The sequence below is a fragment of the Thamnophis sirtalis genome, unplaced genomic scaffold, assembly GCF_051295495.1.
Source record: "Thamnophis sirtalis isolate CommonGarterSnake01/CBP01778 unplaced genomic scaffold, rThaSir2_p1.2 scaffold_4, whole genome shotgun sequence".
Taxonomy (NCBI): Eukaryota; Metazoa; Chordata; class Lepidosauria; order Squamata; family Natricidae; genus Thamnophis; species Thamnophis sirtalis.
In genome coordinates, this window is record NW_028261384.1 from 137,173,971 (window position 1) to 137,245,589 (window position 71,619).

Here is a 71,619-nt window from a genome sequence, read left to right on the forward strand (position 1 = left end):
GGGATTATAACATATAGTCTTTCCCTGTAAAGTACATAGGCTGTACATGGTTTTGTTATGCAAGCAATTCGTTTTAGTGGATTGACATCCTTGAGGCAGCTGTGTATGATATACCAAGGTGTTAACGGTTCGCGCCCCTATCGTAGCTTTAGTAATGCAGGGCGAACAATCGTCTGACCTACTTTTGGTTACTGCAGTTGGTACCCTTTTGGTTCGGGTGGGACCATCATTATTCCAATAAGGTTTGATGTCCCTGGAGGGTTCCCATAATACTTGACATAACCCACTCCACCCTAATGGTACATTTTGACTTCTATTATTATTACAAAGAAATAGTATATCTTCTGGGCTCCCTTCTGCAGTTCTACAGCAGCTAGACCATAAGGTTTTATCAATCCAGAGACACCTTGGGTCTCCCTGATCCCAGCTGCTCTTAGTTGCCTCTTTACATAGATCGTAAATCCCTTTTCTCCATTCATCATTATAGCTACTACAAGACCACGCTAATCCTTTCTTGGAATACCTGGGCGTTACCTCTATTGTAAAATCACATCCCTTATGTATTGTTCTCCAATATTGGAATTCACCTTTTTGGAATCCCCCTCCTTTAATACAAATAGTGCTTAATGGTGGTCTACTCGGGTACAGGCTTATTTCTCTCTTATTTCTATGCCTCTTGGGTTTTCTTCTTCGAGTTACTCCAAATTCAATGGGACGCATTTGTACCATACATGCCCCTTGCCATCCAGATTTCAATTGCGAAGGGGAAGTAATACGGATCCAACCCCAATAATGGGGGGTTCCACAATCCAGAATCAGAGGTGGTTCTCCCCCCTTTTGTTGGGCCTTTGTACACATCCCTTTCCGCATTAAATATCCCACATATGGGCATACATCTGGGTTGGAAAATCCTCGGGACTGACAAGTGATTCTAGCAATTTTATCAAATAGATCAGGGAGTTTGCAAGGGTGCGGTAAGATCCCATTCCAACAATTTGGAGAAAACACAATGGGGGTTGTCTCCTCCCCTTCCCTGGATCCGACATTATAAGATCGGATAATATGGGGTCTATCCTCTGGGTTGCTCCATAGTCCTAGGTTGCCCACATCAACTAGAGTGCATCTGCTCCCAACACCGAATAACCATATCACTAATAGCGTGATAGACCAAACGAGCTGTATACCTTCGTACATCCCGTTCGCACACATCCTGACTTCTCCGATCCAGTATTGCAATCCGAACTGTAGGGGTCAATTTAAGAGTGTAGTAGGGAGGACCTGACCCAGTGACTATGTAGGGTGCTAATACATCTTCTATAATCACTATATCACACTTAATGTTACAATAGCTATGCTGGACACAATCAATACAGTGGGCACAACAGCAGCATCCACATTTACAGGAACAGAACCAACACATATGGTTAGTATAAAGGATGGAAGTAAATAAGGATTAGTATGCTGGTCCACTTATTCTTCACCCGTGCGAAGAAAGTCAGCTTCCGGAGTGACTTTAGCAAGGGTTCTCCATTGCTGACCTTTGGAAGATTTGCCGGGGGACAGGCTGCGCTGGCTCTCCGTCCTCCCTCTCAGGTGCAGGATCTGCTTCCGGTACAGGATCGGCTTGGATTACCCGTAAATTGTCTGTATACAATTGTCCGTTAGCGAAGGGGACGCCAGCAAATGGCCACCAGTCAATTGCTCTTACAGTTCCGCCAATTGAGTGCTGGACCGTCGGACTGGCGTATTTCACTATACAAATAATGCACACAATAAAAGCAAGTATCACAATACCTATAGCAATACAACAAAGGATATAATTGGACGTTATTGACGAATCAATTTCAACTTCAACGGTTGGTCGCTGGGATGTGTGGTCCATTGTTTGTCAGCGGCTCTCTTTATGCGAGTCCAATGTATCCAGGTTTTAGACTCCGCGATCTTAACAGCAAGTGGAGATGTCATAATTACCTCATAAGGTCCCTTCCACCTCCCCTCTAATTGTTCCTTTTTCCAATGTTTTACCCATACTCGATCCCCTGGCTTAAAAGAGTGACACTTAGTTACCAACCTGGGAGGGGTCTGTTCCAACACATAATTCCTCAATTTTTCAACCTGTTTATTTAGTTCTTGCACCATTTCCATGGCCCAAACTCCTCCCTTATGCCCCAAATCAGGCCATCCAGCCAAATTACGTCGTAACAACGTTGGAGGCCGACCAAACATCAACTCATATGGTGAGAGTCTATGTTGTCGTCTGGGGGCACTTCGAATTGCATATAAGGCAAGAGGTAAAGCATCTGGCCACTTCAAGTGTGTTTCTGCACAGATCTTGGTAATCTTTTCTTTTAAAGTCCTATTCATCCTTTCCACGGGAGAACCAGACTGCGGGTGGAAAGAAGAATGGAAGCGCCAGTTTACCCCGATCGCTTGTGCAATGGCCTGATTAATGTGATGGACAAACTCTGGGCCATTGTCTGACGAAATAAAAGAGGGGTTGCCAAATCGAGGAATAATTTCCTTAAGTAAAACCTTTGCTACTTCCTGCGCCTTTTTCGTCCTAGTAGGAAATGCCTCTGGCCATCCTGTGTACAGATCCACAATAACTAACATAGCCCTATAAAACCCACTCCTTGGCATATCAGTAAAATCAATCATAACCGTGTCCATAGGATAGTAAGCAATAGGTATAGTTCCTGGTGGAAGGGAAGGACCTTGCCTAGGATTAACTCTAGCACACGTTTCACAGGAAGATGCCACTTTTACCGCCATTCCTGCCAATCCATCTATATAGTAATCCCTCATAAGAGCTGATTCCAAAGCTGTTTTCCCCATATGGGTGGTTTCATGAGTGGAACGAACCAGTTGCCATGCCACTGTAGAAGGCACATATATTCTTCCATCCGGAAGAACATACCAGCCCTTATCGATGACTGCCATCAAGTCGTTGACTGCCTTATCACATTCAGATAAAGAATAGGAGGGTTGGATGTCTACTGGTATAACCCCTAAATCCAAGGCGACATTAATATACATGTCTGGTAAAGGCTCATGACGCAATGCTGCAGCCCTTGCTTCAACATCTGCTGCCCTGTTCCCTAAAGCAATTCTATCACTTCCTCGTTGGTGACCTTTACAATGCATAACTGCCACCTTTTTAGGTTTTTGGACAGCATCTATCAACTTCTGGATTAAATGGCCATGCTGTATATATTTGCCAGCTGAGTCTCTAAATCCCCTTTCCTTGTATACCGCTCCATGAGCATGCAATGTTAAAAAGGCATATTTACTATCTGTCCACACATTCAAACGTTCACCCTCAGCCCGTTCCAATGCTCGAATGAGGGCCCACAATTCCGCCACTTGTGCACTCCTTCCTGCTCCCAACGGCCCGCTTTCAACTACCCCCTCATCATCTACAATGGCATAGCCTGCAACTCTCATCCCCTGGTGTATATAACTAGACCCATCGGTATACCAGTTATAATCCACTTGAGGCAAAGGTATGTCAGTTAAATCAGGTCGTGTGGAATACACGGTTTCCAACACTTGTACACAATCATGTTCCACCTCAGTTTCTGTGGGCAAGAGAGTGGCAGGATTTAACGAGGTAGATACCACTAGATGAACCTGGGGGTTTTCAATCATCATGGCCTGGTATTTGATGATCCGTTGGTTACTAATCCATAAATGGCCTTTCTGATCAAGAATTGCCTGAACAGAATGTGGGGTGTGGACCTTGATTGGACAGGAAAAAGTGAGTTTATTACAATCTTGCAGCAATTCCGCGATGGCTGCTAAAGCTTTCAAACAATGCGGCCACCCTTGTGCCACCGCGTCCAGTTGTTTTGACAGATATGCTACAGGTTGCTGCCACTGGCCAAGCTGCTGAGTCAACACTCCTAAGGCGACATTCCTGCGTGTATCCACATATAAATTGAAGGGCTTACTCAGATTTGGCAGGGCCAAGGCCGGAGCTCTTGATAGAGCTCCTTTGATGGCATCAAAGGCTTGGTCCTGTTCATGTGTCCAAATGAAAGGGTCTGTCTTACTTCCCTTGGTAGACGAATAAAGTGGAGCCGCCATTAGTGCGTAATTTGGAATCCAAATTCTACAAAAACCTGCCAAGCCTAGAAAGCCTCTCAATTGTCTCCGATCAGTTGGCCTCGCCAGATTAAGCAACGCTTGTTTTCTCTCTGGGCCTAATGCTCTCTGCCCTTGTGTTATGTCATAACCTAAATAACGGACCTTCTGTTGGACTAACTGAGCCTTACTTCTGGACGCTCGATATCCACAATCTAACAACAAACACAGCATTCGTCTTGTGTTTTCCCAACACCCATCTCGTGACTGTCCCGTGACCAGCACATCATCCACATATTGTAAGACCGAATCTCCTTGTTGAAAGGGAATAAAATATTGTAAATCTTTGGCCAATGCGGTTCCGAAGAGGGTTGGGGAATTTTTGAACCCCTGAGGTAACCTTGTCCAGGTATATTGGCTCCTTGTTCCGGTGTACGGATTTTCCCATTCAAAAGCGAACAACGGCTGGCTAACAGGATGAATGGGTATAGTAAAGAAGGCATCCTTTAAATCAATCACTGAAAACCATTCAGCATCAGGCGGGATGAGGCTGAGTAGAGTATATGGATTAGACACAGATGGGTGAATTGTGACTGTCCTTTCATTAACCACGCGCAAATCCTGCACTGGTCTGAAAGACCCATCTGGCTTTAGGATAGGCAAGATTGGGGTGTTCCATGGGGATTGAATAGGGACTAACACCCCAGCATCTAAGTATGTTAAAATACAGTCGTATATGGACAGGATGGCTTCCCTCCAATAGGGTCGCTGCTGTCCAATATGAACAGGAGCTGCCAGGGGCTTCAATTCTACAATAATAGGGGGGTGATGTGCTGCAAATCCCGGAGGGTTATCCTCCGCCCATAATCCCGGTACATCAAATTCCCTCCATATGTCCAGACAATCTTCCTCAGAAGTCCTAACCACCATCAACCTCCACATTTCATCTGGCCGGTGACTCACAGTGAGGTACTGCTTTCCCTCATCAAAGGAAATAGTAGCTCCTAACTTACTCAACAAATCCCTTCCTAACAATGGGACAGGACATTCAGGTATATACAGGAACTCATGTTGAATTTCGGACCCCTTAAAAGTACAGGTGACTGGTTTTAAGACTTGACGTCCCACGACTTGTCCAGACACTCCTTGTACTTGAATTTGGTATGGACCAGGGGTAGTTATTGGGTTGTTTATCACTGATCGTCCAGCCCCTGTATCCACTAAAAAAGTAGTCTGCTGACCCCCAATATTTAGAGTATCCATTGGCTCGGGGGGAGTCTGCTCCAAGCCAGGTCCCCGTCAATCTGACCAACCGACTCCGGCTAGTCCGATACCCTCTATTCCTGCAGTTACCTGAGCATCAAACCCTCTTCCTCTTGGTTGCGACCCCCATCCACGACCTGGATGTCTGGGTGGCCCCCCTTGTCCTGTCATCATCCCTCGCCCAGTCATTCCTCGACCTGCCATGCTGCGGCCCAGCGGGCGTCGCCCGGGCGGACCCCTAAGCACTCCACGTCCCCTAGGAGCTAGCCTCTTTGGACACTCCCTCTGCCAATGTCCTTCAGATCCACAATGGGCACATTGATTCGGCCCCAAGCCTGCCCTTCCTCCCTGTAAGGCCAACGCCAACAACTCCGTCTTCTTATGCATACGGTCATCTTTATCCTTTTTCTCAACCTTATCCCTATTAACATACACTTTTCTAGCCACCTCCACCAATTCAGTGGTGTTCTTTCCTAATGCTCCCTCTAACCTTTGCAATTTCTTACGAATGTCCAATGCACTTTGCGCAATAAATCTTTCATTCAGCATCCTTACATTCTCTGGGGCTCTTGGGTCCATTTGAGTGTACAACTCATAAGCCTCAATTAATCTCTGAAGGAATGCTTCTGGACTCTCATCTGCTCCTTGCATAACCAGCGAGGGTTTAGACAAATTCACAGGGGGCTTTCCTGCCTTCTTGAGAGCTGCCACTATCAGGGTTTGGTATGTTTGTATCTTTGCCAGGTCACCGGCTACTTTAGGATCCCATCCAGGATCCCGTTCCGGTGCTTCTTCCAAAAGTTTCTGAGCCCTATCTGCCTCTGTATGGTAACGTTCTCTAAAAACCTCTCGCATTCCTGCTTTACATTTCTCTCTTTCCTCTGCTGTCAGCAACGTAGTTAACAGCTGTTGTATATCTCGCCAATTGGGGTTATGACTATGCATAATGGTTTGAAACAAATCTGTCATTTCCGTGGGCTTCACGGACAGCGGACCAAAATGCTTCCGCCAATTCAATAAATCCGTAGTTGAAAAAGGGATATATTGAAAACAAGGGCGGTATTCAGGATCTCCTTGGGCGTCCACGCCCACCTGTTGTTCTGATACTCTTAACGGAAAGAGTCCTTCCTTTTCCTCTAACAATGTACTTTCCTCTTTCTCGGCTTTCGCCCTTTCCACTCCCAACCTTCTAGTTACTGGTCCTTCTCTCCTAATTCCTGTAGCCCCTGAACCACCATCCCTGGGCTCTTTTCTCCTCACTACCGCTCCTGTTGCCTGGGGATCCCCTGTTCCCCCAGCACTTCCTTTATCTCCACCATCCGCTGCAGCAACACCCATAGCCTGGGGCACAACAATACCTACAGGTGCTGAGGCATAGGGAGGAGGAGGTCTGAAGAGTTCCTCTTCATCCTGGGCAAAAATCCTTTTCTTCTCTGACTCTCTTGTCTCTGGAGTTGCTATTTTTATTGTACGTCTGGGAGCTGACCTTAACTTCCCCTTTTCCTTCGGTCTCACCACACACAGACGGACCATTTCAGCCTGACACTGTAATAATTCATCTGCCTGTCCTGCGACTGCATCTCCCCACTGATCTATATATGGGAACTGATTGGGATAGCGTTCTTCGTTTGCAGCAATTAAAGAAGTTAAATCATCTATAATTTGGTTCTGAAATGTTCCTCCCATTGGCCATCCTACCCCCATATGCGGCCACTGGTTCTGACACAAGTAGATAAGCCTATCCCTGGTCAATTTCGGGTAAGGGACTCTATATTCAGTGTGGTTAAAATATGAATCAAACCCCTTAAGCATGCAGTCCAGCGGTCTGCTGGGCACGCTGCTACCCCCACCCATATCTAACACACTACCAGCGACCTGAGGCCCCAGAAGCCGGAACTCAATGGCCACCTGCAGGAAATGCGCTGGTTTAACCACCCACACAACCTATACGGACTTCATTAGGAACGCCGTCCCGAGTCCAGGGGGGTGATCAGGCCCCCTCTTCTATCTTCAAACGAGATAGGTACAATACAATTAATAGAATACTCGCCTGAGACGTCTTCTCCCCACGGATCCCGGCCAGGAAACACCACAGCTCTTTTCCTAAGCTTGCAGGGTTCTTGGACTCACGATGCGTGTCCCCCTTGGAGGAGTTGGGCTGCTGTTGTTGCTTCCCGGGGCAAAAGAAGACCCGATAGGTACAATACAATTAGTAGAATACTCGCCTGAGACGTCTTCTCCCCACGGATCCCGGCCAGGAAACACCACAGCTCTTTTCCTAAGCTTGCAGGGTTCTTGGACTCACGATGCGTGTCCCCCTTGGAGGAGTTGGGCTGCTGTTGTTGCTTCCCGGGGCAAAAGAAGACCCGAGGCGCCTGGAAGCCAAGGAGCAGCAGCCCCACACCCCAACGGGGCAAAGTGGCCCTCAGCAAAATATTGCCTTAGCTTCTCTGTCCCATCTGGGGTGCCAGAAAATGTTGTAGAATCAAGAGACCAGAAAGCCAAGCGATGCAATATAGGAAAAGTTTATTGAATGCGCAGGTTCAAACATGCCAAATCAGCATAAGAAGTTTGAACCCCGAAGGGTTCTTAAAGCCATACATTTATAGTGCAAATCACGTCATCATCTATAGAGGCAGAGTTTAAGCATATAAGGTAATGAGAGGAACCAAAAACTGTCTATGCCAGATGGCCAACAATTGCTATTCTTACAATATACATAGTCAGCACCCTATAGATCATGAGTGGGTGACATAAGCGACATAAACAGGACACATCTTGCAAGATGGCAGGAAACTCCCTGTCTGGGTCGACTTGTTCCCAGAAGTGTAAAAATACATCTTGCTTTCTTCAGCAACTGTCAGCAATTGTTTTCTGCTTAATGGTGCAAAACCTCAGCTTTGATCAGAGCATTTGATATTAAACATTGCCTATAGAACTATGGTTCGCAATTGGGCCTTTTAGCCCACCTTAAAGCAGCCAAGAAATTAAAAGAGGCTGCTCCTGGGGAGGAAAGCTATGGCAAATCTAGACAGTATACTAAAAAGCAATGGATGGCTGTGAAAATTGGATCATAAGGAAGGCTGAGCACCAAAGAATTGAGGCCTTTCAACTATGGTGCTGAAAAAGACTCCTGTGAATCCCTTGGACTGCAAGGCGATCCAACCAGTCAGTCCCAGAGGAGATCAACCCTGACTGCTCTTTAGGAGGCCAGATCCTGAAGATGAAACTCAAATACTTTGGCCACCTAATGAGAAGGAAGGACTCATTGGAGAAGAGCCTGATGCTGGGAAAGATTGAGGGTAAAATAAGAAGGGGATGACAGAGAATGAGGTGGCTGGATAGAGTCACCAAAGCAGTTGGTGTGAGCTTAAATGGACTCCAGAGGGTGGTAGAAGACAGGAAGGCCTGGAGGAACATTGTCCATGGGATTGCAATGGGTTGGATATGACTTCATGACTAACAATAACAAGAGTTAGGAAATCGTGCATAATCCTATAAATTCAGCATGCCCTACAAAAACACAGAACTGTCATCCATTCAGTACAATGACACTGAAAAAAAGTAATTTACAACTGGTCCTTGTACTCACAAATATTGCAGTACCCCCATGGTCAGTGGTGCGATTCAAACATGTTTACTACTGGTTCTGTATGTGTGGGTTGGTGGGAGTCAAGGTGGCGCAGTGGTTAAATGCAGCACTGCAGGCTACTTCAGCTGACTGCAGTTCTGCAGTTCGGCTGTTCAAATCTCACCGGCTCAGGGTTGACTCAGCCTTCCATCCTTCCGAGGTGGGTAAAATGAGGACCCGGATGCTGACTCTGTAAACCACTTAGAGAGGGCTGAAAGCCCTATGAAGCGGTATATAAGTCTAACTGCTATTGCTATTGCTAGTGACTTGGTGGTGTGGCAGGGGAAGGATACTGCAAAATCTTCATTCCCTCTCCACTCCAGGGGAAGGATACTGCAAAATCTCCATTCCCTCCCCACTCCAGGGGAAGATTATTGCAAAATTTCCATTCCCTCCCAATCAGCTGGGACTCAGGAGGCACAGAATAGTTGGGGACGGGGCCAATCAGAGATGGCATTTACCAGTTCTCCAAACTACTCAAAATTTCTGGTACTGGTTCTCCAGAACTGGTTAGAACCTGCTGAATATCACTTCTGCCCATGGTCATATGATTCAAACTCAGGCACTTGACGACTGGCCTATATTTATGATTTACTTGTAACTGCTGCTAAGAAGATTGGAAGCTCTTTCTTTATAACATTTTCTTTCTCTACCCCCCTCCCAATTCCCTTCCTTTTTTCTCTTCTCTGCTTCAGGATGATAAAAGCCAAATTATATTAACCAGATAGTACTTTTTTCCCCAGTTAATAAACACATCTCTTTTGAAGAAGATCCAATTGCCCATTGAAATAATCCAAACAAAAGAAAACACTTGATTAAAAGCAGAATCATTCATAATACAGTGAAAGATTTTATTTTCCTTTTTTTTTTCATAAGGAGGAGTTGTGGTGAGGAAGTGATTAGAATGCAGTATTGCAAGCTAACTCTGCTCATGGCCAGTAGTTCGATTGGCTCAAAATCGACTCAGCTTTCTATCCTTCCAAGGTTGGTGAGATGAGGATCCAGATTGTGTGGGCAATATTCTGTCTTTGAAAACTGGTTAGACATGGCTGAAAAGCACTATGAAGCAGTATATAAGTCTAAATGCTGTTACTATTTAGATTATTATATGAATAGCAAACACTGTTGAACAGTTATACATATAAAATAACAGTAAAATTGCTGGAGCTAATAAACCTTGCTTTATTCTTAGAAAAGGATTAACATTTCCATTTCACAGTAATACAATAATACAATACAATAATACAGTAGAAATATATGCAGCTACCATTTAATACAATAGCAGAGTTGGAAGGGACCTTGGAGGTCTTCTAGTCCAGGCCCCTGCCTAGGCAGGAAACCCTATACCATTTCAGACACATGGCTATCCAACATCTTCTTAAAGACTTCCAGTGTTGGGGCATTCACAATTTCTGGAGGCAAATTCTGTTCCACTGATTAATTGTTCTAACTGTCAGGAAATTTATTCTCAGTTCTAAGTTGCTTTAATAGTCAAAAATGTTTAATTTTTACAAGTTGTCCTTTGCTGTTGAGCTCAGGTCTCAGCAAAATAATATAGCATTTGGGGAAGAAGATACATCCCAGTAACCCAGCACTAGAGGCTAAGATGGAGAAGATCTCCACAGCTACCATATACTTTCCTTTGGTGCTCAAGTAGGTGGGAACAAAAGACAACCAAACACTACAAAACACCAGCATGCTAAAAGTGATAAACTTGGCTTCATTAAATGTGTCGGGCAGGTTCCTAGCCAGGAAAGCCACCATGAAGCTGACCACAGACAGAAACCCCATGTAGCCCAAGACAAGATAAAACATCACAACAGACCCTTCGTTACATTCTGCTATGATCTCTTCAGCCACTGATTTCATGTTAAGTTCTGGAAACGGGGGAGAATTGATCATCCACCCAAGACAAATGCCTGCTTGAATGAAGGAGCCAGAAAAAACAATTAAGATGGACAGTCTTTTCCCCAACCATTTTCTCATGCCAGAGCCTGGTTTGGTGGCCATGAACGCTGCAATGACCATGATGGTTTTGGCCAACACAGAAGAAATGGCCACAGAGAAGATAATGCCAAACACGGATTGTCGCAGGAAGCAAATCAATTGGAGAGGTTTTCCAACAAAGAGAAAAGAGCAGAGAAAGCAAAGCAGAAGGGAGATGAGGAGAGTGTAGGTGAGGTCCTTGTTGTTAGCTTTAACAATAGGGGTGTCCTTATACTTGATAAATATTCCAAGTATGATCATGGTAATGATTGAAAATAAAACAGCAACCACAACTAAACTGATCCCTAAAGCTTCTTCGTAAGCTAGGAAAGTTATGATTTTGGAGATGCATCGAACTTTGTCCTTACTTGGATATTGATCTTCTGGACATTCAGAACAGGCAATTGTGTCTGCAAATAAGACAAAGGCTATGAAATATGGAATCTAATCATCATGATAGATGCAGCACCAAGTGAAATATTAGATTAGATCAGTGGTTCCCAAACATGGCAACTTTAAGACTTGTGGATTTCAACTCCCAGAATTCTCCAGCCAGAAGAGCTAGCTGGAGAATTCTGGGAGTTGAAGTCCACAAGTCTTAAAGTTGCCAAGTTTGGGAACCACTGGATTAGATCAATACTTTTCAAAGGTAACCACGCAAAGTCCACCCTACAAAGCTCAGAATTTTGATTTCAGAATTCTCAGATTTGAATCCCCTCTTGTTAATGTAGTTCACTTTGAAAAGGACTGGACTTGATCATTAGATGAGAATAAAAATAAGCTATTGAGGTAGGAATATTCTGTGTTAGTGGTAATCACACTTTGTGAGCACCGTAAGATTTCTTCAGTCTTTCCTTTTCCAAGTCTTCGGCATGGAGGCATACGAGGGGTATTTCAAAATGCCAAATAGTAAGCACAAAGGTTTGATTGAAGCTCTTTTATTTTTTAAAACACTGCTACTGAAATCGGGCACATTTTCAAATGGTGTCATATCTATTGCATGGATGACAAAGCATGGTATTGGACATCAATCATGTGGTCAAACTTTACTTTTTTTCTCTGGGTTTCAATATCTCTGTCTCTCTCTGTCTCTCTGTGTGTCTCTCTCTGTCTCTCTCTCTCTCTCTCTCTGTGTGTGTCTCTCTGTCTCTCTGTGTGTTTCTCTCTGCCTCTGTGTGTCTCTCTCTGTCTCTCTCTCTATGTCTCACTCTGTTTCTCTCTGCCTCTCTCTGTGTGTCTCTCTGCCCCTCTCTGTGTGTCTCTGTGTGTCTCTCTGCCTCTCTGTGTATGTCTCTGTGTGTCTCTCCCTTTCTCTCTCTCTCTCTATGTCTCTCTCTGTCTGTCCATGTGTCTGTCTGTCTGTCTCTCTCCCCCCACATCTCCCCTCCCTCTGGTTGTCTGTCTGTTTGTCTTTGGGCTACTTTTACAACCCAAGTTGGGCATTGATCTAGGAAACAGGTGATTAAGCTCACAATCCTAAGAACCTTCTCCACTTCCTCAGCTCCAACAGGCTTGAACTGTTCCTAAATAATCATGTAAGAATTATCCCAAGGAATCTTCTCTGAACTTGCATCAAGTACAATGTCCAATCAGGAATAAATCTCAGTGATTGCATCCCCTCTGCACACTCCTGCAATACTTTAATCATTCCCTCCTCACTAGTTGTCCTCAATCTAATGTTCTTTTTGTTCATTTTAGGAATTTGCTGAAAGCTTTTCACTGGGGTATTACTGGAACTTTTGTTTCCAGCCAACTGAAATCTTCTAGTATGAGAATTAATATTGGAATAAATGAAGCAAGCAAATCAGCACCATCTGTAAATGAAAATAATTTACCAACTGGTGAATTTTGCAGTGAAAAATGTAAGATGTCATCGATAGAGTAGAGTAGAGTAGAGTAGAGTAGAGTAGAGTAGAGTAGAGTAGAGTAGAGTAGAGTAGAGTAGAGTAGTAGGATAGGATAGGATAGGATAGGATAGGATAGGATAGGATAGGATAGGATAGGATAGGATAGGATAGGATAGGACAGGACAGGACAGGACAGGACAGGACAGGACAGGACAGGACAGATTAGAATAGAATAGAACAATAGTGAATAGAGTGGAATGGAGTTGGGTGGATTAAAACAGAAAACAATTTATCTGACATGTAGATGCAGCACCATCAGTAAATAAAAATAATTTACCATTTGGTGAATTTTACAGTGAAAAAATGTAAGATATCATAGAGTAGAGTGGAGTGGAGTGGAGTGGAGTGGAGTGGAAGGGAAGGGAAGGGAAGGGAAGAGAAGAGAAGAGAAGAGAAGAGAAGAGAAGAGAAGAGAAGAGAAGAGAAGAGAAGAGAAGAGAAGAGAGAAGAGAAGAGAAGAGAAGAGAAGAGAAGAGCAGAAGATAACAAAACAGAACCAAAGAGAACAGAAGAGAGTAGAATAAAATATAGAATAATTTACCTGACATGTTTGACATCTTCCCATCAGAACATGGATCACAATCATAGCAACAAAATTTTTCGCCTTCTTTCTTTTTCTTCTGAGAGCCAGCAGGACAGGGGTCATTACACACTGAACGGGGCAAGACCTGTTGATAATCCAGGAGGAAAAACAATAGCAATAACTCTTAGACTTATATACTGCTTCATAGTGCTTTGCAGCCCTCTCTAAGAGGTTTACAGAGTCAGCATATTGCCCCCAGCAATCTGGATTCTCATTTTACCCACCTTCGAAGGATGGAAGGCTGAGTCAACCTTGAGGCTGGTGAGATTTGAAGTGCCAAATTGTAGACAGCCGGCAGTAAGCAGAAGTAGCCTGCAGTATTTCACTCTAACCATTACACCACCGAGGCTCACGGTGGACAGGGTCTTATATTCGGGAAAACACAAATAAGACAGTGTCTTATTTTGGGGAAAATACAGGTACTTAAAACTCCATACCTGCTCAAAATCTTTGTGCCACACAATTAAATGTTCATGAATCACAAATTGTTCTCCTTCGATTGCTTTGGGATCCATCTTTCCAATTTTCACTTTCCGGTAGGAGTTGTTTGGCAACATGATCACATTTGAAATATCAAATCCAGAAAGCACTTCTCCATGGTGGTTGATGGATACGGTTTCTCCAAATGAATTATTAAATGAAAGGCCTTGAAGAAACCAGTGAAGCTAAATTAAAAGGACAGGAAAAAAGAAGGGGGGGGAACAATGGATAACATCAAGAAATTTATATTTCTGAAAATTATATCTATAGAAATGAAATTGATATGAGTTTTCTATCAATCAGTTTTAACTAGGACTTGCAAAATTGACCGTTATGGGTTTTCACAAGAGAAAAAAATATGGCTGTCAGAGTTCCGACAGATGACCTAATTAAATCATGAGCCTCGAGCCAAGCTTCAAAAGAAATCCAATTATTTATTAGAAGCAACATGTCAGCATGTATCCAAGTGAAGCCAGCTCTGACCCATGAAATTTACAGCCTAACCCTAACCCCAGGGTGTGTCATAAATCACATTTTACCATATTGATATCATAATGGTTTGTACCGGATACCTACATCACCATCCACAAACGTAAAATTTAAATGTAAAATAAGACACATCAGAGCTGAGCATGACTTCTGGAGCTGAACGATATCAAAATCCAATCCATTGAAGACTTGATCATAAGATTTGGAAGCAAGCATTTCTGTTCCTTTTTTTTGACATCTGACCTTACCTATGAGAGCTATCTTTTGGTACTGGAAATTAAGTTGCAAAGCAGAGGAAAATATGGGGACTTATAGTCATAGAAATTACTCAGACGGACAAACTCTTCGGGTTCCCTCAGATGTTATGGAGAATAAACCCACACGTTCTTCTAGCTAACAGTCCTTCAACCTCTGAAAATCTGTTATCAAGTTGCCCTATGCTTTAGCTTCTTTAGCTCCTACTCGGTTCATTTAACCTCATAATATTTAAGCTACAAAGTCACTCATCTTTCAACCTTTTCCAGTGCCTCATTTTCTGGTGACTAGGACTGGACACATTGCTTTCAAGGTTCAAAATGCCCCTTTAGTAGCTGCTTTGTAAAGCTAGGACCTTGAAAGTTTGAAATGAGACACTCATGTTGCTTCAGGTTTCCTCCATTGAAATTCCCTCTTGATCGTTTCCTGCAAAAATATGAGTAAGGCTGGTGTTGTGGCCCAGCAGGAGCCGTTGGAGCTGCCACCAGACTCCGACAGCGAGGGGCCCTATGAGTCGGCTCTGGAGGATGTGGGGGACCCTGAACAGGGTTCCGACTCCGAGCAAGGTGCAGAGAGGCTGGTTGGCCACCAGGAGGCACCTGAGCCATGGACCAGTGGGGAGGAGACAAGGGAGTGTGATCCTGACATCATGCATTGGAGCAGTGGGGAGGAGACAAGGGAGTTGGTCCTGGATGCCCGGCAATGGAGGGCTAATAGGCGTAAAGAATAGTTACGCAGTTACAGGAGATAATTGAACTCAGCTGGTGGTAATTAGGCTCCTCTCAAGACTATAAAAGGAATGACTTTCCACACTCTCATCGCAGGAATCAATGTATTTACTAAGAGCTGGAGACGCTATCGTGGCTAGCTTGGCAGGCTGGATTGCTGCCAAGGTTAGTCTGTGCTGGATTTCTGCCAAGGTCTAGTCTGTGTGTTAATAAATCCTTGAAGTATCTTTGTCTCGACGTGCTTTGGTGTATGAAGAGGGGGGGTCAGAACAGGCTGTTGGCTTCAATCTGTGAAGAGAGTCCACTTCTGCTATCTTGAATCCATGCTCCATCCAGCCTTGGCAAGATCATCACCAGATTGGTGAACATGAGGCTGAAGGTATGTCAAGTTGGGTGCCTTGAACACCCAACTTGAATGCCATATTTGTGTCATAGCCACCTAAAACAGAAGACCTTCAGCCATTACTGCTGGGAAGGGCAGAGAAGACACCTCTGCAACATTGACCCATGGTTCGGGACAATGTGAATTGTTTTGTCATAGTAGATCATATCATTGTCTTGCTTAAATGAAGAGAATTCTATCAATGTTCCGTTTCAACCGATTTCTAGAACTGAGTAAGCGGCTTTTGCAATAGCACTTAGACTTATATACCGCTTCATAGTGCTTTACAGCCCTCTCTAAGTGGCTTTACATAGCATGTTGCCCCCAACAATCTGGGTCCTTTTATACAAAGCCTGCTCACTAATTTGAGAAAAAGGAAGTAATACATGCAGTAATTATTTGTACTTCTATAACTGTCTGGTTTGGTACAGCAGCCAAACAGGACAGGTAAAGACTTCAATGGATATAGTTAGGATTGTTGCAACCAGCCTGCCTTCTATAGAGGACCTACACATTGTGCAAGTCAGAAGCAGGGCTGAGGAAATATCTATAGACTTCTCACAACTGGGACATAAACTGTTTCAATGCACCCCTTCAGTATGCTGCTATTGGGCATTGTATGCCAAAACAGCTAGGCACAAATATAGATTTTGCCTTGTGCCATCACTCTCCTGAACATCTAATTTCCACAGCACTGTCTTATGTCTAAGGATATTTCCACATGTAGTAGGGCTGCATTATTATTATCCTTCTCATCTTTTCTACTACCTTCTCCTATTGATATTTTATGAGTATATTACTTTATTGTTTCTGTGTACATTGAGAGCATAGGCACCAGAGACAAATTAATTTTGTGTGCAGTCAATAAAGACTTTCTTTTCAATAAAGAATTCTATTCTACTCTATTCCATTCTACTCTATTCTACTCTATTCTATTCTAATCTATTCTACTCTACTCTACTCTATTCCTATATTCTATTCTATTCTACTATACTCTACCCCACTCTATTCCTATATTCTATTCTGTTCTATTCTATTCTATTCTACTATACTCTATTCCTATATTCTATTCTATTCTATTCTATTCTATTCTATTTTTATTCTATTCTAGAGCCAAGGTGGCGCAGTGGTTAAAAGCAGCACTGCAGGCTACTGCTAGATCAGCAGGTCAGCGGTTCAAATCTCACCGGCTCAGGGTTGACTCAGCCTTCCATCCTTCCGAGGTGGGTAAAATGAGGACCCAGATTGTTGGGGGCAATATGCTGACTCTCTGTAAACCGCTTAGAGAGGCCTGAAAGGCCTATGAAGCGGTATATAAGTCTACTGCTACTGCTATTGCTATTCTACTCTACTCTATTCCTATATTCTATTCTATTCTACTCTACTCTATTCCTATATTCCATTCCATTCTATTCTATTCTATTCTACTCTATTCCTATATTCTATTCTATTCTATCCTATTCTAATCTATTCTACTCTATTGCTAGATGTCTATAGAGAATCTCAGTCATCCAGGTCATGGTTGTCCCAAAGGTGCTTTTTCATTTTTATTGAGTAATCAAGTATTATAAAACACAAAATGCAAAGTAAATAGAAAAACAGTAGGGGCAGAAAGGGGAAAGAGAAGTGAGGAAAGACGAGAAAGAAAAAGAAGCATTGTCTTCCGACCCTCTCTGTTACAGTAAAATAAGGCATTAACATCAAATCACAGCTTCTTGCTTTTTCATAATAATATGAACAAGCCATTTCTATGAAGACCGAAGGTGCTTTTTCAAGACGCAAACTAAACTTTCCCGTTTTTCTTTGAAGATGCTTCGCTTCTCATCCAAGAAGCTTCTTCAGCTCTTCCGATTTTGGGATTGTATTCTGTCCTGTCCTGTCCTGTCCTATCCTATCATACACTTCTACTCTACCCTACCCTACCCTACCCTACCCTACCATACCCTACCCTACCATACTCTACCCTACCCTACCCTACCATACCCTACCCTAACTTACCCTACCTTACCCTACCCTACGCCTACCCTACCCTATCCTACCCTACCCTACCTTACCCTACCTTACCCTACCCTACTCTACTCATTGTTGTCCTATTCTATTCTATTCTATTCTATTCTATGCTATGCTATGCTGTTCTATTCTATTCTATTCTCTGTTCTGCTCTGTTCTATTCTTATGCTGACAATGAAGAACTTTGATTCACTAGTTATTACCTTCCATGTCGCTTGATCTTGAAATTCGTTCCTCATACTTTCAGCTACTCTTTTATATTTGGATGTATGTATGTTCATACCATAAAGAGCATGTGCTACAGCATGGACTGCATTGTAGATACTGTAACTGTGGCCAGTCATTTCAAATAAATGCCGGGGAAGGTGATTTAGGTCTTCCTTCCCAGTGCATGCCTCATCACTTTCCGCTGGTTTATTACTTCCTGAAAAAAAGCAATCAAAGCCTTGTTCCCAGAACTCTTTCAACAAACTATCTCGTTGGGTCTGGAATGGTTTGATGTCCCTAAGGAATTCTCCAAAACCTGGAAGTTCATTGGAATGAATAGCAAAGGAAATTGCTCCATCAAATATTTGCAGATCTGACGGTCTGTGAAGACTCGTTAAGGTCAAATCCATTTGAGCTGTTAGAATCCACATCTTCCCCAATAGTTTCAAAGAAAATGTATATTTAAGGAACATAAACAGGAGCATTGCTGTGGTGCTTTCCCCATAGAAGAGGAAGGTGTTGATTTTGATGTCCAGCCAATAAATATTTATCCTATCCACAATTTCATTTTGAAACATAGAAAAAAAGGCTTGCTTGGGCATTCTCTCCACAAAAGCAGCGCAGATCCTGTTCTCAGAAAAAAGTGGGTCCAGGGCTTCAAGGAAATTGTCTCCACTGTCGTCATCCAGAATTAAGAGGCCAACCCACGTCCATCCAAAGTGCTTCAGCAAATGGATGATCCCCACAAGCTGAAGGCTTTCGTTGGGAGCCATGTGGTAAAAGGGAGCAGCCATCTTTGCTTCATGCTTCTTTGGAGCAAAGGAGCCATAAGCGAGCTAAAATAAAATGTGCAGTTGGTTCTTCTGGTTGGAGTGCCTCAACTAACCTGAGAAATGTACTTTCTCTTTTTTCTTTTAATATTATTTTTATTATACATTTTTTTTGTTATATATAAAATTTCCATTTCCACAATGGCAGTATATTGACTGGGTATAATCTCTTTTAAAGACAAATAATAACTCTTATACATACAGTAGCTATCACAAGCTTGCACTCAATCCTGACAAGACTGAGTGGCTATTGATGCTCCCTCCCAAGGATGGTCCAGTTATTCCATCTCTTAGCCTGGGGGCGAAGTTATACGCCCCTCAGAGAGGGCTCATAATTTGGGAGTCCTCCTGGATCCACGGCTGATGTTAGAACATCATTTGTTGGCTGTGACCAGGAGGGTCATTGCCCAGGTTCGCCTGGTGCACCAGTTGCGACCCTATCTGGACCGGGAGGCCCTTCGGATGGTCACTCACGCCCTCGTCACCTCAAGACTGGATTACTGTAACACGCTCTACATGGGGCTGCCCTTGAAGAGTACTCGAAGACTGCAGTTGGTCCAGAATGCAGCCGCACGAGCGATAATGGGTGTTCCTAGAAACACCCATGTTACACCTATCCTCCGCAAGCTGCACTGGCTTCCCATTGGTCTCCGGACACACTTCAAGGTGCTAGTTGTTACTGGTTTAGGACCTGGCTACCTGAGAGACCGCCTCCTGCCATTTACCTCCCAAAGACTGATTAGATCACACAGATTGGGCCTCCTCCGGGTACCATCAGCGGGTCAATGTCGGCTGGCGACCCCCCGGGGGAGGGCCTTCTCTGTTGCTGCACTGGCCCTATGGAATGATCTCCCCATAGAGATCCGGACCCTCACTACTCTTCCGGCCTTCCGTAAAGCCACTAAGACCTGGCTGTTCTGACAGGCCTGGGGCTGTTGATCAAGATCCAGCCCCATTTTAAGTGTATGTATGTTGTGTATTTTTAAAATGTTTATATTTCTATTTTTAACTTTAATTCCCTTGTTTCTCTGTAAGCCACCCAGAGTCCCCTGGGAGTGGGTGGCATACAAATACCAATAAACTGGAAACTATTATTCTCAAAATCTATTCACCATATTCTTCACATATCCTTATTAAACATTTTCCATTATTTAATTAAACGCTCTATTTGGTTTTATTTATATTTAGTTAATAAGATCAAGCATTATAAACATCAGGTAACCATCACATTTGTGACCAGATTATCATCCAAGTCTATTAATCATAATGTTTACTTATCCTCATTATTCAATATTCATTATTTACTTGCAGATTCCCTTCATTTTTATTTACGTATCTTCCTTGATTCTAAATTTCTAACTTTTGCTCCTATTTTCTAACCATTTATAAAATAATTCCCAAGTTAAAAAAATATTCTGTTTCCTCCTTATCCATAATTTTCAATGTTAATATATCCATTTCAGCACATTTTATGTCCTTTATTACATTTTCCTCTATGTGTATATTTTCATCCTACTCGAGAAATATAATAAAATGAAAATATTTTTCCAGTTTTGTGCATACACCATTCTCACTGCTGTTACCACATGTAAAAGTGTATTATATATATATATATATATATATATATATATATATATATATATATATATATATATATATATATATATATATATATATATATATATATATATATATATATATATATATATATATATATATATATATAATATTATATTTCTCGAGTAGGATACCCAAATGTATTTTCTTAAAGAACAGATATGTGCATTTTTCCCCAAACTCTTTCCTTACATGGGATTCTCTTTTCAATTCCAAATATATTTTGTGACCATTACCTTTTGTGACCATTAGGGAGCCAAGGTGGCACAGTGGTTAAATGCAGCACTGCAGGTTACTTCAGCTGACTGCAGTTCTGCAGTTTGGCTGTTCAAATCTCACCGGCTCAAGGTTGACTCAGCCTTCCATCCTTCCGAGGTGGGTAAAATGAGGACCCAGATTGTTGGGGGCAATATGCTGACTCTATAAACTGCTTAGAGAGGGCTGAAAGCCCTATGAAGCGGTATATAAGTTTAACTGCTATTGCTATTGCTATTATTGATTTCTTTGTTAGATCCATATCTTGCCTCTTGTTCAGGTAGTCAAGAGCACATATATACAGAGTCTAAGCAAACACATAGATTTGGCTGAGACACAGTGATGGACATAGTCACCAGTTAACTATCATGGATCAGAATGGATTTACACCAAAATCAGGACCATACGTTCTTACCTTCTGCAATGCAATGCATCAAATATGGCTCTATTTTATCTCCCAACTTTCATCAAGACCTTCTATGCCTCATTCAAGCAGAATCTAACACTGGTGGGATTCAGCGGTTTGTGCCTATTTGGGAGAACCATTTGTTAACTTTCTGAGCAGGTCAGAGAACTGGTGGTTGGAAGAAATTCATTTTCTCCCCACTTTACAGGTCTAATCCTGTAAGGAAGGCATAGAAGGTGCCTTCTATGTTGTTTCTAGCCTAATCTTTATTGTCCTGCTTATAAAAACTACCTCTTAGTTAAGCCTTATTACATTGTAACAGCTAAAGGTTCTTGGCAGTACACCCAGACGTACTGTCATCTGAGTTTCTCCAGAATATTTTCCCCCTTTGCTGGTACTTTGCTTCATTAGGGACTTGACTTTCTTAAAGGGGAAGGGTTGTTTTAACCTTTTTACACTGCTGTTCTGAGGAAATACTCCCGTGCTGGAGTTCTTAATAAAATGATCAGCTGAAAAAAGTGACTTATGACTGTTTTTCACACTTGAAGCATCCCCACAGTCACAAGAGGCTGGGCGAGATGAAGTGCCCCTCAATGTGAGTGGCGTTGAGTTGGCCACACCCACCCAGTCACATGACCACCCAGCCACACCTACCCAGCTGGTCATTAGGGCAGAGAACCTGTTGTTAACTATTATCACCACTGGAATCTAACCTCTACTTGGTACATGATTGTTTCCAATTCCTTACAATTTTGCCACATGGATGGGTTTTCATGCATGTCAATTCATATTGTATCATACCTGGGGGATTTTATAAAGACTTATGATATCTGACATGAAGAATGAGATATCAGCACCGAATCCACCAATAATGGCCACAATCAGATTCTCCTTGATGTCACATCTGTAGTTGACAACCAACTGTTCAGATCGGAAGAGCAGTTCCAATGTGGAATGGTAAGTCAGCCGGGCATCAAAATAGTTGTCACGGATGAAAAATCCCAGGGTAACATTAGATAAGAATCTTGGGTTTGAGTTGATCTGTTTCACCGCAAATGCCAAACTCAGGGAATGCTGAAACAACTTTAAAACAGCTCTGACAACATAATTGGAGACAAGGGAAATGAAACTGATTGAGGAAAGGAGAATATATTCAATGATGCAATACTAAAAATACAGAAATTGCAAATTATAGTAGACAATAGACACTGTGTAAAAAGAGCGAGAAACATTTGGTGCATCTTGAGACAGATGTCTACGACTGGACTAGCTTGTGGGAAAATGTGATGCGCAATTTCACTGCATATTTGGAAAGCAGACAGAAGTTTATTTTTTTTAAAAATTATGACCAATGCAAGGTCCAGCAAGTGAATACTTTGACTTCATTTTTACAGTGTAAAGAGATATAATAGAATTAGTTTAACTTGCTATTTTGCTTCTGTAAGAATTGCTTCTGCTAGTAATTCTGCTATCTTGTTTTTTTTAAAAAAATAGCCCAGTGCATATCTCAATGCCAGGGTTGAAACATTGGACAAATACCTGCGTTGTTAAGTACCCAGACCCCTATTCTTTGCTGCACCAGCACCAGTATGAGTTAACATTGATAAGAAGAGCATGGATGTGCAGGGCTACAAGAAATGCTTTAAGGCATGCACCAGGGGGCCAGGGTTGGGTAACAAATTTTTTATCTCTGATTGGCTACATGAGTGTATAAGATCCTAGCCACACTTTTCCTAGGTGTGGCTTTTTCCTGCATGCTTTCTGCCTGTATGCTGTGAAAATTGTCCACCCAGTTGTTTTGCTTTGGCCAAAATAAAAGCTGTTACTGTTTCCAAGCCTCTTCTTAATTCTCTCTCTTTGTGCATTTGGATGACTTAAATACAATTTGGACCTTACACGTGCATTGTTTTTTCCTGCTAAATCTCATCCCTTGATGAGCTGAGGTGGCGCAATGGTTAGAGTGCAGCACTGCAGGCTACTTCAGCTGACTCCAGTTCTGCAGTTCGGCTGTTCAAATCTCACCGGCTCAAGGTTGACTCAGCCTTCCATCCTTCCAAGGTGGGTAAAATGAGGACTCGGATTGTTGGGGGCAATATGCTGACTCTGAAAACCGCTTAGAGAGGGCTAAAAGCCCTATGAAGCGGTATATAAGTCTAACTGCTATTGCTATTGCTATTTCCTTTTCCTGTATATAATGTTCATAATATGGCTTTGCCATTCTTGAAATCCTTACACGTAATTATATAGATCTCAGGTTTGCTGCTTTAGTGAACATCTGTGACAAGTCAAACTGCTGGGATGGGAGGGTTATGAGCTTTTTTTTTTATATGGTGGATTTTTCAAAACAATGGTACCTTGGTATTCATCATTAATTGCTTCCGGGAAGCATGATGAGTACCAAAAATGATGAGTAGCAAGACAAGTTATTCCCATAAAGAATAATGTAGTGAGTCACAAGACAGACAATACTGACTAGTTCTATGTATCCTGTTTCCCTGAAAATAAGGCCACCCTGGATAATAAGCCCAATTGGGGTTTTGAGCGCATGTGCTAAAATAAGCCCTCCCCCAAAATAAGCCCTCCCTGAAAATATTGCAACACAGCAGCAGCCATGAGGTGACCCGCTCGCCACCTCCTGCACCTCAAAACTAATAAGACCTCCCTGAAAATAATGCCAAGTGCTTATTTCAAGGGTCAAAAGAAAATAAGTCTTATTTTCAGGGAAACACGGTAGTCCATTGAGTATCAAACAAATGATGAATACTGGGACAAAATGTTCATATCACAATGCACAATGAGTCTGAGTACGACATTTGATGAGTTTCAAAGCCGTTAAGTACCAAGATATCACTGTATTTTAAGCCTATTTGTTACTTGCACGTGTGTAAATTTCTTTAATATATACAGGCTGCATAAACAGAGGGATAGAATCAAGGTCACGTGAAGTGTTAATACCACTTTATCATGCCTTGGGAAGGCCACACTTGGAATACGACATTCAGTTTGGTCACCACGATGTAGAAAAGATGTGGAGACTCTAGAAAGAGTGCAGAGAAGAGCAACAAAGATGATTAGGGGACTGGAGACTAAAACCTACGAAAACGGTTGCAGGAACTGGGTATGTCTAGTTTAAGAGAAAGAAGGACTAGTGGAGACATGATATCAGTCTTCCAATATCTCAGGGCTTGCCACAAAGAAGAGGGAGTCAAACTATTCTCCAAGGCACCTGAGGATAGAACAAGAAGCAATGGGTGGAAACTAATCAAGGAGAGAAGCAACTTAGAACTGAGGAGAAATTTCCTGACAGTTAGAACAATTAATCAGTGGAACAGCTTGCCTTCAGAAGCTGTGATTGCCCCAACACTGGAAGTCTTTAAGAAGATGTTGGATAGCCATTTGTCTGAAATGGTATAGGGTTTCCTGCCTAGGCAGGGGGTTGGACTAGAAGACCTCCAAAGTCCCTTCCAACTCTGCTATTGTATTGTACTGTATTATAAATAAAATAAACAAATTCATTTAGATTAGCCATGCTGATTAGAGTATTTTTTTTAACATAAGAGCAATCTTCAGATTTCAATGGCGATCCCAATGGGGATTTACAATATATTGATTCAAGGATTAGATGCTACAATAGATTTCCATCAAGAAATCTCAGAGTTGAAGACTAAACAGGGAGATCAAATCTTATCCTAGATTAAGACAATGGTATACTGCTTTTATAAAGATGCCAACTAACCTCCATGAATTACCTTTTGTGTTCTCCAATCTGGTTTCTTTTTTATTTTTCAGGGTTGGGATTGCAAGTTCTTTGCTTACACCGGCAATCTCTTTACATTCAACTTTAAATGAGAAAGGATGATTAGGAAGCAAATCTCTGTAACCCTGCCTAGATGACATCTGCAGGTTCTTCAAGAGAGCAAAGAGGATTAACCTGGAGTGTGTTAGTGGCAGGTTTTGATGTGGACAATGGCACTGGTGAGATTCATCTAGTTCGCACCCCTTCAGGAGAACCGGTTATTAACTTTCTGAGCAGTTTGGCAAACCGGTTGTTGGAAGAAATCATTAGGGCAGAGAACCGGTTGTTAATTTATTTGACTCCCACCACTGGGCAATGGGCACAGTGGGATTTAAGTAACAAAGAAAGAACTGGAGGTTCCATGAAGAAAATGTGGTGAACTGCTTTAAATTTTCTGCATTGACTACATAGAACTTAACGTGAATTTCATAGGTTTTTTATTAATTGTATGCAATGGCAGATTCAGTAAACAGCCAGTCACTATCGCTTCCCAACACCACACACAAGATATCTAATGCTGTGGATCATGCTCATCAAGAGAGACTCTTGTGAACTGACTATTGGATTATTGTATAATATTTTACAGATTAGTCAACTTGAACCACAAGAGCATAATTGGGTGCCTTAAAGAACTCAGAATCTTTGAAGATCTGGCTTGGAATATTGCAAGCCTTCCAATATTCTCTCCTTAAGTTATAAAAACAGCCAGGAGATCAATGGATAGATGGATGGATGGATGGATGGATGGATGGATGGATGGATGGATGGATGGATGGATGGAAGAGGGGGGAGGGAGGGAGGAGAGACAGATGGACAGACAATAGATTCAGTTCCATGCAGATTCTGTTCTGCCGAGGAATTATTGAGTCTATCATCTCCACCTTCATAACTGTCTGGTTTGGTAGTTATGGCAGATTTCAACAGATAATTAGAACTGCAGAAAAAACAATTGCTACCAACCTGCCTTCCATTGAGGACCTGCAGACTGCACGAGTCAAAAAGAGGGCTGTGAAAATATCTACAGATCCCTCACATCCTGGACGTAAATTGTTTCAACCTCTACTCTCAAAATGATGGTACAAGCACCGCACACCAGAACAACTAGACACAAGGACAGTTTTTCCCCAAATGCCATAACTCTGCTAAACAACTAATCCACACAACACTATCAAATTATCTACTAAGACTGTATTACTATTCTTCTTCTCTTCCTTCCTAGTACCTACCTCTTTCCTAGTAACTATCTCTTCCCACTTATGACTATAACCATGTTGCTTATATCTTTCAATTTATAATGTTTTCTTTTGTTTCCTAGTATGATTTGATAGCTTATTAGTAACCTATGACTACTACTAAGTGTTGTATCTTTTATTCTTGATGAATGTACTTTATTCTCCTTATATACACTGAGAGTATATGCAACAAAGATAAATTCCTTGTGTGTCCAATCACACTTGATCTATAAAGAATTCTATTAGATTCGATTCTACTCTACTCTACTCTACGCTACGCTATTTATAGATATTTGCAGTCTCCAGCAACATATGGAGAGAAAAGAAAAGGAAAAGAGAAATTCTTACAGAGGTGGCATAAATGACTTATGTGAAGGATGCTCTTCAAAGAAATGTTCCTCCAGTACATATACAACCTGAGCTGTGATCCCACCAATGAGGAGGTTTCCTCGTTGATACCATTCATGAAGGATAGAAGATGGATCACTTCTGGGACAAGTTATGGCCTCAGTCCGGCACTTGATGTCACCCAGTGACCACATTATAATTGCGATCTTCCACATGTTCACATTTTCTGTTGAGCGATTCTTTTCCATCAACGGCAAAATCTAGGAAGACATTCGACTAACACTTGTAGTGGTGTCAGTTCTCTCATCCAACAGGGTGACATCAACAAATTAGCAAAGCATGCACTGATGAGAACAACTACTGTCCAGTAAATTGCAATCACTAGCACAATTCAAAGGGACGAGATCTCACCCATCTCTGTGTGCTCAACTGTAGATATGAAACCACTTATAACCTCCTTGGAAATCTTTCTCAATATTTTGCGGGGTAGGGGGGCAGAGGGGAAGCTGCTGGAGTTGGGTCAGAAATGATCAATGATAGTCATTTAGCTTAATTGGTAATAAATAGACACCTTTGCCAAATGTAACCCCTGGGTTTAGAGCTATTATTTCATTTCCACCTTGCATCATTGGAGGCAAACATCTCTGTGGCTCTTGAAGAAGATACTGCATAAAACAATTATACATTTCTTTGGTCCCTGCCTTTGTTATTTTTACAAATAACTCAAGGCAGCAACCATATCCAACACGGAATAGAATTAGAATTGAATTGAAAATATGGAATGGAGTAGAGTAAATAATAATTAATAAAATAATAAAATAATAAAATAATAAAATAATAAAATAATAAAATAATAAAATAATAAAATAATAAAATAATAAAATAATAAAATAATAAAATAATAAAATAATAAAATAATAAAATAATAAAATAATAAAATAATAAAATAATAAAATAATAAAATAATAAAATAATAAAATAATAAAATAATAAAATAATAAAATAATAAAATAATAAAATAATAAAATAATAAAATAATAAAATAATAAAATAATAAAATAATAATAAAATAATAAAATAATAAAATAATAAAATAATAAAATATAATACAATAATAAAATAATAAAATAATAAAATAATAAATAATAATAAAATAATAAAATAATAAAATAATAATAAAATAAAATAATAATAAAATAAAATAATAATAAAATAATAAAATAAAATAAGATGTCATAAAGTAGAGTAGAGCAGAAGAGAAGAAAAGAGAAGAGAGCAGAAGATAACAGAACTGAAGAGAACAGAAGAGAGTAGAATAAAATATAGAATAATTTACCTGTCATGTTTGACATCGTCCCATCAGAACATGGATCACAATCATAGCAGCAAAATTTCTCCCCTTCTTTCTTTTTCTTCTGATAGCCAGTATTACAGGGGTCATTACACACCTCCTAGAAACAGCCTGTTTTTCATGAAAATGGGCCATTTTTTTTGTCAAAAAAGGGCATGCATAGCCTTTAGGAGGCTTCCAGAGTGCTCCTGAGGGCTGGGGGCAAACATGAGCAAAACATGGCCTGTTTTTCACAAAATGGGCCCATTTTTTGTCAAAAAATGGCATGCATAGCCTTTAGGAGGCTTCCAGAGTGCTCTTGGGGACTGGGGGCAAAAATGAGCAAAAGATCAGCCCATTTTAAAATCATTTTTCCCTCCCCAGTCGCCAAGAGTACTCTGGAAGCCTCCTAATGCAATGCACGGCCATTTTTGCAAAGGGGGCAGAGTTTCAGGAGGCCAAAAATGTTGTATTCAGTGTATAAGATGCACATAGTTCCTGAATCACAAATCCGTTTCGTTGAAGTGCTGTGGGATCCATCTTTCCGATTTTCACTTTACGGTATGAATTATTTGGAAACATGACCACATTTACAATATCGAATCCAGAAAGCACTTCTCCATGATGGTTGATGGGCACCGTTTCTCCAAGTGAATTATTGAATGGAAGACCTTGAAGAAACCAGTGAAGCTAATTTTTTTTAAAAAGAGGGAAAAAATCATGGCGGTCATAAATATTGCATCCACTTCTAGTGCCCGCAATATAAAAAAGATGGTGAGACTCTGGAAAGAGTGCAAAGAAGGACAGCAAGCATTATTATGGGCAGGGCTTGTTTCTAGCCAGCATTACTGCCAGTTTGCTCATGGGTGCACTTTGTGTGCCTGCATATGCACAGTTCAAAAGAAATTGTTCTGCGCATGGACAGAACTCAAAAACAAGATGGCAGTGGTGACTGTGGCAACTGGGGAATCAATTTGGAGGCGTAGCCAGCCTGCATCTCTGCCAGTTCTGTAATTCTACCACTACTGGTTTGGCCAAACTGGGCCGAACTGGTAGGAACCAACCTCTGATTACAGGGCTGGAAGTTAAAACATACCAAAAGGAGTTGCAGGAATTAAGTATGAACATATTATCATATGTGGTGGACGTGTAGGGATGCAAAAAGCTATTGGGTTAAAATACAAATATGGTTAGAGAAAATGATACATCAACATAGAGTTTAAGCCAGAGGTATTCTTATTGGGTATTCTACCAGAGAAATATAGTAAAGAAGATTCATATTTGATTGTACAAATAATAACAGCAGTGAGAATTGTATTTGCACAAAATTGGAAAGCAGACAAAATCCCATCAGAAAGGGCGGTAATAAAGAAGATATTAGACTGTGCAGAAATGAACAGGTTGACATTGAGAATAAAGGCCAAAGAGGAATTAGTATATTACAGGACATGGGGGCTATTTTATGATTGGCTTGAAAAAATATACAAATAGAAAGAGAAAGGAACAATGCATACAACAAATATCTCAGATGACACATTATTAAATCAGGGGGAGGGGAAATAAGAAAGTATGAAAATGTAAATATATAGGCGGAAAAATGATATGAATTGACAAATGTTAAATAGCAATTATAAGAATGAATATTTAAGAATGAATTTGAAAGGAAAAATAAAAACTTTTTTTTATAAAAAAAAGGTCCAAAGTATATTGTCTATGCTAGATCATTGTTTATTGTAACCAAACTTGGAAGAAGAAGACCTTTATTTGATTCATTAAACAGACCCTGTAAATAATCAGAACTAAGATAAAATACTTTATTGAAAGCAGAATCACTTGTATAGAAGTGAAATATTTTATTTTCCATATCTGCTCATAAGATTTTGACAAACATAGTTATAGTGTCATACAAATAAAATAACAATAAAATTACCACAGCTAATAAACAAGCATAGTTTTTATTCTTAGAAAGGATTACTAATTCCATTTCACAATTGAAATAGAGATATCCACAATTTAATAATCAGAAATGCTTTTTCTTTACAAGTTGCTCTTTGCTGTTGAGCTCAGGCCTCAGCAAAATAATGTAGCATTTGGGGAAGAAGATACAGGCCAATAACCCAGCACTGGAAGCTAAGATGGAGAAGATCTCCACAGCTACCATATATTTTCCTTTGGTGCTCACATACGTTGGAACAAAAGTTAACCAAACACTACAAAAAACCAGCATGCTAAAAGTGATGAACTTGGCTTCATTGAATGTGTCGGGCAGGTTCCTAGCCAGGAAAGCTACCATGAAGCTGACCAGAGACAGAAGCCCCATGTAGCCCAAGACAAGACAAAACATCACAACAGACCCTTCATTACATTCTGCTATGATCTCTTCAGTCATTGATTGCATGTTAAGTTCTGGAAAGGGAGGAGAAGTGATCATCCACACTATACAAATGACTCCTTGAATGAAGGACCCAGAAAAAACAATTAAGATGGACAGTCTTTTCCCCAACCATTTTCTCATGCCGGACCCTGGTTTGGTGGCCATGAATGCTGCAATGACCATGATGGTTTTGGCCAACACAGAAGAAATGGCCACAGAGAAGATAATGCCAAACACGGATTGTCTCAGGAAGCAAATCACTTGGAAAGGTTTTCCCAGGAAGAGGAAAGAACAAAGGAAGCAAAGCAGAAGGGAGATGAGGAGAGTGTAGGTGAGCTCCTTATTGTTCGCTTTAACAATAGGGGTGTCTTTATAATTAATAAATATTCCAAGTATGAGGATGGTCATGACTGAAAATAAAACAGCAACCACAACTAAACTGATCCCTAAAGGTTCCTCGAAGGTTAGGAAAGTTATGATTTTGGGGAGGCATCGAACTTTGTCCTTACTTGGATATTGGTCTTCTGGACATTCTGAACAGGCAATCATGTCTGGAAAAGAGAGAGGCCATGAAGCATTCAAATCTTAGCCAGGAGCACCAAGTAAAATACATAAATTAGATTAAATCAGTGTTTTGTAAACTTGGCCATAACACAAAGCCTGGACTTCACACTCTAAGAATTCTGCCTGGTGAATTTGGGAGATTCATTCCTGTTCTGACCCCGTCGGCCTACACCAAAGCACGCCGAGACAAAGATACTTCAAGGATTTATTAACACACAGACAAGACCTTGGCAGCAATCCAGCATAGTCCAGACGTTGGCAGCAATCCAGCACAGACTAACCTTGGCAGCAATCCAGCCTGCCAAGCTAGCCACGAGAGTTCTCCAGCTCTAGTAAATATGTTGACTCCTGCAATGAGCGTGTGTACAATCATATCTTTTATAGTCTTGAGAGGAGCCTAATTACCACCAGCTGAGTGCAATTATCTCCTGTAACTGTGTAACTGTTCCTTACGCCTATTAGCTCTCCATTGCTGGGCATCCAAGACCAACTCCCTTGTCTCCTCCCCACTGCTCCAATGCATGACATCCAGAGAACACTCCCTTGTCTCCTCCCCACTGGTCCAAGGCTCAGGTGCCTCCTGGTGGCCAACCAGCCTCCCTGCACCCTGCTCGGAGTTGGAACCCTGTCCAGGGTCCCTCCACATCCTCCAGAGCCGACTCATAGGGCCCCTCGCTGTCGGATGGTAGCAGTTCCAATGGCTCCTGCTGGGCCACATCACATTCCCCACCTAGAAATAAGGAGGAACTTTCTGACAGTAAGAACAATCAACTAATGGAATAGAAGTTGCTTTCAGAAGTTGCGGGGACTTCATCACTTGGGACTATCAAGAAGAGATTGGATTTCCATTTGTCAGAAATGGCATAGGGGAGTTGGACTAGATGTTTTATAAGGTCCCTTCATACTCTGTTAATCTGTTAATATATTAGTGACAATCACAATCAGGAAGCACCACATTGCAAATATTCCAAAATCTTCCTGAAATCCCATTACTTCATGCTTTCCTTGTCCAAATGTTAGGCCCAGATGCACATGATGAGGAGTGTCCAGAGGTGTTCAATGAAGCCACATTGGGTGCAGCTCTGTGACTGAAGACCTCCCCAATTTTTAGAGCTATAAATTTATTACACACTCATAAAACAAGGCATTGGAATTCAATCACATGGTCAAACTTGGCTTTTCTTCTATGGGTACCAAGATATGTAGGAATGTATGTTTCTATCTATTGATTTTGTCCTCTATCGTTCTTTTTATTTATTATAGGAATCATTTCAAAGGTTTTCAGTCTAGTGTTACTCATTGTCATGAACACCACCTTGTGAAATCTTCCAGTATGAGAATTGATACTAGAATAACTGAAGGAAGTAAATCAGCTGCGTATCTAGATAAAAAGTATTGACCACAAATAATGTATGTCAGAGAAGAGGGGGGATGGGTAGGAAATGGAGTGGAGAGGAGTGGAGAGGAGTGGAGAGGAGAGGAGAATAAAGGAGAGGAGATGAGAAAAGAGGAGAGGAAAGGAGAAACAGCAGAGCAGAGGAGAATAGGGGAGAGGAGAATAGAGAGGAGAGGAGGAGAATAGAGGGGAGGGGAACAGAGGAGAGGAGAAGAGAAGAGAGGAAAGGAGAAGAGAGGAGAGGAGAGAAAAGGAGAGGAGAGAGAAGAGGAGGAGAGAGTAAATAGAAAATAATTTACCTGACATGTTTGATATCTTTCCTTCAGAGCACAGATCACAATCGTAGCAGCAAAACTTCTCTCCTTCTTTCTTTTTCTTCTGAGAGCCAGCAGGACATGGATCATTACACAGTGAACTGGGCAAGACCTGTTGATAAATGAGGATGGAATTCAGGATTGAAGGTCTGATTAATCCTGAACAATCATCCTCTAATCTATAAGCATAAATAGAGTAGTTTGTGTGTGGGGGGGGGGAGGGGGGTGTCATATGATCATGAAATGAATTGTCCAACTTGGAAACCTCTCCAAAATTTCTTCGATATTGCCTAAGGTTGCTTCCAAGCTATTTTCTCCCTTCCCCCACCCTGGATTAACTGGAAAAAATAGTTTAAAAATATCTGCTGTCAATACTTTACTTTACTTTACTATATATATATATATATATATATATATATATATATATATATATATATATATATATATATATATATATATATATATATATATATATATATATATATATATATATATATATATATATATATATATATATATATATATATATATATATATATATATATATATATATATATATATATAAATAGCAGTAGACTTATATACCGCTTCATAGGGCTTTAAGCCCTCTCTAAGCGGTTTATAGAGAGTCAGCATATTGCCCCCAACAACAATCCGGGTCCTCATTTTACCCACCTCGGAAGGATGGAAGGCTGAGTCAACCCTGAGCCGGTGAGATTTGAACCGCTGAACTGCTGATCTAGCAGTCAGCTGAAGTAGCCTGCAGTGCTGCATTTAACCACCACGCCACCTCGACTCTTGTAAAGTCAATACTTTACTTAGTCCAAGTAGACCAAAACTTAAAAATCACCCCCTTAACTGTGTCTCTCAGCGCTAGTTGCAAGAATTAAAGTTGGGTACTTTCCTCTTACACTTTCTAGTTGATGGACTGATGCACTGTTATTCATACAACTAACACAAAAACTTTGCTGTGTCAATGACAATAAAGCCACCATACAGAACATTTAGCCCACTAATTCTCAAATTTCTAATGACTTGTCCAAAGAGAGTGGGAGGTCTTTTTTAATTATGTTCTCAATTTTTTATATATATTTGCTATATATTTATTATTTAATTTTCTTGAAATTTATGTCACTGGGCTGGGATGATCGCATTCCCTTCTTCCCATAATTCTCTATCTTCTGTGTGTGTGTCTGTGTGTGCATTTGTGTTGTATTTGTGCTGATAAATAAATAAAGGGAGACTAGTATAGATCTATTTCAAGCTATTTAGCTCTCATCAGCTAGCCGTACCCTTAATGGGATTCGAACCTGGGCTATATTACATATTAGGCAGTTGGGTTGGCCACTAAGCCACAAGGTTCTCCTCCTTTATCAGCTGAGCCAGGGAAATAGGTATGTATTTAGTGTCACAACCCCTGGTATGCCCAAATATGGGAGGAGGCATACTGCTTCCTCTCTCTGTCTATCGGCTCATCACAAGAGACCATCCAGACAGAAAGCTAATATTTAGGCAACAGTAAATATATATATAATTTTTTTGCCAATTATAATTTCCCCAAGAAGGAAAATGCAGCCATACCTTGAGAGGGCAAAATTCTACCTGGTGAAAAGATCAGAAAGCAGACCATACTGTTCTGACTCCCCCTCCCCCCGGCCTGTGAATACACTAGAATGCAGGCTTGGCTGTTTGCCACTGCTCAATTACTGAGATAATCAATCCTTTGGCTGAGAGCCCAGGCAACTCACATTCAATACAGTAGCTGCAGCAACCCAGATAATCCAAATGAAGCAAAGGAGATAGTCCAAACGAACAGACATGGCTAGAATACACGGATAGATTTTATTCCCTACTAATTCGAACAGTTGTTTCCTGCAAATGTCCCCTCCCAACGCCTCACCTATAATCTTTTGGGAGAGGCCAAACAACCACCACCTGTGCTTAATCATCTTCTGTGAGGCTGCCTACCGAGTTGCAGCTTCTGTTTCTCAGCCCGTCTCAATCTAGCATCAGGGACAAACTGCCTTTGATCCTCCCCACTGCTCCATGCCTCAGGCGCCTTCTGGTAGCCAACCAGCCTCTCTGGTCACTGTTCTGAGTCTGAACCCTGCCCAGGGTCCTCCACATCTTCCATGGCAGACTCATATGGATCCTCGCTATCCAAGTCTATCCGCAGCTCAACCGAAGCCTGCCGGGCCACAACACCGTACCATGAAACTCATCCCTGATCTCCAAATCTTTTATCCAAAATAATAAAAACACCTTAAAATCCATACCTGTTTAAAATATTTGTGCCACACAATTAAATCTTCATGAATCACAAATCCGTTTCCTTGAAGTGCTGTGGGATCCATCTTTCCGATTTTCACTTTGCGGTAGGAATTATTTGGAAACATGACCACATTTATCATATCAAATCCAGAAAACACTTCTCCGTGATGGCTGATGGACACAGTTTCCCCAAGTGAATTGTTGAATGAAAGGCCTTGGAGAAACCAGTGGAACTAAGTAAAAAGAAGAGGGGGGGGGGGAAATAATGGGAAGCAAAAAGTGGATTATGTCAAGAATTCCTGAAATTTATATCTATAGAAGTGAAAGTTGCATTACTTAACTCCCACTAATTTTTGTCAGTCAGTTTTATATATGACTATCACTTAAAATTAATACCCTGCACAACTCTTAATTAACAGTTAGAAGAATTAATCAGTGGAACAACTTGTCTCCAGAAGTTGTGAATGCTCCAACACTGGAAGTCTTTAAGAAGATGTTGGATAACCATTTGTTTGAAGTGGTGTAGGGTTTCCTTCCTGAGCAGGGGGTTGGACTAGAAGACCTCCAAGGTCCCTTCCAACTCTGTTATTCTATTCTAAAGGCTTCCACAGGAGAGACAAAACTGGAGCATCTGCGATCATACTGACATCATTGGGGCTGGCAGTGGATAGTTTCAATCCCAAAAAACTGACTCAAAAGTAAAATGTTATATCATGGCTTAATATATCTTCTGGAGCTGAATTCTATCGTGACCGGTCAAATGCGTGCTCGACAAAAGCGCACCGACAAAAGCGCACGGAGAAAACCGTGAGTTCGAAATCGCGGCCGCAAAAGAGCGCCGACAAAACTGCGATTAGGGTTAAGGTAAGGGTTAGGGTAAGGGTAAGGATTAGGGTTATGTTTAGGGTTAGGGTTAGGGTTAGGATTATTACGTTGTTTTCGCGTTGTTTGTTGATGGCGCGTTTTTGTCGGCGTGCATTTTTCGGCACCCTTCTGTGGGTGCGATTTCGAACTCGTAGTTTTCTCGCCGCAGTTTTGGCGGCACGCTTTTGTCGAGCGTGCATATGTCGGTGAACCGAATTCTATCAAAGGACAATAATAGAAGACTTCATGTTGAGATTGGGAAACAAGTATTGTTATTTTTGGGGGTCATTTTATCATTCTAGAAATAGAGTGTGGAGAGGAGCAACAAAGATGATTAGCAGACTGGAGCTAAAATATATAGGTAGAACATTTGCAGGAATATCTAGTATGCCTAGTTTAAGGAAAAGAGAGACTACGGGTAACATGATAAGAATGATCCAATATTTAAGGGGCTGTCACAAAGAAGTGAGGATCAACTTATTCTCCAGTCGGCGCCTTAAGGCAGAACAAGAAGTAGAAAACTACTTGTGGTGTTATTGGGAACAAATCTACAATCTCTTTTGAGTAACAGCCCTTCAACTCCTAGTAGAATGTCTCCCCTTAACTTTGGCCTCTTTACAGAAGTGCATAGGTCTTGTATACACCACCATTCCCTCAATAAATTGAGAATGAGTAGGAAACTAATTACAAAAATATTGCCATTGCAAACTAATATGCTCTTGGTAATAAAGTTTTTTTTAATTTTGTTTTTATTTTTTTAATATTAAACATAAAAATCCAAAGTCTATATGAACAATGTGTTGTTTGAGTACAGTTGTTGAGAAGTAGTAATAATAATAACAACAATAATATTCATAACATTAATGATAATCACATAATAATAATAATATTTATTTATCCATTTTAATAAATCTTCAGTGTAGTTAATCATTTCCTTATGCGTTTAAGTTTCTAACTCCTGTTTCTGCTAGTTAACCATTGATAAAACAAATCCCATGTTAAAAAGTATTCAGTTTCTTCCATCTCCTTAATTTTGAATGTTAGTCTATCCATTTCGGTTCATTCTAATAGTTTTATAACATTTTCATCTGTAGGGATCACTTCATTTTTCCATTGTTATGTCTATTTTTGCCCAGTATTTTTTTTTCCTTTGGGCACATCCACCACATGTGATTGTATGAACCCAGTATCTAATTATATTTTCCAACACTTTGCAGACATATTCTTAAATAACTTTGCCAATCTTGCTGGTGGAAAACCTATAAAACATTTTATATACATTTTCTTTATATGCAGTTGACATTGCTAATTTATAATTCCTATCCTACAGTTTCTGCCATTTATCTAACTCTATAGTATAACCCAAAATTTTGGCCCATATTAACATTTACTTTATTTTACTTGTTTTTCTTCCATTTTAAAGCTCAATAAATAGCTGTATATTTTAAATTGGTTTTTCATCTGTCTCTGTTAATACCTGATCCAGTTCTGTTGATTCTTTATAAAAACCATACATTTTAGCATCTTTCTTATGTCTTGATTGTATTTGCACATGTGGCCACCATACCAAATCAATCCCTTGACTATTCAGTTCTTGCTTAGTTTTAAGTTCCCCTTTTTCATTCAAGATGTACAAAGGAAATAAAGGTTTTGTCAGTGTTCCAAATATCATGCAGAATTAAATCACAGTCCAAGAAGAAAGAGGTAAGGAGAGGAGGGTGGAAGAGAGAGAAAGAGAAGGACAGTGGGTAGGAAGGGGAAGAGAGAGAGCAGGAGTAGGGAAGAGGTAAGGGAAGAAGGAAGGAGAAGGAGAGGAGGAAGGAAGTAGAGAAGGGAGGGAAGAAGGAAGGGAAAGGAGAGGAGGGTGGAAGGGAGAGAAAGAGAAGGAGAGATAGTAGGAAGGGAAGAGGATGAGTGGAGGAGAGGCAAGGAAAGAAGAAAGAGGTAAGGAGAGGTGGGAAGAAGGAAGACAAAGAGAAGGAGAGGAGGGTGGAAGGGAGAGAAAGAGAAGGAGAGAGGAGGGTAGGAGTAGAGGAGAGGTAAGGGAAGAAGGAACGGGAAGGAGAGGAGGAAGGAAGGAAGTAGAGAAGGAAGGGAGGGAGAAAAGAAAGGGAAAATAAGGTGGTGTTACAACAGGCACTAGGGATGGTAAACAAAGCAACTCAAACTGTATATTATAACCTTTTAAATGGAATAACAAAAGTATAAGAATGGCAAAGAAAAAGAATAACTATGTGAATGTACCTATACCTATAATTGTATGTAAGAGAATAAATGATAGTAAGAATATAAAGCACAATATAGGTAAACAATATTTTGTTATAAATAACTAAGTATAAATAAATATAGAATAGTACATAAAAATGGATAATGAATAAGGGGACCATGAATGCAAGATAGAAATGTATAGAAGGGAAAACACTAACTGTAAAGAAACCGATACGGAACTGCTGTATGATATATGATGGAACTTCTTGTTCCTATGTTGTTTTAAGTCATGTGTTTGTTTTTGTTGATGTGTTTATGTGTTTAAAATAAAAATAAATAAAAAATCAGAATCCAAGGCAGAGTTATCCTTAAAGTTCCAATTTAATAAAACAGACATGTTGGCATCATGCTATGGAATCCCAATTCTGAAACTTCCTGGGATTCCACCCAGTTTAAAGTTCATGATCTTGTCCCCACACCCACAAATCCATCATATGGTCCAATTCTCTTCTTCCTCACTGGCATCTCCACCCAGCTTCTTCCGTTCAGGTGCAAAGGTGTGGAGACAAAGAATAACCTTGAGCTTCTAGAAAGGAATTTTTTATTTTGAAAACAACACATTCTACTCCTTGCTATTCTCCCCCCCCCCTTAATGAGAGTGTGGCAGGCCAAAGATTCTTAAAGGAACCGTTGCAGGCCTGACAGGCGGCCTCTCTTCAAAAGGGAAACAGGTGAATTACCTTCCATATGTCTTGATCTTGAAGTTCAACCCTTCTACTCCCGGTCGCTCTTTTGTATTTAGACCTGAGTAAGTTCATGTCATCAACAGCATGTGCTACAGCATAGATTGCATTGTAGATACTGTAGCTGTGTCCGGTCACTTCAAATAAATGCGCAGGAAGATTTTTCAGATTTTCCTTCCCAGTACACGCTTCACCATTTTCTCCTGGTGGATTGTTCTCTGAAAGTATACAATCAAAGGCTTGTTCCCAGAATTCTTTCACCAAACTATCTCGCTTGGTCTGGAATGGTTTGGTGGCCCCAAGGAATTCACCGAACCGCGGCAATTCATTGGAGTGAATATCAAAGGAAATTGCACCATCGAACAACTGTAGATCTGAGGGACGATGGAAGCTTGTTAACATTAGATCCATCTGAGCACTCAGAATCCATATTTTGGGCACTCTTGCCCAAAGGGAATCATATTTAAGGAACATTAACAGAAGCATCAGTGTGGTGCTGTCCCCGTAGAATATGAATGTATTGATTTTGCTATAGAAATAATAATTGTTTACCTTGTACACGACAGAATTTTGAAACACAGTAAAAAATACTTGTTTGGGCATTCTCTCCACAAAGGCAGAGCAGATCCTGTTCTCCGACAGAAGTGGGTCTAGAGCTTGGAGGAAATTGTCTCCACTGTCATCGTCCATAATTAGAAGGCCAACCCAGGTCCATCCAAAGTGCTTCAACAAATGGATGATCCCTGTAATCTGAAGGTCTTCATTGGGAGCCATGCGGTAAAATGAAGCAGCCATCTTTGTTTCATGCTTCTTCGGAGCAAAGGAGCCATAAGCGAGCTAAAATACAATGCACACTTGGTTCTTATTGGTTGGTATTTCTTAATCTGAGAAATGCATTTTTTTCAACAATACTCAGCTACATTTTTTCCAAGCTCTTTTCTTTCGTGAGCTTCCGTGTTCAATTGTAATATTATGATTGCTATATACTAAATATATGTATGTGTAGGTATCGGTGGTGGGTTTCAATTTTTTTTAGATCGTCTTCTGTAGGTGTGGCCTGCTTTGTGGAAGTGGCTTGATGGCCATGTGACCAGGTGGGAGTGGCTTGCCATCCATGTGACCAGGTGGGAGTGGCTTGACAGCCATGTGACTGAGTGGGAGTGGCCAACTTGTAAAATGTGGTGAAACTCATTTACCAATGCTCTTGCTTAGCAACCAAAATGTTGGCTCAAAAACTCTGGCATTGAAGTGTGCACGCCTTAAAGCTGTCAAGTTACAAGACCCTTGCACCCCACCCCTTTAGAAAAAAAAACCCAGGGATGTTCAAACTTGACAGTTTAAGACTTGTGGACTGTGGGGGTAAGATATCCCTAAGACCTCTCATGGTGTGTGTTCTGTTAAGATACAGCCTGTTGTCCCTTAAAATGGTTTCTACCGTATTGCCATAAAATGGCTTCCACTCCACTGTACAGTGCAGTGGAGTTGCCATGGTAACAGCTTCACAGTACTCCACAAGAGGGGTCCCTCTAGTAAGGGGGGAAATCCAACATTAGAAATGACATTTGGTCCAGATATTTCCGCCCTATAAATAAATACCCATAAATAACTGGGTTATCAATGAGCAGTAAATGAATTGAATGGTATTTATTTATCTCTGTTACGTTCATATCCTGCTTTCTCTTCAAGCCAACAAGAGGACATACGCAACTCTCTCTATAGATTTGGGCTGAGAGAGTTTGATGGACACAGACACAGTCAGCTTGCAACTAGACGAGCACCTTCTCATCTAGTGAAGTTCTCAACTTCTGGTCTCTTTTTTCAGATATCACTGTTTCCAATGTGATGCATCAGATACATCTTAAATCCAATTTTATCGGGTTCTTTTGCTGCATCATTCAAATCCCACCTTAAAAAAATAATTGTTCCCTCTTCCCTTCCATTTTGGCCTATGAATGAGTTTACCTGCATCTCAATATCGATATCTTTTTTTTTTAATAATGTATTTATAACAATTTTTCCCTACTGTTGACAATATACTTGAAGATTGCTTTTTTAACATCCCATAGATCCATCTTATCTTACAACGGTCCTACTTCTTCTTCCCTCCCTCCCTCTTTCCTTCCCTCGTTTCTTCTCTCCTACTCCCCTTCCTTCCCTCCCTCCTTCCCTTTCCCTCCTTCTCTCCTTCCCTCCTTCCTTCCTTCCTACTTTCCTTCCTTCTCTCCTTTCTTTTCTCCTTCTCTCCTTCCTTCCCCTTCCTTCTCTCCTACATTCCCTCCTTCCTTCCCTCCTTTCTTCTCTCCTTCTCTCCTTCCTTCCCTCCTTCCTTCCCTCCTTTCTTCTCTCCTTCTCTCCTTCCTTCCCTCCTTCCTTCCCTCCTTGCTTCCCTCCCTCCTTCCCTCCCTCCTTCCTACCTCCCTTTCTTCTCTTTCTTCTCTCCTTCCTTCCTTCCTCCTCTCCTTTCCCTTCTCTCCTTCCCCTTCCTCCCCTTTACCCTTCCCCTCTTCTTCCCATTCCTCCCCTCTTTCCTACTCTTACATTCCCTCCCATTCTTCCTCAATATCGATATCTTACCTGGGGGATTTTATAAAGACTGATGACATCTGACATGAAGAATGAGATATCAGCCCCGAATCCTCCAACAATGGCCACAATGAGATTCTCCTTGACACCACATCTGTAGTTGACATCCAACTGGTCTGATCGGAAGAGCAGCTCCAAAGTGGAACGGTAAGTCCGCTGGGCATCAAAATAGTTATCAGAGATGAAAAATCCCAGAGTATCGTTAGACAGGAGTCTTGGGTTTGAGTTGATTTGTTCCACCGCGAATGCCAAACTCAGGGAATGCTGGTACAATTTTAAAACGATGCTGAAAACATTATTGAGGGATGATAAATAGAGGGATTGATGGAGTGGTGGGATTCAAATAATTTAACAACTAGTTCTCTGCCCTAATGATTTCTTCCAACAACCCGTTTACCAAACTGCTCAGAAAGTTTTCCAACCGGTTTTCCCGGACTGGTGCGAACCGGCTGAATCCCACTTTTTTTTTAAAAGAAAAAGAATAAAAATATATATTTTTTAAAAAAGAATGTTTTGAACTTTCTTAAGGCAGTGGAATATAAAACTCTTCCAAAGAGGGGAGAGGGCAACCTGTGAGCAATGATGTTAACTCTCTGGAGTGCTGCCCTCTCTGCCACAATTGGCAAACCGTACACAGATGCAGTAAGATAAAATACTCTCAATGGTGCAGCGGTAGAAGGTCACCAGCCGTTTTTCATTCAGTTGTTGTTTCCTGAGAAATCTCAGGTATTTTAATCTCTGCTGGGCCCTTTTGACCAGTGCTGCAATGTGAGATGCCCCAAGTCAGGTCCTCTTTTAACCCAGAAACTTAAAACTGGCCACTTGTTCCGCTTGGTCTCGATTGATAAGCAATCACTGGATGTCTGATCTATTTCTTCTGTAATCCACTATAAGATCCTTGGTCTTATTGGTGTTAAGGACCAAGATATTGTCTCCACATCATTAAAGCAGCACTACAGAGGGTCTTTCTAAGAGCCGAGGTGGCGCAGTGGTTAAATGCAGCACTGCAGGCTACTTCAGCTGACTGCAGTTCTGCAGTTCGGCTGTTCAAATCTCACCGGCTCAGGGTTGACTCATCCTTCCATCCTTCCGAGGTGGGTAAAATGAGGACCCGGATTGTTGTTGGGGGCAATATGCTGACTCTGTAAACCACTTAGAGAGGGCTGAAAGCCCAATGAAGCGGTATATAAGTCTAACTGCTATTGCTAACTGCTATTTCTGAAACATTGGCTGTCAGCCTCTGCTTCGCTGCTTGTTTTCGGCTGCCATTGAAACGGGGAGAGGGGGGCATGGTATTTGGGTGGGGAAGTATTCCGTACAGGAGTGATTGTAAAAAAAGAGTTGTTCTCACCATCTACTGCGCATGCTGCAGATAGAGGATTTGCCGCCAAGGCCAACTGTCCAGCCTACCAACCTGATGATGCTTTTTGAAGATGTCTCCCACATGACACCTGAAGGAGGTGCAGATTGGACCATGGGATGGGGTTACCAAGGGGAGGGGGTTGGGTCACATATTGATATCTATGATTACGCGATCTTGAGCTTGTATTCTGATTGGTTGTCAGACTCCCGTGGAGCCATGCAGGGGCAACTCTCTAGGCTGCGTTTTAAATCCAGGTTTGGGTTCTCAGATGCCATGTGGGGAGTTGGGTAAAGGGCCAATATTATCGTGCCTTAATCCCATCCCCCTGGAGCTGAATGGGAGAACTCTTTATTATGTAAAGTGGACTAGCTTGGCCTTCTTAATGGCCCATTGACAAAGTGGGGATGGGCAGGAAGCTACCAGGGAGCTATTCTGTCTTTTAAAACATGTTTCTTCCTTTTCACATCCAGAGAAATATTCTGCGTTTTCAATATTTCCTAGGATATTTCATTTTTCTGGGAGAGGGCTGGGTGAGAACTTCCTACAATAGGATTGCCCAGTCTTTCTTAATGGGCACCAAATATCTACTGGGGACAGAGAGCTGAAGCTCTGGGTTTCTGTCTCCCTTAAGATTTCCATTTCTCTTTTAGGGGAAATATAATATTCTGCCTTTTTAAATATTTCTCACAATATTTCATTCTTCTAGGAGGGGTGACTTCCCTCAGTCCTCACAATAAGAATGTCCTCCCTGCATTGCCACTACAGTTTAGTTTAATTTAATTTAATTTAATTAACCACATTTATATGCCACCCAATCCCGAAGGACTAGTTTACTTTACTTTATTGTCATTGCACATGGTACAACAAAATTGAATGCCGTCTTCGGTGTACATTATAACTATAAAAGTAAAAACATTGAAATGGGTAAATGGTGGAGTAAGACTATTAAACTTAGAATGTCTACAGCATTTAAAGAACATATATACAAGATGGTTTGTAGGTGGCACATTCCCCCAACGAGGTTAGCCAAAATATTTCCTGGGTTATCTCCACTGTGTTGGAAATGTGGAAGAAGGGATGGCACATTCTACCATATTTGGTGGTCCTGTACTGAGGCCACGAAATACTGGAGAAGGATTCAAAAATGGCTATAAGATGTTACCGGGGCAAGTATGGAATGGAAACCCGAGACTTTTTTACTAAGCATTAAACCAGAAAACATGAGCAATTCAATATGGCATTTGAGCCTACATATAATTGTGGCCGCAAGAATAACTTATGTACAATTTTGGAAATCCACTACCATACCGTCGGAAGATGCTATAATTAAAATGATCTATGAATGTGCAGAAATGGACAGAATGACAGGTTGGCTGAGGGACAAAGGAGAAACGGAACATTATCTTAGCTGGAACCTATGGTATATGTGGCCGACAAGGAGAACAGCAGAGACTTAAAACTGGGAAAGCTAAATAGCAGTTGTTAACAATGGGAACTAAAAGTGAATATAGATATTGTAATAGATCTCTGAATTTTGTAACGAGAAGATGCCGATTAGAGACTAAACAATGAGGAAGAAAAAAAATGTTGAGCTGTGAATGACTGTCACTGGGGGGAGGAGGGAGGGGAGGGTTTGTATGTTTGTATGCCAAAATATTTCCTGGGTTATCTCCACTGTGTTGGAAATGTGGAAGAAGGGATGACACATTCTACCATATTTGGTGGCCCTGTATTGAGGCCACGAAATACTGGAGAAGGATTCAAAACTGGCTAAAAGAGGTTACCGGGGCAAATATGGAATGGAAAACTCGAGACTTTTTTATTAAGCATAAAACCAGAAAACATGAGTAAAGGTGCTAAGGACCAAGTTATTGTCTCCACATCATGAAAGCAGCACTACAGAGGGTCTTTCTGAAACATTGGCTATGCTTTGGAAATGTTGATTAGGGACAACACTGGGGGGAAAGTTTGTGCGAAACCTTGCCACTTGCTCTGCTTAATTCAGAAAAAAACAGGAAGAGAATTACTTACAGAGGGGGCATGAATGACTTCTGGGAAGGATGCTCTTCAAAAGAATGTTCCTCCAGCACATATATAATCTGAGCTGTGATCCCACCAATGAGGAGGTTTCCTGGCTTATACCATTCATGGAGGAGATGAGAAGCATCACTTCTGGGGCAAGAGGTGGCATCTGCTTGGCACTCCATGTGAGTCAGCAACCACATGATCACTACATTCAACATATTTTTTTTCTAGTGGAGTCTTGTTTCCTCCTGTCTAGAATCCCACCACTCAGTTTGGTGAAGCTGCGTCCCATCTACTATCAAATCTAGGCTCACATCCAGTGCGAACATGCATAGTTATATCAGTTCTTGCCATTTCATTGGTTGAACTCAACACGCTTTGCAAAGCAAGCACATTCCAGTGAATGGAAATCACCACCAGACTCCAAAGGGACCAGATCCTTCCTGTCCCCTTTTCCTCAGCTGCGGAGGTGAGAGGTGTTTTTTTTTTATAACCTCTTCCGGACTGACTTTCTTCCGAATTGTTTCTGGGTATTTTGTGGAAAGATGCTGGAACCATGCCATAAAGCATCAATGAGAATCATTGACCTTAATTGCCCATAAATAGTCACCTCTAGCAAATGGCATCTCTTGGGTATGGAGAGCTATTATTTCACTTCCACTTTTCGTATGGATGGAGGCAGCTGTCTCCTAAGCGTTTTAAGGCGATACCACAGAAAAATAATTGTATGTTATTGTTTCTGTAAAATTAATCATTACCCATGGGATTCTTCCCCAAGCAAATACTTATGGGACAAGTCTCTACTTTCTCAAAAGATATCTCTGTAGACAACTATGGAATAGAATAGAATAGAATAGAATAGAATAGAATAGAATAGAATAGAATAGAATAGAATAGAATAGGGTAGGGTAGGGTAGGGTAGGGTAGGGTACGGTAGGGTAGGGTAGGGCAGGGCAGGGCAGGGCAGGACAGAACAGAACAGAACAGAATAGAATAGAGAATTAGAGTAGAGTAGAGTAGAGTAGAGTAGAGTAGAGTAGAGTAGAGTAGAGTAGAGTAGAGTAGAGTAGAGTAGAGTAGAGTAGAGTAGAGTAGAGTAGAGTAGAGTAGAGTAGAGTAATAGGTAGTTCTAATATCCCAGTTTTAATCATTTCTTTCTTTCTGTCCTGAATCTGAATCACGGCATGTTGAACAATTTAAAATACGCTCGATATATTTTGATGAGAAACAATGGATGGAAACTAACCAAAACCAAGAAGCAATGGGTGGAAACTAATCAAGGAGAGAAGCCACTTAGAACTGAGGAGAAATTTCCTGACAGTGAGAACAATTAATCAGTGGAACAACTTGCCTCCAGAAGTTGTGAATGCTCCAACACTGGACATTTTTAAGAAAATGTTGGATAGCCATTTGTCTGAAACTGTATAGGGTTTCCTGCCTAGGCAGGGGGTTGGACTAGAAGACCTCCAAGATCCCTTCCAACTCTACTATTGTATTTGTAAAGATGAAATCTCTCATAGAACAAATCTGGTGGTTTTAACATCTCTCATCTTAACATTTCTTATATAATAGACTAAGATCTTAAATTAAAACCTATTGGTCACCTGAACAGAAAGGGACTCAAAGACTTCCTTTAAAGAGGTCAGGTTTTGTTTTTTTAATTTCATCAAGCATGAATTAGATTAGAGATATAACTATAGACATAATTATGAATACATGAAATGGATACGAATAGGGAATATTAGGACAGGGACGGTAGGCACACTGGTGCTGTTATGCACGCCCCTTAAAGACCTCTTAGGAATGGGGTGAGATCGACTGTAGACAGGCTAAGATTAAAATTTTGGAGGTTTGGGGAAGAAACCACAGAATCAAGTAGAGCATTCCAGGCGTTGACCACTCTGTTGCTGAAGTCATATTTTCTGCAATCGAGTTTGGAGTGTTTTGCCTTAAGTTTGTATCTATTGTGTACTTGTGTGTTGTTGTGGTTGAAACTGAAGTATTCATTGATAGGTAGGACATTGTAGCAGATAATTTTATGTGATATGCTTAGGTTGGATAGAAGACCCCAAAGTTCTAAATTGACTAGGCCCAAAATTTCAAGTCTGGTGGCATAAGGGATTCTGTTGCGAGCGGAGGAGCGGAGGAGCAGAGGAATCTTCTCATGAAATATCTCTTGATTGTATTTATGTCTGAAATGCAGTGTGGGTTCCAGAGAGATGAGCTGGATTCACGAATTGGTCTAGCAAAAGTTTTGTAGGCCTAAATATTTTTTCTAGAATCTTCCTTTCCCCCTCAATCTAGTTTTATTCTTCTTATTCATTCAAGTCTGGTTTGTTAGTGAGCAGAGCTTTCAACATTCCTTGGGTTTTTGTTTTTAATTTGCAACTCTCTTCCAAAGTGATGAAAATTATATGACCCAAAGGTGCTTTTCTCAAGAGGCAATGGGACTTTCTGGTATTTCTTTGAAGATGTTTCGCTTGTCACCCAAAAAGCTTCTTCAGCTCTGACTGGATGGTGGGGAATGGAAGGATCCAGTCAGAGCTGAAAAATCTTCTTGGATGAGAAGCAAAATGTCTTCACCAAAAAACCAGAAAGTGCCAGGGTTCCAAGTAACACCTCCAATGAAAGATGACTCCTAGGCTTGAAGTTTCCTAAAAGTTCCACTTTATTAGAGATGTCCTATTGGCACATTTGGGAAAACCCAAATCTGAAAGTTTCCAGGTTCTCCCCACCCAAATGAAAGTATCTGTATCTGAAAAGCCAGTGACGTAATTTGGTTTGATTAGATGATCTCTAGCATCAGCGCTCCCTTTTCACTTCGTGCAGCTGCTCACCCCAAAAAATAAAAATAAAATTTTTGATATAGAGTATTTTTCATTCAAGCAGATTTTTTTTTCCTGGTAGAACGAAACAAGCATTGCCAGATTGGAAAATGAAACAGACGATGCACACAGAAAAAGTTCACAGAATGCGTAAGTCTTCAAATAACCTGGAAGACCGTAAGGTGAATTAATATTCACCATATTGTTGCACTGTATAAAATTGCTGTGAACAATTGACAGATTTAAGCCTTCAGAACCATCGTCTGCTAACATATAGAAAAACACTGAAAACCATCACATCTAGCTTCCAGAGATGAATAAACAAGATTTTTTTTTTTACAAATGCAGAATAATAGAACCATAAAGGCTCTATTATTCATTTTGAATATTTCAAAAAACAAAGGGAACTTTCTGAATGGTTTATAGATCTTGGCTATTTGGAAAGCGTAGATGGAGATCCCTCCACAATCCTGGTTTCTTGAAGTATGAATTAAATGACAGCACATTTAAAAAGAGAGAATGACAGTAAATATTTTTTTTTCCGGGAGGAAATTTGCTGAGTCAGGGATTCCCAGACTTAACACCACCCACTTCCTTCCCAGCCAAAATGACAAGTCACAGAGAAATCTAAATAAGATGGTCTGAAAAAAGGGAAGCAGGAGAAATGGATTTTTCATTTAGTAAAAATACAACAATGGGGTTTTTCTCCCTGTTGTCCCTTCACTTCCTGTAAATTGTTGAAAGAGTTTTTTTTTTAATCTAATTTTATAATACATATATTGCATTCAGCTGTGACTGTTGACAGGATGCTCAGAAAAATCTTCATGGGTAAATCAAAAATTGTGAAATGCAAAGTAGAGCAGCAAAGATTGGAAGTGATCATACACATATTACTCATTATATAAGTGTGGTCTTACTAGGACTTTATTGAGTGAAAAATGAAGGCTGTCCAAAGTTGGATGGCTTCCAGGTCTGACAGAAAGTCCAGTTGCCTTTTGAAGAAAAAATCACCTTTGGGACAACCATGACCTGGATGATGGAGCATTTTCATGGTCTCTTCCAGAGAGTATTAACTAGTGAATGCCATGAGAACAAAAGCTGGTGAGGATTCTTTTTTTGACTTCTGTCTGTACGCATAAGGTAGAGGCCACAATTCTGTCCCTTTGTGATGCAATCTAGGAAATTCCTAGGACCCTGCTTGAAAGCACAAGCAACCATTTGTTTAGAGGACGCTGCAGGGCGTCCTCCAACTTCTTTGGTCATGATGGAGTTGACTTTGTATAGTTGTTTGTTTGGGGTTTTGTTCACCTGGATTCTCTACTTCACCTTTTTTGTCCTGGATGAGATTTGTAACAGGATCTGGAGTCCTTGTTTCTGCCCCCCTGGCTTCGCCGAAATGCCCCCTCAATTTACACCTGCAGTCAAAAAGGTAACTCTTCTATTACACAATATTATACTATGGTTTTTAATGGGCCTGTAAAGTCAGCGGGGGAAAATAAATCGGCTTAGCTGGAAACAGGAGAGAAGAATTCACGTAACTTGTGAATTCAGAGTGATTCGTTCTTTCCAGTTTGGTGAAGATTTGTAGCTCCTGAGCCAATGCTCCAGGTGAAAACACTTTGAATACATGGCATCCTATGTGAAACCCTCTGACAAGTAGGCCCAGTGACACACAATTTAAAAAGAAAATTGAGAACAACAGTGTATCCAGAAGATAGGCCTAAGATACAGAAGGATCTTGACAGACTTGAACATGGGGCGCTATCTAACAAAATGAAATTCAGTGGTGGAAAAAGTAAAGTTCTACATTTAGGCAAGAAAAAACAAAATGCACAGGTACCAGAGGTGGTATTCAACAGGTTGTGACCAGTTCTGGAGAACTGGTAGCAGAAATGTTGAATAGTTCGGAGAACCGGCAAATACCACCTCTGACTGGGCCCCGCCCCCATCTATTCTCTGCCTCCCAAGTCCCAGCTGATCAGGAGGAAATGGAGATTTTACGGTATCTTTCCCCTGCCATGCCCACCAAACCATACCCACCAAGCGATGCCACGCCCACCAAGCCACTGGTAGTAAAAAAAATTGAATCCCACCACAGATAGGTACAGTATAGGTGGTACCTTGCTCAATAGTAGTAACTGAAAGAGGGATCTTGAAGTCCTAGTGGACAACCATTTAAATAGGAGCCAGCCGTGTGCAGCAGCTGCCAAAAAAAGCCAACACAGTTCTAGGCTGCATCAACAGAGGTAAAGAATAAAGATCACGTGAAGGGTTAATATCATTTATAATGCCTTCGTAAGGCCACACTTGGAATGCTGCATTCAGTTTTGGTTCACCATGATGTAAAAAAGATGCTGAGACTCTAGAAAGAGTACAGAGAAGAGCAACAAAGAGGATTAATGGACTGGAGGCTAAAACATATGAAGAACAATTGCAGGAACTGGGTATGTCAAATTTAATGAAAAGAAGGATTTTGGGGAGACGTGATAGCAGTCTTCCAATATCTCAGGAGCTGCCACAAAGAAGAAGGGAGGCAAATTATTCTCCAAAGCACCTGTGGGTAGGACAAGAAGCAATAGATGGAAACCTATCAAGGAGAAAAACTACTTAAAATTGAGGAGAAATTTCAGTTGGAACAGGGTTTCCTGCCTAAGCAGAGGGGTTGGACTAAAAGACCTCCAAGGTCCCTTCCAACTCTCTTGATTCTCTTCTCTTCTCTTCTCTTCTCTTCTCTTCTCTTCTCTTCTCTTCTCTTCTCTGCTCTGCTCTGCTCTGCTCTGCTCTGCTCTGCTCTGCTCTGCTCTGCTCTCTGCTTTGCTCTTCCCTTCCCTTCCCTTCCATTCTATTTTTGATGTGGAGCAAATATATTGGCATACATGTTTGTATCAGGTAACAGAATGTAAGCACATCAGGATAAGACTCACCTCGTGAAAAGAAGAAGAGGAGGGAGGAAGAGAAAGAAAGAGAAGGAGAGAGGGTAGGAAAGAGAAGAAAGAGGGTAGAAGTAGGGGAGAAGTAAGGGAAGGAAGAAGGGGAAGGAGAGGAGGAAGGAAGTAGAGAAGGAAGGGAGGGAGAAAAGAAAAGAAAGAGAAAACAAGGTGGTGTCATAGCAGGTGCGAAGGATGGTAAACAAAGCATTACAAACTATACCTTATAACCTCTTAAATGGAATAATAATAATATAAGAATGGCAAAGAAAAAGAATAACTATGTGAATGTATATCTATAACTGTATGTAAGAGAATAAGTGACAGTAAAAATATAAAGCATAATATAGGTAAATAATATTTGGTCATAAGTAGCTAAGTGTAAATAAATAAAGAAATGTATATAAAAATGGATAATGAGTAATGAGACTACGAACGCAAGATAGAAATGTATAGTAGGGAAAATACTAACTGCAAAGAAACCGATTCGGAACTGCGGTATGATATATGATGGAACTTATTGTTCCTATGTTGTTTTTAAGTTATGTGTTTGTTTCTGTTGATGTGCTTATGTGTATAAAATAAAATAAAAATTTAAAAAAAAAGACTCACCTCGCACTGTCACCATGTATACTAGGAGGTCACCTCACCTTATAACTCAATATTTCTATGATGCTGTTCGTTACTTTCTTAACAACTTCACATCTTTGTCTACATTGATCTCCATAGCTGATGCACTACAGAATGGCCGAGAGGCAGCAGAAGTATATACAATGGAGAAAAGGTAACAATTTTGCTTGATTCTTTGATTCTTCTTTCCCCTTTCAGCCTTTAGCATCTCTTTTGGGAGATTGGTGCTCTTAGGGATTGGGTAGAAGAGGTTGTGGGTCTACTTTGAGTTTGTCCTTAAGGTTATGATTAAGATCAGGAATGATATAAATTGTTTAAAGTTAGCCTAGCAAGGAGGAGCTAAGTTCAATGTAAAGATGTTATCAATTTTCTATTCTTTTTTCCAATATATTCTAGACTGTTTTTGTTAAAGATTTATACCGTGTATGGGTTCTGGGAAGTCGGGGGAGGGAAGGCTGGGGGGGTTGGGGGGGAGGGGGGGAGGGAGGGATGAATATTAGGCTTGACGAGGGGTGTTAGATTTTAATGTAATATGATTGCGCATGTATACTGTCTTCTCTTATTTTTTCTTTAAAACTAAGATATGTTAAATACATTGATATGGAAGCATAAATACCATCAACATAGAATGGAGTTTGCTCAGAAGCTGAAATACACCAAGTGAATGAGAGGAAGAGTGGGAAAGGAGAGAAGAAAGATGGGAAGAGAGGGATAGGATTTAATTCGCAAAGGAGAAAAACAAATGCTGTCGCTTTAAATCATAACTGAGCATGCCTGGCTGTGGAATTCTGGGACTTGAAGTCCACAAGTCTAAAAAAATTGCTGCCTCACCAGCCATAAACCTCACCGCACGTCACTGGATAGGAGAGAGGGTAAGGGGGGAAGATGAGGAGGATAAGGAGGAGTGGAATGAAGAGAGAGGAGAAGGAGAAAGGAAGGGGAAGTAGAGTAGAAAAGGATGATGGAGGGAAGAAAGGAGGTAGGAGAGAGGTAGAAGAAAGAGGTGTATGGAGAGCAGAAGAGTTAATAATGGGTTTTTATCTTTCTGGGCGTTGATGGCAAGAGGAACTGATGTAATTACTACTTAATACAATAGGATATTGGCTATGTAATAGTATACATGTGATTATATGTTATGAAAATGGAAAATAAAAAAAGTATATTTTTTAAAAAAAAGGTTAACTCAGTCTTCCATCCTTCCACGATCAAGTAAAATCAGGACCCAGATTGTTGGGGGCAATACGCTGACATTGTCAACTACCCAGAGAGTGCTATAAAGCACTATGGGGAAGTAAAGGTAAAGCTAAAGGTTCCCCTCGCACATATGTGCTGATCATTCCCGACTCTAGGGGGCACTGCTCATCTCCGTTTCAAAGCCAAAGAGCCAGTGCTGTCTGAAGACATCTCCATGGTCATGTGGCCGGCATGACTAAATGCTGAAGGTGCATGGAACGCTGTTACCTTTTCACCAAAGGTGGTTCCTATTTTTCTACTTGCATTTTGACATGCTTTTGAACTGAGAGGTTGGCAGAAGCTGGGATGAGTAATGGGAGCTCACTCCATTATGTAGCACCAGGGATTCGAACCATCAAACTGCTGACCTTTCTGATCAAAAAGCTCATGGTCTTAGTCACTGAGCCACCGTGTCCCTTTATGGGGAATTATGTAAGTCTAAATATTGTTGCTAGGGAATGCGATGGCTCCGTGGCTAATATGTCACCCTTGGTCCTCCTTCTCATTAAACTTCTCATTAAACTAATTAAACTAGATACAGAAGGATCTTGACAAACCTGAACATCTAATCTAATAAAATGAAATTCAACAGTGAAAAGACTAAGGTTCTACATTTAGGCAAGAAAAACGAAATGCACAGGTACAGTATAGGTGGTACCTTGCTCAATTGTAGTAACTGTGAGAGGGATCTTGGAGTTCTAGTGTGCAATCATTTAAATAGGAGCCAGCCGTGTGCAGCAGCTACCAAAAAAGCCAACACAGTTCTAGGCTGCATAAACAGAGGGATAGAATCAAGATCACGTGAAGTGTTAATACCACTTTATCATGCCTTTGTAAGGCCACACTTGGAATATTGCATTCAGTTTTGGTTGCCACAATGTAGAAAAAATGTGGAGACTCTAGAAAGAGTGCAGAGAAGAGCAACAAAGAGGATTAGGGGACTGGAGGCTAAAACATATGAGGAATGGTTGCAGGAACTGGGTACGTCTAGTTTAATGAAAAGAAGGACTAGGGGAGACATGATAGCAGTCTTCCAATATCTCCGGGGTTGCCACAAAGAAGAAGGAGTCAAACTATTCTCCAGGCCTCCCGAGTGTAGAACAAGAAGCAATGGGTGAAAACTAATCAAGGAGAGAAGCAACTTAGAAGTGAGGAGAAATTTCCTGACAGTTAGAACAATTCATCAGTGGGACAGAAGTTGCCTCCAGAAGTTGTGAATGCCCCAACACTGGAAGTCTTTAAGAAGATGCTGGATAGCCATTTGTCTGAAACGGTGTAGGGTTTCCTGCCTAGGCAGGGGGTTGGACTAGAAGACCTCCAAGGTCATTTCCAACTCTGCTATTGTATTGTATTATAGTTAATTCCATCTACTGTCCTTTATATGTTTTAGCCTCCAGCCCCCTAATCACCCTTGTTTTAGAGGACTGCAAGCTACTGTAACACTTATAAAGAAGGTTTGCTGGAATTCAGGCAGAGAGACCAATTCGTTGATACCCACAGAGGCAGGGAAGGGCTGCTGGGGGTTCATAGGAGTTCAGGAGAATCTCTAGCTAAGATTCTGTGCAGTTTGGAGACCCCCCAAATCCCACTCCTGGATGGTCCTGCCCACCCTGCCCCTCCCCTCCCAGGAGTCCCCATGCAGCCTGTTCTCTCTCTCTCTCTCTCTCTCTCTCTCTCTCTCTCTCTCTCTCTCTCTTTCTCTCTCTGTATTTCTGCCTCTTTGTCTCTCTCTCTTTGCCTCTCTCTTTCTCTCTTTATCTATCTATCTATCTATCTATCTATCTATCTATCTATCTATCTATCTATCTATCTATCTATCATCTATCTATCTATCTATCTATCTATCTATCTATCTATCTATCTATCTATCTATCTATCTAGTATGTATCTCTCCCTCTCTGTCTTTGTCTCTCTCTCTCTGTTTCTCCCTTTCTGTCTCTCTATCTGTGTCTCTCTGTGTCTCTCTGTATCTCTCTTTCTCTCTCTCTCTCTCTCTCTGCCTCTGTCTCTATCTCTCTCTCATTCTCTCTCTCTCTCTGTATCTCTCTGTATCTCTCCCTCTCTGTCTCTCTCTCTCTCTGCCTCTCTGTTTCTCCCTTTCTGTCTCTCTATCTGTGTCTCTCTGTGTCTCTCTGTATCTCTCTCTCTCTGCCTCTTTGTCTCTATCTCTCTCTGTATCTCTCACTCTCATTCTCTCTCTCTCTCTGTATCTCTCTGTATCTCTCCTTCTCTGTCTCTGTCTCTCTCTCTGACTTTCCCTGTTTATCTATAAAAGTAGTACTTGATTTGCATTGCTATCATGTCACCCCTGGCCAGTCTTTTCAATTCCTGCTATCGTTCTTCAAACGTTTTCGCCTGCAGTCCTCTAATCATCTTTGTTGCTCATTGTTGTCATCTTTGCTCCCTGATTTTTTTTCTTTGTCAAGCAATTCTGGGTGGCTTTTGATGTCTGCTTTTGCTGGGAAATTCTACAATGTATAGAGGCCTCTCTAGCTGGTAAGGTTTTGATGAAAAATCAGTATTTATTTTATTTATTTAGCACATGGCACATGTTAACCAGGGATCACAAAGGTGGCTGGCTCCCTGTGTGAAAGCAATTTTTTGGGAGCGTTGTTATCTTTACCTGTAGGACACCTGAATGCTGGTAGGCAATTGGGGGAGGCTCCTTTCTTGTCCTTTCTGCAGTTTGTTCGCTCATGGGAACCGAACCGTCGAGCTGCCAACCTCAGCTGCCAACCTTACCCCATGAGCCACCACGTCCCCCTTTATGAATCTGAGGTGGCGCAGTGGTTAAATGCAGCACTGCAGGCTACTTCAGCTGACTGCAGTTCTGCAGTTTGGCTGTTCAAATCTCACTGGCTCAGGGTTGACTCATCCTTCCATCCTTCCGAGGTGGGTAAAATGAGGACCCAGAATGTTGTTGGGGGCAATATGCTGATGCTGTAAACCGCTTAGAATGCCCTATGAGGCGGTATATAAGTCTAACCGCTACAACCCCAGAGATCTGGACCCTACCCACTCTCATGGCCTTCCGAAAACCTATCAAAACCTGGTTATTCCAGCAGGCCTGGGGCTGTTGACCTCTTGACCGAGGTCCAGCCCTGCTTAGACTGGGTGCATGATGTGTTTCTTTTAATCTGCTTTCTTCTGTCTGCTTTTTAACTTTTTTCTTAAAATTTTATTTCTGTAAGCCGCCCGGAGTCCTTTGGGATTGGGCGGCCTATAATTTAATAGAATAGAATAGAATAGAATAGAATAGAATAGAATAGAATAGAATAGAACCAGTAAAGAATTAGCAAATGACGAGGTGTTCGAATGATAATAAGTATCCGTTCTGCTTTATCGGCTCTTCTTTCTCCTTGCAGGTGTCAAGAAACAAGGATTTGCCCCAACCCAAGAAGGCGTTCATGCAGACACGTGTGGAAGTTCTGTCCGTCGATTGTTGTGCGGGGATGCAGACTGTAAGGTGTGTGAGCATGCTGCTCAGGAAGCCATGGCGTTTCTCTACAGCTGGGGGACAAATCAGAAAAGACCGAAAGACTCAAGGAGCCAGGAGCCTCCTGTGTCTCACACAAAATACCCTGCCCCGCCTTGTGGCTTTCTAGTTAGAGGCCCTGAATCCGTTCTGCGGAGTGCCAGCGAACCTGCACCTTTATTTGACCATACTCTTCCTGACCAGGAGACGCCTGCTTTATCAAGCTCACTGTTGTTGCTAAAGGATGGTGAAGACAGAGCAGCTTCCATGCCACACCCCGTTCCCTATACCTGGAAGGAAGATAGCAACCTTTCTGTTGACCTGAAGGAAGAATCCTCCAGGTCCATGTCGTTCACGTACAGCACTTCTAGCAGTTGCTCAAATTCCTCCTTCAGCTTCTCTGAGGTCTCCTCCAGCAGCTTGAAGGTGCACCTGTCAAGTAAGCAGGCGAAGAAAAAGTACCGTTCCAAAGTACGTCACGAAAGCTACCAAGATTCGCCTCAGGTGGCTGCCACAGGGAGACAACTCAAGAAAAGGTCAGGTAGAAAGGCCCCCTCAGTGCCGGGGCTGGCTGAGCCCAGCAAGAGAGACTCATCTGGATTCAGCAGCGTGTCCATTTCTTTTATCGATAAAACCACGCTGGCAAGCTTAGAATCCCACATGGTGACAAAAAGAGTACAGCATCTCATCGGGTTGCCATTAGCTCTCCTGAGGTCCCTCAAAAAGTTCATACCTTCTGCTCCATACTCTCCTACGCGGAAGCACACGAGGAAAGTTACGGTGGCCCCAAGGCCTCAGATCCTTTCCTTTGTAGCCACAGGTGTCAGGAAAGAGCTAGAGAGGCACTTAAAGAAAATGGTTCAGCAAAGACGTTGGCAGCTACCCCAGAGAGTGCGAGATGCCCTCAAGCGCATTAAACCTGACTCTCCGTCATCAAGGCCGGAGAAGTTTCCTTCAGCAGGCCGGCCACATAAGCACAAGGAGGTAGGTCAAATGAAAAGTGCAAGAAGGACAGGAAAGCCCACCACAAAGCAATCAGCTCCAGCAGAGGTCTTGAGCTTGAAAACCACGCCGGCTTTCCGAGAGAAACTACAAGTGCACCTTGCGAAGAAGTTCCTGGAAATGAAGCTGGAGACTTTTCATTCCATCGTGCGGATTTCTCAGAGAACAAGTACAGCAAGTAAAAGACTTTGGCTTCTGCCTAAACTCATCCCACTTGGTCAGATTCATCATCAGCTGAGGAACAAGCTGGGGTTAAGCCTCCGGAAGAAAGCAGATGCTGTGGAGATGAACGTTAAGAGTAAATGCATCAACTTCCTGTGGGGGCTTCCAACACTCTATATGAAATCCCTGAGCAAATTTGTCCCTAGTCCTCCGTCTCAACCGACGTCCTTCACTGTGGTACATTCCCTGATTGAATTTGGTCTTACAATGCCTGCCTTGAAGATATCCACTGATGGAAAGATCTTGGAGACCCATGTTCTGAAAAAGAGACTTCAGCACCAGTGGGGATTACCTCGCCTGGTGTTGAGGTCACTGAGAGAGTTCCTTCTACCAGCTCCACCATCACAGGTTCATCTTAGGACCAAATCCTATGGCCAGTCTGAAGTTCAAACACTCATTGGCTTTACCCAACACCTTTTCATCACCTCTGAGGTAAAGCACAAGCTAGAGACCCATCTCCGGAGCAAAATCATAGAGAGGCAATGGGGATTACCCAAACGAGTATTCGAATCCCTGCAGATGTTTTTCCCACCTGCTTCCATGCTGGCCAGGAGGCCCAAAGTAGATGGAAAGTCCTTTGCAAGGGAATTTAAGATGGGGATACCTTCCACAGCAATGGTCAGTTACCACAGGAAACCAGTTCAACGTTCAAAGGGCCAAGTATTGCAGAGAAAATCGACCAAGAAAGTCCTTGAGAGCCACTTCTGTCCTATTGTTCCCACAGCTCATCTACCTTGGAGAGGGACTAGCCGAAGGGTAGTGCATAAGCTCCCTCAAATCATTCCACCTCAAACATGTTCTCTCCAGCCAAGATCTCAGAAGCTTCTTTTCGTGGACCAAGAAGCTCTTGGTCATATCAAGCTAAACATTATACACAAAGACCTGGTCTACAAGTGGAAAATGCCCACTTTGTTCAGTAAGTCGCTGTCCCTTATGATTCAGAATATCAGACCATCAGATTTCATTCACCACCACCCATCCAGAAAACCTGCTGGATTCAATTTCGCTGAAAAGGACACTCCATTTGTTGACCCCAAAGCCCGAGAAGCACTGGAATGGCATGTGAGAAAGAAAACCCTTCACCACGTTTGGGGTCTTCCGCGTCTTATCTGGAGGTCTGCCCAGTACCTTCTTCCAGCTACTCCTTCCGCTCCTCCCCAGAAAAAATCACTCAGAGAGGTGATCATTTTCCCATCAGAGGTCTCGTTTCTCAGTAAGACCATCCAACGAGAACTGGAGAGAAATGTGCAGAAAAGGGTCGTCAGTCAGCGATGGTTGCTCCCTAAAAGAGTTCTGGAGTCTGTGAAGTTGTTCTACTCAAGTTACAGCTACCTGACACCCAGCATCCCTCGGCAAGAACAAGGTAGAAGACTCTCCAAAATTGAGACCGCTGCACCACCTCCACAGATTCATGCCAGACTCCAGGTTGAGATTCACCTCAAACTGCAACTCCACGTGGCTAAGAAACATTTGGAAATATATTTGGAGGCTCCTCCTGTAATGGTGAGAACTTCCTGGAGGCACATGGTTTTCTCCTTGAGAACGCGTCTCCCTAAGATCATATCCAGCCCCCAGCCATTACTTCCCCGCAGAACCTTGTTGCCGTTTGCTTGCAGGAAAGCCATGGATAGGATCGAAATGACCGTACAACGCAATCATTTTGCTTCCCTGTGGGAGCTGTCCACCCATTATGTGAAGGCGCTTGAACAGTTGATGCCCAAACCTTCATCCCAGCCTCTAAGAAGTCAGAAAAGGACTGCCTTCCAATTCACTAAAATTCAGTGGGTCCTCCCTCCAGGATTCAGCATGGAAACTTTAGAGTTGCACGTGAAAAGGAAGAGAATCCAACATGAATGGGGCTTTCCAGTCCTTATCCAGAAATCACTCAAGAGCTTCCTCTACCAGCCACCTTCACGATCATCTTTAACAAGGACAAAAATCAGTGTCTGTAACCAGGCTCGGGAGCTAATGTTTCTTTCCCAGGACGTTTGCAAACATCTTGAACTTCACGTGCAGAAGACAAAACTATATCATCACTGGGGTTTGCCACAAAGGGTCCTCGGATCTCTGAAGAGGCTACAACCAGAAGTAAACATTTGGGCCCTGAGGCCCAAAACGCTGGTGCACCAGACTAGAAGAACAGTATCCACCTACAAGACCATCCCTCTCTTCCAAACTAAGACTGGTCTATGCACCATGTGCTGTCAACAGAGGAGGATGGGGATTCTACCACATGTTCCTCACAAGCTTTGCTTAAGGGGATCCAACCATATGGAGAAGATTAGTCTCCATCTATCGAAGAAATATGTGGAGATACAGTTTGAGGTTTTCCCAGATATTGTTACGGGTTCTTGGAAACTTAAGGTATTGGTAACAAGGCAACCACTCCCCAAATTGATCTCCCGTAGCCCTAAGACTTTGCAGCCCCGACGGAGCTTCCTACCCTTTGTGCAAAAGCAGGAGGCCAAAAGTTTGGAGATGGCAGTACAGCTTTGCTATTTTAGTTCCCTCTGGGGTCTGGGCAAAAGATATGTGGAAGCCATTGATGCAATGATTCCTAGATCCCATGCCTCACCCTTCCAGAGAAAGAAGGTTCCCGCTGGGATATTCTCAGAGACACAGATACCATTTCTCCCACAACAAGAACGAGAATTTATTGAACTGCATATCGGGAAGAAGAGGTTGCACCACGAATGGGGCTTTCCAGCACTCATTCTGAGCTCCCTCAGGGTCTTCATGCAAGGTTTTCCCCCAGGTTCCACCACCCACAGGACCTCAATCAATGCCCATGCTTTGCCACAAAAGCTTTCATTTCTACCCCAGCCAACTTGCAACTACTTAGAGCTTCACGTACAGAAATTGAAACTGCAGCGGCATTGGGGTTTACCAAAGAGAATCGTTGCGTCGCTGAAATATTTCCAACCTTCTGCTCCTTTGGGACAAGCTCAACTTCCGCCAAGTGACAAGAAAAGTAGCTTAACAGAGGCAAGGCTCAGGGCTGGAGGAAGTCAAAGGCCTTGCTGCCAATTGGTTGAGTCCATGCACTATGCTCCGAAGAAATTGGATCTCCTCAAGGAACACATCAAAAGAAAATACCTTCAGATAGAACTAGAGACACTCCCCAGACTGGTGAGACAATCCCGCAAAGACTCCGGTACGATGTCACGAATGCACCTTCCTAAATTGATTGAGCCTAGGCAAAAATCCCCCACCCATAGAGTTCAGTCCTTACTTTTTATGCCGGCGAATGATATAAATAGGTTGGAACAGAACGTAAGGCATAAACATCTGATGATCTTATGGGGCATCACCCAAAAATATATGGAAACCTTATCTGTAGTGGTCCCAGTTAGACCTTTCCCAGCCCGGACTCAAAAGGCCAGCATTGCAATCCAACAGCTGAAGACCCCTTTTCTTCAGAAAGAGGCCAGAGAAATGTTGGAGTATCACATCCAAAAGAAGAGGCTTCATCATTTCTGGGGTTTGCCTTCCATCATCCAAAGCTCTCTCCAGGCCTTTACAACCGACTTCTCCATCGATCCCCACCCACCGTGGAGAATAAGGCAGGAAATTAGAATTTCAGTGCAGGATCTGCTGTTTGTCCCTCAACACGTTCAGCAGAACTTAGCATCTAGCGTGAAAAAGATGATCGTTCACAGCCAATGGGGGCTACCCAAAAAATTGCAGAAATTTCTGCATGGCTTTCGTCCCACCCCTCCAGGAGAACTAAGAGAATTCAGAAACTTTCTCGTCAGCGGGCCAAAGTTCAAAAGAGCACAACGTATCACTAGATTGCCGGAGGCAAGTTTTGTAGGCCGTCAACAAGAGAAGATCTCCTTTCTCACAAACGAAAGCAGAGATCTTTTGGAGAGGCACATCCAACACAAAAAGTTCCAGCATGAATGGGGGCTGCCCTCTGTCCTTCAAAGGTCCCTTCGTGCTTTTGCTCCTTTGCCTCCAGAACTACAAAGGGCCTCAACCAGATTGGCCATTGCTGCCCCTTCAAGTCTGCAAACTGAAAGGAGACTCACAATGACTCCAAAGCTGTTGTTCCTGGATCCGGTCACAAAGGAACACTTGGAAGCACATATAAAAAGGCGGATCGCTAGACACAAATGGGGCCTTCCCAAGCAAGTACAGGAATCAATAAAGACATTCCTGCCCCCTACCTATTTTCGCCAGCCTGAAGATCTTATTGACCGAATCCCATTGGGTACCCGTGATCAAGTCTACCCAGCAAGAACTAAGCAAATTACAGATACTAAAGACCGGCATCTGCCTACAATCAGAAAAACCCCAAAATGGAGGAGCCAGATAGGGGACCATGGTGGCAGGCAACTACCACTGACCGCAGGAAGACATCCCAAGTCTCCTTCCCCACAAGTAAAGAGCCGAAGTCCAACTCCAAGTGGAAAAGTTACTCCTAAGTTTCACCAAGAGAGCTGGGCTTCAACGTTCTATCCAAAGGAAGTTTGGGACGCTCTAGAATTCCATATCAGACACAAGAGGATCCAACATGAGTGGGGCCTGCCCTCGATGGTCATGAAATCTCTCAATGCTTTTGCTCCCCGTGCACCAGAGCTGCATAGTGCAACTACAAGATTAGGAGGGCGCCTCTCCATTAAGAGCCAAGGGAAAAGAGCAACTCATAGGTCACTTGCTATGGTACAGGTAACGATCCCTCGCTCGGGTCTACACTTTTTGAGTATAGAGGTCAACGATCGCCTGGAAGCTCACATGAAGCATTGGACCATGCAGCACAAATGGGGGCTCCCCAAACAAATTCAGGCTTCACTGAGGGCTATTGCTCCTCCTCGACCTGAATCCCAAGCTGGAATGCACCGGCCTCGCGGGCAGCATAGCAGATCTGCCCAGCCGCATAAAATCTTTTCCCACTATGAGAGAGGGACATCACAACGGCAAGTTATATCTAAGGAAGGAGCCTCAAATATATCCAGCACTATTAGCCATCAAGTGCAAAGTTCAGCTTGGGCAAAGTTGATGTTCCTTACAGAGGATAGTTGGAATCTCCTGGAATTCCACATTCAGCAGAAGAAAATCCAGCATGCTTGGGGTGTGCCTTCTATGGTGCTCCGATCCTTGAATGCTTTCTTCCCATTTCCGATCAAGATCCAAAGTCCAAGAAAGAAGAAGCTCGGGGTTATTGAAGACATAAAGGTGTTTGTTCCCTCCATGTTCTTCCTTAGTAGGGAGACCAAAGAGGTTCTGGAAGCGCATATGAAGAAGAAGATTGCAGAGCATAAATGGTCTGTTCCCAAAAGACTTCAGCGGACTCTGGGGACATTGTCAACTCCCCAACCCCATTTCCAATCCAAGGACTTTAATCGACAAGCTCCATTCTGCCGCCGATGCCAATTGCTCCTTCAGGCTACCGATGATTCCCGAACTGAGAAGGAAGATGAAGATGACGACTTGCAAGAAAGGAGAAGGAAGAGAAGGAAAAAGGAATATTTCCAGCCAAGGAACCAGAGAAGGTCTACATCTCCTGGGAAAGTTAACAAGGAACACTTATTGTTCTCGGAGCTAAGCCTTCCTTTTCTTTCAGATGAGGCCAGGAATTATCTGGAATTCCACATCCAGCAGAAGAAAATTCAACACGCATGGAGCTTGCCCTCCACGGTGTTGAGATCCTTGCATGCTTTTGCCCCATTTTCCCCTGAAATTCCCCAGAGCACTAGGAAGCGCATAGTCAAGACACATGGATGGACTACGACAGAAGTGGTGGTGATTGTCCCAGAACTTTCCTTCCTAAGCCAAAGCACCAAAGACAATCTGGAAGCTCACCTGAAGAGGAGGACTGCAGAGCACAGGTGGGGCATGCCGAAAACACTTCGGAAGCTCCTGGGATCCCTTGTGCCTTCCAGACCTCCTTCCCACCATGAAAGCATCCATGAGCAGCCATCCCTCTGCTGGAAGTGCAGATCCCTCCTCGAGTCTACAGATGTTTCCCAGACTGAAGAAGAAGGTGAAGATTGGCTGAACGAGTCAAAGATAGTCCGGAGAAGGAAGAGAAGGACAGAGCAATATTCCCAGCCAAGGAGCCAGAGAAGGTCTACATCTCCTGGGAAAGTTAACAAGGAACACTTATTGTTCTCGGAGCTAAGCCTTCCTTTTCTTTCAGATGAGGCCAGGAATTATCTGGAATTCCACATCCAGCAGAAGAAAATTCAACGCGCATGGAGCTTGCCCTCCACGGTGTTGAGATCCTTGCATGCTTTTGCCCCATTTTCTCCTGAAATTCCCCAGAGCACTAGGAAGCGCATAGTCAAGACACATGGATGGACTATGACAGAAGTGGCGGTGATTGTCCCAGAACTTTCCTTCCTAAGCCAAAGCACCAAAGACAATCTGGAAGCTCACCTGAAGAGGAGGACTGCAGAGCACAGGTGGGGCATGCCGAAAACCATCCAGAAGCTCCTGGGATCCCTTGTGCCTTCCAGACCTCCTTCCCACCATGAAAGCATCCATGAGCAGCCGTCCCTCTGCTGGAAGTGCAAATCCCTCCTCGAGTCTACAGATTTTTCCCAGACTGAAGAAGAAGGTGAAGATTGGCTGAACGAGTCAAAGATAGTCCAGAGAAGGAAGAGAAGGACAGAGCAATATTCCCAGCCAAGGAGCCAGAGAAGGTCTACATCTCCTGGGAAAGTTAACAAGGAACACTTATTGTTCTCGGAACTAAGCCTTCCTTTTCTTTCAGATGAGGCCAGGAATTATCTGGAATTCCACATCCAGCAGAAGAAAATTCAACGCGCATGGAGCTTGCCCTCCACGGTGTTGAGATCCTTGCATGCTTTTGCCCCATTTTCTCCTGAAATTCCCCAGAGCACTAGGAAGCGCATAGTCAAGACACATGGATGGACTACGACAGAAGTGGCGGTGATTGTCCCAGAACTTTCCTTCCTAAGCCAAAGCACCAAAGACAATCTGGAAGCTCACCTGAAGAGGAGGACTGCAGAGCACAGGTGGGGCATGCCGAAAACCATCCAGAAGCTCCTGGGATCCTTTGTGCCTTCCAGACCTCCTTCCCACCATGAAAGCATCCATGAGCAGCCGTCCCTCTGCTGGAAGTGCAAATCCCTCCTCGAGTCTACAGATTTTTCCCAGACTGAAGAAGAAGGTGAAGATTGGCTGAACGAGTCAAAGATAGTCCAGAGAAGGAAGAGAAGGACAGAGCAATATTCCCAGCAAAGGAGCCAGAGAAGGTCTACATCTCCTGGGAAAGTTAACAAGGAACACTTATTGTTCTCGGAGCTAAGCCTTCCTTTTCTTTCAGATGAGGCCAGGAATTATCTGGAATTCCACATCCAGCAGAAGAAAATTCAACGCGCATGGAGCTTGCCCTCCACGGTGTTGAGATCCTTGCATGCTTTTGCCCCATTTTCTCCTGAAATTCCCCAGAGCACTAGGAAGCGCATAGTCAAGACACATGGATGGACTACGACAGAAGTGGCGGTGATTGTCCCAGAACTTTCCTTCCTAAGCCAAAGCACCAAAGACAATCTGGAAGCTCACCTGAAGAGGAGGACTGCAGAGCACAGGTGGGGCATGCCGAAAACCATCCAGAAGCTCCTGGGATCCTTTGTGCCTTCCAGACCTCCTTCCCAACATGAAAGCATCCATGAGCAGCCGTCCCTCTGCTGGAAGTGCAAATCCCTCCTTGAGTCTACACATGTTTCCCAGACTGAAGAAGAAGGAGGTGATGAAGGTTCATTGGAGGGTTCCAAACCCAGGAAAGTCTACCGTATGACAAAGGTGATGCCCTCTGCAAAGGGACGTATCAGAACAACTCATTCCTTTTATTCAGAAGTGAAGCTCCCTTTCTTAGAGGACACAGCCTGGAACCTCTTGGAATTCCATATCCAGCACAAGAAACTCCAACATGCATGGGGGCTTCCCTTCACTGTGTTGAAATCCCTGGATGCTTTTTCTCCCTGTCTCCATGACTCCACGAAGCGTCCATTAGCCACACAAGGCACAGTGACAGCCCGTCAGCGTCCCTGGGACAGAGAATTTCACATGATTGCCCAGACTCTGCCGTTCCTAAGGCCAGACACAAAACAACACTTAGAAGCTCATCTGAGGAATTTAGTTGCAGTACATAGATGGGGGCTTCCCAAACATGCGCAGACAACATTGAGAGCATTTCTGCCTCCTGGCACACTCCGTTCACCAGCTCAGTCTCGTGTCTATACACCCCCCCAGATCTCATTACCCCAAGCCTGGGTCACAGACAGAAGTACCATGAAAAGATTCCAGCTCAGAAAGAAAGAGGCAAAGCTACAGGGGCCCGTCACCTCATCCGCGGTCCATTTCAGGAGCAGAAAGGTAGACTTCCTTGATGACGGTGCTCAGAACCTTCTGGAATTCCACATCCTGCATAAGAAAATCCAACATGCCTGGGGCTTGCCAGCCCTTATTCAGAAATCCCTACGGTTGTTTGCCCCCTCAGAGTCACCGGGGAAGCCACGATCTGCAGGAGACGTGACCATGAAAATAGCCAAAAAATCATGGCTAGCGAAGGAAGTCACAGTTGCTCCTCAACAGCTACGCTTTCTGCACCCAGACATAAAGAAGCAGCTGGAAAGCCACATCAGAGAGGTCACAATAAAGCACAGATGGAGGCTTCCAAAGCTGGCGCAAGACACACTGGCGGCATTTATTCCTCAAACTGAAGAAACAGGGGAGGAGGCGAAGGAACGGTTCTCAACAGATGACGAAGACCTGTTGAAATCCAGCTCTAGCTTAGGAGGACCCGACGTGTATGACTCAGAGCTATTTTATGAACTCCGCCAGACGCCAGTGGAGATTCGAGTTTCTTGGCTGGATACCGAGGAGCCCTCGTTCTGTTTCGATCAGAAAATCCAGCACGACAGAACCGCTCCGGGGAAAATGGCTAGGAGGAAAGTGAGCAAGCAACGCAAGTCGCCACTGGCGAGACCTGAAATGGATTTATATCTGAGGGACGAACAAAGATGGGCTTCGGACCTTCTCGGTAGGACACGAGAGGCTAGAGGTCCATTTTTCTCGACTCCAGTTTCTGGCTATCGGAGAGGCAAATACAATATCAGCGAGAGTTTATCTACAGAGAGTTTATCTACAGAGAAATATCCAAGCCAAAGAACCCATTGGCTAGCCAGAGAGAGAGAGGCTCTTCCTTGCTCTTCCAACTTGTCCCTCAAGAAAGACCTTCTGAAACAACTTCAAAGCCCTTCCCAGAGAAAGGAAGAGGACAGGTGCTCTCCTGCGGGATTGAAGTCATCTCGGTTATCCCAAGGCTCTAGTTCCAGCTGGGTAACAAACAGGCTTTGCAGGATAGACAACTGCCCTTGCCTATGCCATTTTCCTTCATCCAGAGAGGGCTCCAGGTTCTCACTACAATCCATTAGCAAGCAAGAAGAGAGGCCGGATTTAATTTGGGCTATGGTAAAGGAGACAGAGAGAGATTCCTCTTCTCTGGTAACAGAGGACAACTCATCCCTTCAATCTATGTCAGCAAGGAAGGCAGAAGTACCATCCTTTTCCGTGACATCAGAAGACACTAGCTCTCAATCATCCTTGAGGAATGCTTCTCTTCCAGAAAAAGAAACCATTCCTTCCAGTACAGGAGATCAGGGAGCGCTATTTCAGGAGGAACGAGTGTCTGCTAGCAATGCAGACCCGCAGAAGGTGACTACATCAGGAAGTGAACGGCCCTCAGTGTCCCCTGGACCATTGTCTTCATCCCCAAAAGGTACGTTCTTCCAAGAAGCAGTGCAACCTTCCCGCGCTGTTAATCAGACATCAGGGCAGGACTACAGAAGAGAAGGTGAACAAATCGTCACAGAACTAGGCACGGAGGAACCTGAGGGTGGAAAGCACTCAACCTTTGAGAAGGTAGAAGAGGAGACTCTCAACTGGGGAGGAGACCTATCTACAAAGGAACGTTTTGTGGATAGCAGACCATTAATGGAACCCAAGAGCACCAAAATGCCCAGGACAACTCAAAGGGGAAGACAGCCCACGTCAGAAAGAAGTCAGTCCACGAAGCCCAAGAAACAAGTCCACCACGCTCAATTCCTAGTCAGCAAGGAACCCGAGGGAAAAATGTCCATCCTTGGTACAATCTTGGAGAGAAAATTGCACCTGAGGCATGGATTGACCATTTGGAAGCACAGCCGTGGGAAGCCGCCGATGGTTTCCAGAATAAAGCACAAGATACAGAGCTTTCGCCAAAGTTTCAGGGGACGAAGCCGAACCAGAAGCAAGGACAGCGCTAGGAGACCTGAGTCCCATAGTCCGGGAAACACCACCAGAAGCACCAGCTCAAGTAGCAAGGCAAGAAGCAGAGGGAGAAGCCGAGAGAGGAGATCAAAGTCTGAGGTGAGAAGGAAGCAATTGCCACAAAAGGAATTATGATGGTCATGCCTGTATTCCTTGATGGAGGAAGCGGGGAGAATCTATGCAAAAACCAGTGGTTCCTGGATGAAAGAAAGAAACTGTGCAAATTCCTTTGAAAGAGGTGAATTTGTAATCCAGCTTCAAGAACTGGGTCCAAGCCATTGTGCCAAAGGTTGATAGACCACCCTGGTTAGTCCGATCACATTCCTACCTTAATTCCTAAATATATGATTTTTAGCAAAGCCAGCAATGTATTAATAAAAAGAAATATTTTTTAAACTTGGATAAAAATATATATATGGATACTATTGTTTCCTAAATCTGTGGGATTCTAAATGGTACGGGTTCTCCAAAAACATCAAGGACAGAGGTGGTATTCAGCCAGTTCGGACCGGTTTGGCCGAACCAGTAATGGAAATTTTAACCGGTTCTGAAAACCGACAAATATCACTTCTGACTGTGTCCCCGCTCCATCCCTTCCAGGAATCCCCATGCATTCCATTTTGGCTCCCAGATAAGTGCAGGGAATCTTCCTAGGTTGAAAATGGGGGATGGTGCAACTCCCCTCCATGCCCCTTTTTGGCTCCCAGGAGGCTTCAGGAGGTGCAGGGGGGCTTCAAGGGAGAAAGAAAGAGAGAGGGAGGGAGGGAGTGGTGGATTCTGGGTGGTACATTTCAGAGGATGCTTTGAAGCAGCACAGCAATCCAGGGTTGGAAGGGACCTTGGATCATCTAGTCCAACCACCTGCTCCAGCAGGAGACCTTATATCATCTTGGTGGTTTTGGTGCCTCTGAGGAGAAATTCCCAGAAATCCCCAGGCATTGCCAACTTCTCCCCCCACTAGTAAAAAAAAAAACAGAGTGAAAACTTCATAGCAGTTAGACTTATATACCGCTTCATAGGGCTTTCAGCCCTCTCTAAGCGGTTTACAGAGTCAGCATATTGCCCCCACAGTCTGGGTCCTCATTTCACCCACCTCGGAAGGATGGAAGGCTGAGTCAACCTTGAGCCGGTGAGATTTGAACCGCTGAACTGCAGATAGCAGTCAGCTGAAGTGACCTGCAGTACTGCACTCTAACCACTGCGCCACCCCGGCTCCTTCATGCAGTATTAAAAAGAAGAATAGAAAAGGGGGCTACTGTGTATTGGTTAATGGACTGCTAAATTGGCAAAATGGACTGCTAAATTGGTCCCGCCCACCGAGTCACATGGCAACCTGGTCAGGCCCACCGAACTACATCCACCAAGCCACACCCACAGAACTGGTAGTAAAAATATTTGAATCCCACCACTGAATTGTAGTACAACCCTCTGACCAGTGTAGTAATTAACTATAACCTCAAAAAAAAAAAGCCATCCAGCCTTTGTTTAAATTCTCTCCAGTAGGAGAGAGGCCACCATCTCCCAACAAGGTGTTGTATTCTTAAGCAAATCTTACCAGCAGGAGAAGTGTCCTTCTGGCCAACCAAACTCTATCTTACCTTCTCATAGTCTTCTCTCAGCCAGGCTAATCCTACCCAGATTCCAGAGAGGTCTTATTTTCTTCCATCAGATTAACATGACTTATAGGTCATCTGGTCCAACCCTCCACTCAAGCAGGAGATCCTACAATATTGCTGACAAATGGTAATCCAGCCTCTTCTTGAAAGTCTCAAGTGATGAAGCCCCCCACAACTTCCAAGGGCAACCTCTGTTCCATGGGCCAGTTGTCCTCACTGTCAGAAAGTTCCTCCTTATTTCCAGGTTGAATCTCTCCTCAATCAGTTTCCATCCCTGATTCCTTGTCTGGTCTTCAGGTGCTTTGGAAAATAGCTTGACCCCCTTCCTCTCTGGGGCAGCCTCTCAAATATTGGAAGACTACCATCATGTCTCTCCTGGTCCTTCTCTTCCCTAGACTAGCTATGCCCAATTCCTGCAACCGTTCATCGTATGTTTTAGCCACCAGTCCCTTAATTATCTTGGTTGCTCTTCTCTGCACTTTCTCCAGAGTCTCAACATCCTTTTTATAGAGTGTTGACCAAAACTGGATGCAGTACTCTAGGTGTGGTCTTACTAAGGCTTTATAGAATTTTTCTTGGTTTTTCTCCTAAAGAGGAGGGATTTGAACTTCTTGGACTCTCCGTGATTGGTTGCTTGGTGAATGTTGGTTGATATGTAAGTTTATATGTATGGACTTGTTATTGCTGATTCATAGGGCACAAAATCAACTCGACCAAGCTATTAAGTTTTGTGAGAACAGACATTTTCGAGATGTTTTCTAATGAATATCCCAGTGGGTCAGATGAACATACAGGAGCTCAAACTGTGGAGGAATTGGGAGGCCCAATGGCCCCGCTTCCAACTCTCCCAATCTCACGTGGTCCCCTTAAGGTTTTCCCATTCTGGCAAAGGTCGGACGTAGCTTCTTAAAGATCACTCTGTAAAACAGAATTCCGCCTTCTCTTCAAAGGACGGAGGTTCCAAAATAGAACCGGAATTCAGACCCCAACGTAGTTCAGAAAAAAAAACAGAGTTGGAAGGGATCGATGGAGATCTTCTAGTCCAGCAGTCATTCAACTGGTGGTCTGCGGACCACTGGTGGTCCATGAGAAAATGTTGATGGTGGTTGGTCCACAGGAAAAAAAAAATTCCTTTTTTTGTATTGCAAAATATTGTATTGTCTTTCCTTTTTTTGTATTGCACTAAATCAGGGGTCCTCAGTTGGATACATGCAATGAATGTTTGTGTTGCTGCAGAGAGTCCCCCCCCCCTTCGGGCTCTTTTTGTGTGGGTCGGACAGGGGCAGGAATTCTGACATGGGGTCTGCTTCAGCCTCCTGGTGGGGGGATTTGGGCGAAGGCTGGAGGGAAGCACCACTGGTGTTAAAGAACCAGAAGGCCTCATTCCAGGTGGACTGCATCATGGCTTGGAACTAGCTGACCAGCCCAACCCACTGAGCCTCCAGGCTCCACTACCTGGCCTTGCACTCTCACAGGTCTTCCCTCTGCTTGGAAAGCCCGTGCTCGTAGTCCTCAGTGAGGTGCTTCTGCTGAGCCTCCTTCTTGGCCAGATCCAATTCGAACTGAGCCAGCTGTTTTGCCAACTCTTTCTCACGGGGGCTTCTTAGCTCCAGCAACTGCTTCCTATTGGGGCCCTGAGGAGCCCAGGTGGGCAGGCGAGGAGTGGCTGGGAGGGGAGGGGTGAGGCTGGCGAGGCACCCCTTGACGTGAATGACATTGAGTTGGCCACGCCCACCCAATCACATGACCACCTAGCCACACCCACCCAGCCGATCATTACGCGGATCATATTAGTAGTCCGCGGGATTGAAAATAATGAATTTAGTGGTCCCTGATGTCCGAAAGGTTGGGGACTCCTGCTCTAGTCCCACCCCGACCCCCACATGATACAGGAAACGCTCTATTATTTCAGATAAATGATTATCCAATCTCTTCTTAAAAACCTCCACTTTCTGGAGTCAAGTTGTTCCAGGGATTAATTGTGGTGACTCTCAGGAAATTTCTCCTGAGTTCTAGCTTTGTTCTTTCCTTGATTAGTTTACCATCCATTTTTTTTCCTGCTTTCAGGTGTTTTTGGAAAATTCTCTAGTTCAGGATAGGAATCTTTGCCGATACAGGACTACCTAATCTCCAATAATGGGCCACCCATAACTCCAGGAGTCAAGCTGTTAAACAGCTGGATAGTTCTTACAGTCAGGAAATTCCTCCTTATATTTAGCTTTGGGTAATCTTTAAAAAACTTCCATTCCTTGATGCTTACTTTACCCTTGTCTTACCAATGCCCCAAAGCTGCAAATTTATTATGATAGAAAGCTGCCATGCCAGATCTTTATATAGTGCTGTTGTTCTCTAGCCCCATCTAGTGGCCTGAGGGGACAAATATGCCCATCCTAATTTTATTTTTAATGTAGAAACTAATTTATTTAGAAATGTATTTCAATCTAGAAAGGAGAATTTTTTTTAAAAAAAATTTTTTGCACTTAAAAAAAACCCATTATTTGTCCTACAACTGACATGATATAAATGCAATTTATTTAGCATTAATAATTTTAGTACAGTGCAAATCTAACTTATGATACTCCTCAGAGGTTTTTTTGGGGGGGGGTTCAAAAGTTTTATTTTCTTTTAAAACAAACATTTCATCATTCCTCAATCAGTAAGACATCGGAGTACAATTTTTTTGGGTGTCAAAATAGTTCTAGTTTACTACCAAATTCTTGTCTAGCCTAATGTATACCCCTCCCTCCCTCCACCCTCCCCCCCAACCCCCCTCCTCCTTCCCCCCACCCGACTTCCCAGAACCCGTACACGGTATGGATTTTTAACAAACACAGTCTAAAATCTATTGAGAATAAAAAAATAAAGAAATTAATGACATCTCTACA

The 71,619-nt window shown here is 42.6% G+C and overlaps 4 protein-coding genes across 4 annotated transcripts; all 4 read right to left on the bottom strand.

Annotated features, from left to right (window-relative positions):
- Positions 1-5,609: 5,609 nt before the first annotated feature.
- LOC148046860 (uncharacterized) lies at positions 5,610-7,200 on the bottom strand. Its single transcript, XM_087715015.1, has 2 exons — positions 5,780-7,200; positions 5,610-5,694 (listed from the first exon to the last, which is right to left on the bottom strand). Exons 1-2 carry the CDS (start codon positions 7,198-7,200, stop codon positions 5,610-5,612), a joined length of 1,506 nt encoding a protein of 501 aa, XP_087571141.1.
- A 3,233-nt stretch (positions 7,201-10,433) lies between these two features.
- On the bottom strand, positions 10,434-26,894 carry LOC148046861 (vomeronasal type-2 receptor 26-like). The gene is made up of 5 exons (XM_087712108.1): positions 26,489-26,894; positions 21,914-22,208; positions 13,891-14,118; positions 13,412-13,538; positions 10,434-11,373 (listed from the first exon to the last, which is right to left on the bottom strand). The coding sequence occupies exons 1-5, from the start codon at positions 26,734-26,736 to the stop codon at positions 10,469-10,471; spliced, it is 1,803 nt and encodes a 600-aa protein (XP_087568234.1). The 5' UTR covers positions 26,737-26,894; the 3' UTR covers positions 10,434-10,468.
- Positions 26,895-29,838: 2,944 nt separating this feature from the next.
- On the bottom strand, positions 29,839-32,530 carry LOC148046862 (vomeronasal type-2 receptor 26-like). Its single transcript, XM_087715016.1, has 2 exons — positions 32,452-32,530; positions 29,839-30,743 (listed from the first exon to the last, which is right to left on the bottom strand). The coding sequence occupies exons 1-2, from the start codon at positions 32,456-32,458 to the stop codon at positions 29,839-29,841; spliced, it is 912 nt and encodes a 303-aa protein (XP_087571142.1). The 5' UTR covers positions 32,459-32,530.
- A 5,995-nt stretch (positions 32,531-38,525) lies between these two features.
- Positions 38,526-44,723, bottom strand: LOC148046863 (vomeronasal type-2 receptor 26-like). Its single transcript, XM_087715017.1, has 3 exons — positions 44,530-44,723; positions 41,127-41,421; positions 38,526-39,389 (listed from the first exon to the last, which is right to left on the bottom strand). Exons 1-3 carry the CDS (start codon positions 44,721-44,723, stop codon positions 38,526-38,528), a joined length of 1,353 nt encoding a protein of 450 aa, XP_087571143.1.
- Positions 44,724-71,619: the final 26,896 nt, after the last annotated feature.

Excerpts from the sequence above, each read along its gene's own strand:
- LOC148046863 (XM_087715017.1), bottom strand. The coding sequence starts at position 44,723 with ATGTGGTTGCTGACTCACATGGAGTGCCAAGCAGATGCCACCTCTTGC. Across the intron at positions 41,422-44,529 it reads AAGTCATTCATGCCCCCTCT|CATCGTTTTAAAATTGTACC; the intron begins GTAAGTAATTCT and ends TAATGTTTTCAG. Across the intron at positions 39,390-41,126 it reads GTCTTTATAAAATCCCCCAG|CTCGCTTATGGCTCCTTTGC; the intron begins GTAAGATATCGA and ends ATTGTATTTTAG.
- LOC148046860 (XM_087715015.1), bottom strand. The coding sequence starts at position 7,200 with ATGGGTGGGGGTAGCAGCGTGCCCAGCAGACCGCTGGACTGCATGCTT. Across the intron at positions 5,695-5,779 it reads GTGGAGGTGGCTAGAAAAGT|GGAGGAAGGGCAGGCTTGGG; the intron begins GTATGTTAATAG and ends TTGGCCTTACAG.
- LOC148046861 (XM_087712108.1), bottom strand. The coding sequence starts at position 26,736 with ATGGAAAAGAATCGCTCAACAGAAAATGTGAACATGTGGAAGATCGCA. Across the intron at positions 13,539-13,890 it reads GGCACAAAGATTTTGAGCAG|GTCTTGCCCCGTTCAGTGTG; the intron begins GTATGGAGTTTT and ends GATTATCAACAG. Across the intron at positions 11,374-13,411 it reads GAAGATGTCAAACATGTCAG|ACACAATTGCCTGTTCTGAA; the intron begins GTAAATTATTCT and ends TCTTATTTGCAG.